Source organism: Podarcis gaigeae, assembly GCF_964106915.1.
Source record: "Podarcis gaigeae genome assembly, chromosome: 8".
Classification (NCBI taxonomy): Eukaryota; Metazoa; Chordata; class Lepidosauria; order Squamata; family Lacertidae; genus Podarcis; species Podarcis gaigeae.
In genome coordinates, this window is record NC_139684.1 from 28382709 (window position 1) to 28443656 (window position 60948).

Consider the following 60948-nt stretch of genomic DNA (forward strand, 5'->3'; position numbering starts at 1 on the left):
GTCCAACAACATCGTGTTCAGAGCCAAAGGTTAGCCACCCCTGCTCGCTCTACGTGGGGCTGCCCTTGAGACTGACCCAGAAACTCCAGCGGGTGCAGAATGCCGCGGCGTGACTCCTTATGGGGTCTTCGCTGCGAGATCACATTCACCCGGTACTATACCAGCTGCACTGGCTCCCGGTGGAGTACAGGATCAGGTTTAAGGTGCTGGTTTTAACCTTTAAAGCCCTATACGGCCTAGGACCCTCGTACCTACGGGACCGCCTCGCCTGGTATGCCCCACAGAGAAACCTACGGTCTGCAAATAATAACATCCTCAAGGTCCCAGGCCTCAGAGAGGTTAGGCTGGCCTCAACTAGAGCCAGGGCCTTCTCGGCTGCGGCTCCAATCTGGTGGAACGCTCTGTCACAAGAGACTAGGGCCCTGCAGGACCTGACATCCTTCCGCAGGGCCTGCAAGACAGAGTTGTTCCACCAGGCCTTTGGTCAGGGCGCAGCCTGACTCCCTCCTCTGGCAACCTGCACAGAATCTTGCTTAATTAGTTGCCATTAATTCGATTTTAATTGATTTTTATAATGAAATATTTTTTAGAATGTGTGAATATCTGATTGTTTGATTGTTTGATTGTTGTTAGCCGCCCTGAGCCCGGCTTCGGCTGGGGAGGGCGGGATATAAATAAAATTTTTTATTATTATTATTATTAAAGTTGCAAAGGGTTGACGCAGACAGACCTTCCCTAGTTGCCCCTCAGTGACATGGGCTAAGATCTCTTTTACATATTTCCTATTCTTCATTTGGGGGGGGGGGATACAACATTACAAGTGCTTGGTGTAAGATAAGACATGAAAAAGAAACAAGAAATAGTACCCATGCAGAAAACAAAACAGATCCAAAAAAAGAAGGTATTGTTTACATTACAACAAAAGGGTGGGAAATTTGTTATTGTAGCTAACCAGACCTTAATCTAATATGGAGTTTATAAAAATGAATTCCAAATATTGTTACATTTGTCCATGGCGAGTCCATGGCTGTACATGACTTGATCATGTGTAGCAAGTTTGTACATATCTTCAATCCAATCATTAAAGGGAACTGCATTTTTATTTTTCCAGTTCATCAATAACAGTCTTTTTGCTGTGGTAAGGTTGTGGAGAATCCATTCATATTGTCCCTTTGTTAGATTCCCATGTGTTGGGTATATAATTCAAAAGGGTATTTTCCTCTGCAAATTTAAGATGGTCCCATACAGTTTTGTTGATTGTCTCTAGGACATTGTACAAACATATGTTTTAGGGAGCCATTAGCCTTATCACATCTCCAGCAGCTAGATGTCTTACATAATATTTTCATAAACAAGCGTACTGGAGTCCAGTAAGTTCTAAATATTTTTGTTGTTGTTGTATGGGTCTTAATTTGAGGTCCAGAAGCACACTGGACATGAGCTAAGATCTTATGATCCTACTAGGGGCTGCTACACCCGCTTGGTCCTCTTACCATCCCCAACTACCCACAAACCCCTTTGCCAAAGCCCTTCCCCCACATCTGGCCAACCTACCTTTACACCTGTCCAAACTCCCCTCCCCTTACCCCTCACCCAGCTCCTTGCCTGTCCCCTCACAGCTCACCCCACGCCTCTGCACATAGCTTGCCCCAGGCACCTCCACTCACAGCTCACCCCAGACCCCCACCTTCTTCAAAAGGAGGAACAGGCACTTCAGAAAGCAGTTTTCTGAAGCACCTCTCCCTCGCCCCTCCATTAAACCTCCATGCAGCTGCATTTAATGAAGTGGGGAAGGTGCTTCACAAAGCAGTTTGCCTGGGTCACCTGCCACCCTGTTATCATGATGGAATCGCCATTGCCACCTGCTGACAGCCACACACACTGCAGCATGACAACAGGCTTAGATTTTTATGTGTATAAGAAGATAAGGCAGGGGTAAGAGAACCCTTTGGGGGCTGAGGGCCAACGTTATCACAGTTCCCAGGGCCACATTCCAGTACTGGGTGGTGGGAAGGTCTAAAACTGTGTGTTTCAAACCCACATACCATCACAAAGCTGTTTCCCATTGAAACAGAAGCATATATTTAATTGTTAGTATCCACACTCAGCTTACGGCCACCATTTCCTTCACAGACTTTTTAGTAGTGTAGGAGGGTGAGACCCACCTTCCTCTGGATCAAAGAAACTGATGACCAACAGCCTGACCCTTGCATAGACTTGACATGTGGGATGACAACTGGCTTTCCTGTAGAGTTTCTGTTCATTTTCTTGGAGGGCAAGGTATAAATCCTTCAAATAATAAGAAACCCCTGCCAAAAAAAAATCCAAGCCAATAAAGTGAGTTCTCTCTGCCCTCTGCTCAAGACCCAACTCCAAACAAACTGACAGGGAAGAAGATGCCGAGCAATTGAATGTCAAAAGAAATTACTCTGATTGTTCAACAATTTTGCCTTGAAATTGCTAGCTGCTGCAGCTGAAGTTGGACATGGAAAAAAAGAAGAGAGAGTGTGTGCTTTTCAGTTGTAGATGGCTACAGTCACCTTAATCTTCTGCTTATGAGTCCAAAAATCATATAGGGACATGTCATCAATCATGTCTGGGTCAAAGCAGACCCGCTCCTAGTAGAGGCATGGAGATAGTTCCATCGCACTCACCTTATTTGGTGCAAACCCCCTTCATAAGAGCTTAAGAAGATCAGGCCAGTGGTCCATCTGCTCCAGCATTCTGTGCTTGCAGGGTCTGACCAGATGCCCGTGGGAAACCCACAAGCAGGAACTGAGCACAAGAAACTCTCCCCTCCTGTGGTTCCCAGAAACTGGTACTCAGAAGCATTGCTGCATCCAACTGAGGGCAGAGCCATTCACAGTCTTGTCCTCCATTAATTGGTCCAATCCTGTTTCAAAGCCATCCAAGCTGGTGGCCATCCATGCCTTGTGTGGGAGCAAGTTCTACAGTTTTAACTATGCTCTATGTGGAAAAGTATTTTATTTGTCCTGACTCTTCCAACATTCAGCCTTGTTGGATGTCCACAAGTTCTAGTCTTATATAAGAGAGAGGGTGGGGGGAGAGAGAGAGGTTGGGAAGATGGCAAGCAGGACATTCTCCATCACCAGCATTCAGAGGCTTATTGCCTTGAACAGTAGAGGTAAAACATAGCCATTGTGGCTCATAACCATTGATAGCCTTCTGTCTTGGAGGAGAACCGTGGGAGTGGTGGGCTCAGCCCCATTGCTTTAAAGGTAAGGTGGGAGGGGTGTATCAAGTGTAGAGACATCTTCTCTGCTTATATCTAGCCCTGGGTTCTAGTCTCTACCACTGTATCTTGTGAGTCATGTCACCTGTGGTCTGAGCTGATGCTGAGGATGTGTGTGTATTGTTTCCTTTAATAAAGTTTTGGGCTTTCCAGAGCCAAGAGTCTGGGTCTTTTGTCAGACGGTGGGAGCCAGGACAATGTTGTCCCCGAATAAAAGCACTTCGAGATCAGACCCACTTTTATTTTTATTTTATCCAAAAGCTCTTATCACAAACAGTTGGCAATGGGACTGGAGGAAGGTGGCTGTTTAAAACCCACATGGAAACAATTACATAATGCTAAGTATGTGAAGCCAATAGACTGAGGCTCGTTGACAAAACTATAAGCAATTAAGGATCAGGGCAGCTGCAGAGTCCTCCAGGAATCTTCACTTGGTGACACGGTGAAGCCTAGAATCATAGATTCTGTATGGGACAATGGCAATAAAAATTATTGTATTATATCGTATCATATTGTATCTGTCAGGGAACTGCCATCGGAGCTAGAGGCGGAGGGAAGGCTCCAGAGGGATGCCGGAGAGGGTCCCAGTAGGGAGAGAGGCAGCCCATCTGCTGGGGAAGGAAATCAGCGTTAACACCAGTGGAGAAGGGGGGCAGATGGGGGAATCGGAGAGGAGGCTCCAGGACTCTTCACCGGAGACCAGCGGGGAGAGCACGGGTCCTCCGCTGCCCACACCCTCCCTGCGCAGAAGACTTCCGTGCAGGGAGAGTAGGAGGAGACTTGGCATCAAAGAACTTCTTTGCTGGAAGAAGTTCAAGAAACGCCCACTGACGGATTCTGCCAGCGACTGAGACAGCCACGAAGTGAAGGGCTGTCCAGACAGAAAGGGTTCAACCAGGTAACCTAGCCAAGAGTGGCGGCAACTTACGCACGAGCAACCCCTAGAACCATTACAGTATCATATAGAATCACAGTTGGAAAGGACCCTAGTGGTCATCTAGTCCAACCCCCTGCAATGCAGGAATCACAGCTAAAGAATCCCTGGCAGATGGCCATCCAACCTCTGCTTAAAAACCTCCAGTGAACCTTCGCCACCTTGCAAAAGAGTCCATTCCACTGTCAAACAGCTCTTACTGTCAGAACGTTCTTCCTAATGTTCAATCAGAATCTCCTTTCCTGTCATTTGAATCCATTGGTTCAGGTCATATCCTTTGGAGCAGTAGAAAACAAGCTTCCACCATCTTCCATGTGGCAAGCAGCCCTTCAGATATTTGAAGATGGCTCTCACATCCCCTCTCAGTCTGCTCCTCTCCAGGCTAAACATCCCCAACTCCCTCAACCACCTGGAGGCATCTGTAAGGTGTTAAACGGGCAAAGGTGAATGCCGAGGCTGGATAGCCTAACAAAAATGCCTGATAGCCTGACACACTTGGCAGTGGCTGGCATACACTTTTGAACTGTGATCACAGGTTGTCTCGTCAGACATTTGTGTTTATTGGTCCTTCTAGCACTGTACTTAGGTGGTGAGTGCCAAGCTGGCAGGTCTGGGTCAATGAGAGGAGGCCACATGCATAATGAAAACCTGAGGTTTGGAGAAGTGCAAAGGTGAGAGTCAGCTAGAGAAGAAAATAAAAAAAACTGAGGCAGAGGGGAGTGATGCTCAGATCAGCAGGATGCTGTTACAAAAGTTGGGCTCCATCCCCACTCTCTGCTGAGCAGCAGCGAGATTCCAGGGGGTTCTAGGAGAATTGAAGGTGCAGCGAAGACTGTCATTGCTTTAAGAAATATGATTTATTCACATATTTGCACCTTCAGTCTGCATAGATCTTGCAGTACAGTCATTTCAAGAGAACCTTGCTTGTCCCCTACAGCAGTGCAGTGCTGGAGTCCCAGCCGGCCTCCAGCCTAAGATGAATCTCTGTCTCCGTTCTTTCCCCCTTCCTCCCAGCACACTTGACTAAAGACCCTCTTCTCCTGTCACCTCACACCCAGACAACCTTCCAAACCACCAGTCTCTGATCACACCTCAGGGCAAAGCGGGAAGACAGCTCTCTTGCATTGCAAATGGCCCTCAAAGACCCGGTGTTGTTTCTTAATGGCCCTAGCTTGGCCAGGTTATCCTAGAATCATCCTAGAATTGTATAGTTAGAAGGGACACTGAGAGACATCTAGTTCAACCCAATGCAATGCAGAAATCCTGCCCACAGCCATCCCTGGGAGGGCTCGAACCACCAACCTTCTGGTTAATAGCCAGGCATACTGACCCATTGCACCCCTGGGGGACAGGGTCGTTTTGTATAGGCTAGCTCAGGATTTCCTCTGCAGCTTGTATTTCACCATTCACATCCCAAATAATTGAAATCCTGCCATTTATTCATTTCTAGGGTTTAGGGGGTTTATAACAACACATGGGCAGAATAAGGTTTAAAGGCCTAACAGCTGCTCTTCATGGCTAAGATGTTGATCCCACAAGCAACATTCGCCTATTGCATGGGTAGGCAAACTAAGGCCCGGGGGCCAGATCCGGCCCAATCACCTTCTAAATCCAGCCTGTGGACAGTCCAGGAATCAGCATGTTTTTACATGAGTAGAATGTGTCCTTTTATTTAAAATGCATCTCTGGGTTATTTGTGGGGCATAGGAATTCATTCATTTCCCCCAAAAAAATCTAGTCTGCCCCCCCCAAGGTCTGAGGGACAGTGGACCGGACCCCTGCTGAAAAAGTTTGCTGACCCCTGGCCTATTGAGTCCCATTATATGGGAATGGGGTGGGCACAACTTCAGTGAGGCAAATGGGGCTGCACTTTAGACGGAGAAAGCAAACTGGAACTCGTTCTGCAGGGCTGGACCTGAGCTACCTGTTCACACCTATGCTGGCATATCCATGACCTGGGCAACAGAGGAGGCAGCAGCAATGACTCTGAACCAGACGGAGCAGCAGACTCTTTCTGGGAAGATGAGCTGGGGACATTGTGAATAATTTTGCAATATGTTAACATTTTTTCTGTGCGGAGTTTCCCCCACACTTTTGACAGCACTGATTTCATTCCTTGTTGTTGCATTTCACACGCTAGCAAGGTTATGCTTAAAATTCTACAAGGCAGGCTTAAGCAGTATGTGGAGCAAGAACTCTCAGAAGTACAAGCTGGATTTCAAAGGGGCAGAGGAACCAGAGACCAAACTGCAGACATGCGCTGGATTATGGAGAAAGCTAGAGAGTTCCAGATTTCATTCCTAGAGAGGTACAAATATCACTTATTTTATTTTGAAGCATTTTTCCTTCACAGACTCCTAGAATTGCAGAGTTGGAGCGCACCCCAAGGGTCACCTAGTCCAACCCCCCTGCCTGCCACAACGCAGGAATCACATGGCAACCAGCAGTAATTTTTTAGGAAGCTCTACTATGCCCAGACAGGTACTGGCAGGGGTACCTTTATGCCCATGTGTTGAACGTGCTTTTTTTTTTTACCTGCAACTTGTATCATTTCAATTGATGGATTGCCTTATGGATTCATGCCTGAACCGCTTGCTGGAGGGGGCGGCACCTGTGGCAAAAAAACAGGCTATAAATATTGGAAATGAATGAAACAAATGAGGCGGGAGAGTGGATTCCTTTCTACTGCCTCTTTCTTGCCATACCTTCCTCCCCCCCCCCCCCCACCCACCCACATTACTGGAAGGAACTGATGCTTCCAAGGTTTGTCTCTCTGAAGCTGATGGGGACATGCATCTGAGAGGCAGGAGGCAAGCACTGGGGAGAAAGTAATTAATCTCAGGAGATTCGCCTCGGGGATCAGATTGGATGGATTTGTTTTTAACTAATTAAGAAGACAAGTCCCTCCCCCAGGAGCTGGCTGCGGTTGCACAGAGTGGCCAGCATGAGACTGTCGAGCTACTGACAGGGTGCCCCAGGGGAACCTGAGCCTTCATTTTGCCGAATGAAAGGGGCTCAGAGGTCCTGCATCCCTGGTTTAGCTTCTGGTTGAAGCTAATGAAGGGGGTGGACTTAGCAAACTGTTTACCAGGCACTCCACGAGAGATGAGCCAGAGGACTATGGGAAATAAGGTTGCTGGTTTTATTGTTGTTTTTTTAATGTTCTCATGTGCTCACAGTATACAGGAGGCTCCCTGCTGCAGCATCTTTGCATAATTTCTGCTCCTGCCTTTGGTCACCTCTCCTACCAAATACCTTGTTGCCAGGAGTGGGCGATTCGGCCCCGATTTTGCATTGGATGAAACGGAAGCATTCGCTCACCTGTGATAGAGACGCCTCAAAGGAGAGTGCTCAGTGTGTCTCTGTGTGGTCGGAGCCAGTAAATGCTTCTGACTACCAGTTGCTGGAAGCCACAAGAGGGGGGGGGCTCTTATTGATGGGTCCTGCTTATGGGTTTCCTATAATGGGCACCATGTTGGCCAACTGTGAGGACAGATGGGCCATTGGCCTGATATAGCAGGCTCTTCTTGTGTTCTAAGAATCAGATAATCCAAAAAGAGTCCCCACTCTTCCACAAGTATTTCATCTTTTGGGTCTCTTATTTTTGCTGTCAATTTCGCCATCTCCATACCATACAGTGGTACCTCTGGTTGTAAACGGAATCCGTTCCAGAGGCCCATTTGCAACATGAAAAGAACGCAACCTGCAGCGGCACGTCTGCACACGCGCAGGTTGCGATTCGCCGCTTCTGCGCATGCACATGACGTCATTTTACGCATCTGGCTAAACCCGGAAGTAACCATTTCCGGTACTTCTGGGTCGCCACAGGATGTAACCTGAAAGAACATAACATGAAGCGGACGTAACATGAGGTATGACTGTATTCTAGCTGCAGTGGTCGCATACTTAAACATTTTAACCAACTTTTTTTTTGGACCTCTATCCCTATTGTTCCCCAAAGAAATGCTTCAGGCTTCGGGAGGATGACTATTTTAAACATCTTTTTCCAATTTATTGTGTATCATTTCCCAAAAGTCTTGATTTTTTTACAAGTCCACCACATATGAAAAAACAACCCTTCGGGCTAGCCTCACCTCCCCCCTGAAAAGGATCACCTGAAATAGTGGCAGGTGATCAAGGGATCTATACTACCTTGGTCAGACCCTACCTGGAGTCCTGTGTCCAGTTCAGGGCACTCCAGAAGAAGTCTGACAAAACCCAGCCATAATGGCACCACCTTCTGAAGGCAGACCGTTAGTCTCTAAAAGTAAACTTTTTTTGGAGGGGGGAAGTGTGAGTCAGTGATAAAGAGTTCGTATTTTAAGGTGGATTTGCCAAATTTACATTTTCTGAGACTGAAATGCAGTCACACGTCTCTGAATTTTGCGACGCCAAGGAATGTGTCCAAAAATGCATATCCTGGGGTATACTGTGCATATAAATACCTATATTAGTGAAAATAACATATAAGATTGCATTATATTAGGGGAAATGCTTCATACATATATTAGGAGGAAATTCCACTCAAATGTGGATGAATCTGCAGAAGATAAAAACAATAACTGATGTGGAAATGCGGAGATGCGAACTTAAGAATAACAAGAAATTGATAGAAGCCAAAATTGACACTTCAATGTGCCTCTCATTTTAATTTAGTCGGAAGACATCTGCCTGACCTAACAGACAACCGTGTGCCTTCTCCACTTGCAAGCTTGAGTACCGCTGACACCCATTGCTCTCCACACACACACACACACACACACACCAAGCTTCTGTCCTATGCCCAGGCTTCATCCTGAAATCACAGGATCCTGGCAACAATCTCCCTTCTGGTTTGGCAGCCGAGGCAACCACCATCCTCTGGCTACGCTTGGCACATTCTGATTCCATCATCCTAACAACTCAATGGGAGGTTTAGGGATGGGGGGGTGGCACAATGCAAATAGCAGCAAGCTGATGGTGTCGTGCATAAATAAGGGACGTCGCGGCCGCATTCTGGTCTAGGGCCTGTCAGAGGAATCCACTGGAGAGGTATTAACATTGAAATATCGGCACATGTTCTCCTGGAACATTTATTGGGTGACTCCAGGCTCCAATAAAGCTTTTATATAAATTATTCATTACAGGATTCAGACAAAATGCCAGAACCAAAACAAAGAAGCACAGCACCACACCCACCCAGGGACTCCCCCCCCCCTTTTATTACCTCTGAATTTTGCACTACGCTATTAAGCTGGTGTGCAGCAGTTAATTAGGGATGGGGAGTGGGAAGGAAGGAAGGAAGGAAGGAAGGAAGGAAGGAAGGAAGGAAGGAAGGAAGGGGCAAGTTGGGAAAGTTGGGAAACATTCTGACAATTCTCCTATTGGCAAGGCAGCATTGGCCAGGAAGAGCTCTTCTGGATAAAGCAATTGTCCCATTAATAGCGGTAGTAGTAGAAGATTAGGACACGGTGGCGCTGTGGCTTAAACCAGAGAGCCTAGGACGTGCCAATCAGAAGGTCGATGGTTCGAATCCCCGTGACGGGGTGAGCTCCCGTTGCTCGGTCCCTGCTCCTGCCGACCTAGCAGTTCAAAAGTATGTCAAAGTGCAAGTAGATAAATAGGTACCGCTCCAATGGGAAGGTAAACGGCATTTCCGTGCGCTGCTCTGGTTCGCCAGAAGCAGCTTAGTCATGCTGGCCACATGACCCGGAAACTGTACGCCGGCTCCCTCAGCCAATAAAACGAGATGAGCACCGCAACCCCAGAGTTGGCCACGACTGGACCTAATGGTCAGGGGTCCCTTTACCTTTACCTTAGTAGAAGATTATGCTGATCAAGGGTTTGGTTATTGAATGCTTTATTAAGCATTCAAACATCATAGGCAATAAAAGCATACAGTGGTACCTCGGGTTAAGAACTTAATTTGTTCTGGAGGTCTGTTCTTAACCTGAAACTGTTCTTAACCTGAGGTACCACTTTAGCTAATGGGGCGTCCCACTGCTGCCACAGCGCCGCCGCCACACGATTTCTGTTCTCATCCTGAAGCAAAGTTCTTAACCCGCAGTAATATTTCTGGGTTAGTGGAGTCTGTAACCTGAAGCGTCTGTAACCCGAAGCGTATGTAACCCGAGGTACCACTGTACTACTTCTGATTAGAGGAGTTTGTAACCTGAAGTGTCTGTAACCCAAGGTGTCTGTAACCCAAGGTTCCACTGTACCTCAAAAAATACATTCAAAACATAGAGGAGGGAGAAAGGTTGTTTTCTGCTGCTCCAGAGAAGCGGACACGGAGCAATGGTTCCAAACTACAAGAAAGAAGATTCCACCTAAACATTAGGAAGAACTTCCTGACAATAAGAGCTGTTCGACAGTGGAATTTGCTGCCAAGGAGTGTGGTGGAGTCTCCTTCTTTGGAGGTCTTTAAGCAGAGGCTTGACAACCATATGTCAGGAGTGCTCTGATGGTGTTTCCTGCTTGGCAGGGGGTTGGACTCGATGGCCCTTGGGGTCTCTTCCAACTCTATGATTCTATGATTCTATGAAAACCACACACCTTGCCACCAAGACAAACACACATTCCACCTGCTCTATTTGTGCCACCCCTCTATACAATTCACAGCGTTACCCCCCCCCCCCCAAAGTGTCCCTATTTTCCAGGGCCAGTCCTAGAATTACAAAAGCCGTCCCGGCTTCTTGTTTGATCCCGGAATGTCCCTACTTCCCAAGCCAGTGCCACCAACCTCAGGAAGGAGAGGGTGAACTGGCGCTTGTTCCGAGGGGTGGAAGTGGCGACTGCAAAGGAGAATCCCATTGCCTCTCCATGGCTGTTGCTGCTGGCCTCCTCCCTTGGAAGGAGGAGAGGCTGCTGCCTGACCCCACCTATCCTAAAACTTTTTATGCACCCACCATCCACCAATCGTGCTGTGGAAGACCCACGTGCCCTTGGCCTCCCTCCATCTACCGCTGCAGGGACCTGTTTTTCCATGAGGAGCTTAGTTTCCAGGCACCAGAAGCCCCTTTCCCTTCACCACTGGACCTCTTCCCTTAGTACCGCTAACACTGACACCACCTTATAATCAGAGACAGCTGGTGTCTGGACCTCCATGTTAAACCTATTGATTTAATTGACACAGAAATGTATGTGTATTGATGAAGGTTGGAAATGGGAAATGGCTACATGTGCATTGCTAAAATTGGAGTTTTTCCATGGTAGACAGCATCTTAAAAAGCAGAGACATCACCTTGCCAACAAAGGTCCGTATAGTTAAAGCTATGGTTTTCCCAGTAGTGATGTATGGAAGTGAGAGCTGGACTATCAAGAAGGCTGATCGCCGAAGAATTGATGGTGCTGGAGGAGACTCTTGAGAGTCCCATGGACTGCAAGAAGATCCAACCTATCCATTCTTAAGGAAATCAGCCCTGAGTGCTCACTAGAAGGACAGATCGTGAAGCTGAGGCTCCAATACTTTGGCCACCTCATGAGAAGAGAAGACTCCCTGGAAAAGACCCTGATGCTGGGAAAGATGGAGGGCACAAGGAGAAGGGGACGACAAAGGACGAGATGGTTGGACAGTGTTCCCGAAGCTACAAACATGAGTCTGACCAAACTGTGGGAGGCAGTGGAAGACAGGAGTGCCTGGTGTGCTCTGGTCCATGGGGTCACGAAGAGTCAGACATGACTAAACGACTAAACAACAACAATAAAGTTTTTCCTATAGGACTCTGAGCTCCTTAATGGATTAGTGATTACCTGTTGATGGTTTTCTACTCTATGCTGAAAGTGAACCTTTGATCATATGATGAAGGTGTAGAGATGGTGTAGAGTAAACAGCCTAAAGCCAGTGAAGGCTGTGTGGAGAGACAGACCTCTGCTTCTAAATCTGTTTGGGTTATTTCATATTTTCTAAGATGCTGAGCCTGTGCTGGGTAGCACAAGACATTGTACGGATATTTTGGGATGTATCTTTGGTGCTTATGTTCTGTTTCTGAAGAGTTCTGCCTAGTAAAAGTTTGAATAATATTTTTATGGGCCTGGACAATGATTTCCTCCAAAAGGAGTCAGTTCTTCAGCTTCCAGCAACAGTCCACCCTGCCAGAGATGCTTAGGCCCTCTGACACTTAGATCCAATCAATTCGGCTCCCATAGCAGTCCCTGAAAAATGTGCACTATGCTGCTGTTTCTGAAGGGAGTGTGCAAGCAACCCTGGGCTGTAAGAAGCGGTGGCCCACCCCAGCCCTCCAGTTGTAAGAATTGGGCCTTTGCAAGCAGCACCTGCCTGGTTTCATCTGTTAAACATTGGCGGGCACACGAAAGCCGTGCTGCTACAGTATCATGAGTAGATGTTGCAGTGATAATTGGACATCTGTAGGCAAGATTTCCTCAGCTCGCCTAAGGCAGGCAAGCACGTCGCATTGGAGAACACACTTGAAATGTCAAAAGCCTCCCCCTGGCGTTTTCACACCAAACAGGAGGTGACACCAGGGAGGAAATCTCGGAGACTTGCCAGTTCCTGCTGGTGTTTTCCGTTCCCTGCCTCTTTAGATAGCAGGAAGGACCCCGGGCAGCCTGTCAATAACAGTCAGGGTGAGGCCCAAAGTAGCGTTCTGAGAATTGCAGGTGGAATGACACCCCCGTAAAGAAAACGTTGCCGCCTTTGGGGCTTTTTAAGTTTAGAGAAAAGGTGAGTAAGAGGCAACATCGTAGACGTTTATAAAATTACGCATGGCATTGAGAGAGGGGAGAGAGAAAAATTTATCTCCGCCGCTCATCACACTAGAACTCGCGGACATCCAATAAATCTGAATGTTAGAATATTCAGGAGGTCAGACAAAATAAAGTACTTCCCCTAGGGGACAGTGCATAGTTAAACTTTGGAACTCCCTCCCACAAGAGGCCGTGATGGCCACCAACTTGGACGGCTTTAAAAGAGGATTAGAGAAATTCATGAAGGAGAAGGCTATTGACACTTTCTCAGAAGAGGCATCTGGTTGGCCAGGGTGTGAGGGAGTTCCAAAGTTGAACTATGCGTTGCACAAAAAAGTACTTTTCTCTTCTCTATCCCACATCTTCCATTGAATGTCCGCAAGTTCTAGTGTTTTGAGAGAGAAACTTTTCTCTGTCCACTTTCTCCATGCCATGGAGAAATACACAAACTTCTACCACGTGGCCTCTGACTCGCCTTCTCTCTAAAATAAAAAGCCCTAAACGCTGCAAACATTCTGCATAGGGAAGTCCCTCTCTACCCCCTTGATCTTTCTGCTCTGCTTCAGTCTTTGACTCTGGTTTCTTGCACTTATAGAGAACTCTCTCTCTAATTTTGTGGCGTTTGTACGGGGCCCCCGGTCGTCTCACGGACTATTGTCCCCTACACCACTAATCCGCTGCCATCAACCAAGTCCTCCCTAGTAAAATCACTTCAGTCTCAGTCAGCTTCTCAATTAATAAAGAGTGTATTTTATTTCAGACACAAACAAAACTTTTACAGCATTCCAAACGTTGTTGCTCTTTACTTTCTTAGTCTTATTTTCCTCTCTCTAACTCTTCTACCTCACCACACTCAAGTAACCAATGCCCTGTCTATTACCAACTGCCTTTCCCAACCAGCCAACCCACTAAATCCAACCAACTACCCACCCACAACTGAGAGACAGAGGAGGAAAAAACTTATCTTCATCCACTTCCTATGCTTATAAACTTCACCACTCATGCCACCCTTTTATCATCCTTTTCATCACCTTTAAATAATCTCCTAGCAGACCCCATCCCCTCACTCCCTTCTGCCTACCCCAACCTTGGCTTGGAAAAGATCCATATGCATTTTGTGTCAATTTGATGTTGGGGGGTGGAGGTGGAATTTAATAAATGTGAGCATCAAATATTCATTCCGGTACAGGGGCTTAAGTAGTTTTAAACTTGCCAAAATCAACATCACCCATCTATCTTTAATGAGACTCCTGTAAAAAAAATGACTTCAGTCATCGTCATGTTGTGTACACCAGACAGATACATTTACACAAAGCCAGGGTACTATATATATATATATATATATATATATATATATTCAACTCCCCAAAGAAATCACACTAAATAATGCAACGTGTTTATGAAGAGACTTTCGGTTTATGGAAGTAGTTTACTCTCTAGGTCAGCATTTGTGAATTTTGTAGAAGTTTCAGGCATGGGGCTTTATTCTGTTTGCAAGGAATCTGAAGCACTTGAGTGGCCAAAAAAACCCCCCAAAAAACAGATGTCACTCCTTTAAGCGTCATGCAAATACCTAGCTGCTAGATCGTGCCCAAGCCCCTTGCAACAATTTCACTTGACTGCAGCTTCAGTTAACGAAGGAGTCAAATTTTCAGGAGACTCTTTTTAACCTTCTACAAATATTCTTAATTATAGAGCTGGATCAGTGGGTCAGAGCAGGGTACTGATAACACCAAGGTTGCATGTTCAGTCCCCATATGGGACAGCTGCATATTCTTGCATTGTAGGGAGTTGGAGCAGTTGACCCTCATGGTCCCTTCCAACTCTATGATTCTAGGACTGTGTAATATTGTTATTTCATTTTTTTAAATCTCCAGAGGGGTAGCTGCCTTAGTCTGTTGCAGCAAAGACAGCAAATTCTTGCAGCATCTAAAAGACAGAGGGCGATTCCTAGATGTTTAGCAGGGAAACAATTGGAGGACGATAGGGTTGTGAAATCTCTCACCACGAGTCAATTCTACTAAGCCCTGGTTCACATCCTACCCTGGCTGATCTTACTCCTTGTAAAGCATGATTTAAACCTAAACTTGAATTCCAAGTTTAGAAGCAACCCCTTTTTTTCTTAAAACAACAAGAACAACAACCATACCAGTTTGTGGTGTGTCCTAGTTCCACAAGGAAACAAGAGAGTGCTGCTCCTTTGGCCTCTTCTCTTATTATTTTACCCCCTAAGAATGAAGGTGGCAGCTTTGACAATGCTGTAAGCGTGACAATGCTGTAAGCGTGACAATGCTGTAAGAACCATGAACCTGGGTAAGTTGGAGGTGGTCAAAAATGAGATGGCAAGAATAAATATTGACATCCTGGGCATCAGTGAACTAAAATGGACGGGAATGGGTGAATTCAGTTCGGATGACCATCATATCTACTACTGTGGGCAAGAAACCCGTAAAAGAAATGGAGTGGCCCTCATAGTCAACAAAAGAGTGGCGAAGGCTGTACTGGGATGCAATCTCAAAAATAACAGAATGATCTCGATACGAATCCAAGGCAGACCTTTTAACATCACAGTAATCCAAGTTTATGCACCAACTACTGGTGCTGTAGAAACTGAAATTGACCAATTCTATGAAGACTTACAACACCTTATAGAAGTGACACCAAAGAAGGATGTTCTTCTCATCATAGGGGATTGGAATGCTAAAGTAGGGAGTCAAGAGATAAAAGGAACAACTGGCAAGTTTGGCCTTGGAGATCAAAAGGAAGCAGGGCAAAGGCTAATAGAGTTCTGTCAAGAGAACAAGCTGGTCATCACAAACACGCTTTTTCAACAACACAAGAGACGACTCTACACATGGACATCACCAGATGGGCAGCATCGAAATCAGATTGATTATATTCTCTGCAGCCAAAGATGGAGAAGCTCTATACAGTCAGCAAAAACAAGACCTGGAGCTGACTGTGGCTCAGATCATCAGCTTCTTCTTTTTTTTTAAATAATTTTTATTCCAGATCATCAGCTTCTTATAGCAAAATTCAAGCTTAAACTGAAGAAAGTAGGAAAAACCACTGGGCCGGTAAGATACAATCTAAGTCAAATCCCTTATGAATACACAGTGGAAGTGAGGAACAGGTTTAAGGATTTAGATTTGGTGGACAGAGTGCCTGAAGAACTATGGATGGAGGCTCGTAACATTATACAGGAGGCAGCAACGAAAACCATCCCAATGAAAAGGAAATGCAAGAAAGCAAAGTGGCTGTCCAATGAGGCCTTACAAATAGCGGGGGAGAGAAGGCAAGCAAAATGCGAGGGAGATGGTGAAAGATACAGGAAATTGAATGCAGATTTCCAAAGAATAGTAAGGAGAGACAAGAAGACCTTCTTAAACGAGCAATGCAAAGAAATAGAGGAAAGCAATAGAATGGGAAGAACCAGAGATCTGTTCAAGAAAATTGGAGATATGAAAGGAATATTTCGTACAAAGATTTCCATAATAAAGGACAAAAGTGGAAAGGACCTAACAGAAGCAGAAGACATCAAGAAGAGGTGGCAAGAATACACAGAGGAATTATACCAGAAAGAAATGGATGTCTCGTATACCCCAGGTAGTGTGGTTGCTGACCTTGAGCCAGACATCCTGGAAAGTGAAGTCAAATGGGCCTTAGAAAGCACTGCAAATAACAAGACCAGTGGAAGTGATGGTATTCCAGCTGAACTATTTAAAATTATAAAAGATGATGCTGTTAAGGTGCTACACTCAATATGCCAGCAAGTTTGGAAAACTCAGCAGTGGCCAGAAGATTGGAGAAGATCAGTCTACATCCCAATCCCAAAGAAGGGCAGTGCCAAAGAATGCTCCAACTACCGCACAATTGCACTCATTTCACACGCTAGCAAGGTTATGCTTAAAATTCTACAAGGAAGGCTCAAGCAGTATGTGGACCGAGAACTCCCAGAAGTGCAAGCTGGATTTAGAAGAGGCAGAGGAACCAGAGACCAAATTGCAAACATGCGCTGGATTATGGAGAAAGCTAGAGAGTTCCAGAAAGACATCTACTTCTGCTTCATTGACTATGCAAAAGCCTTTGACTGTGTCGACCACGGCAAACTATGGCAAGTTCTTAAAGAAATGGGAGTGCCAGATCACCTCATCTGTCTCCTGAGAAATCTCTATGTGGGACAAGAAGCTACAGTTAGAACTGGATATGGAACAACTGATTGGTTTTGTCTCCCTGCTTATTTAACTTATATGCAGAATTCATCATGCGAAAGGCTAGGCTGGATGAATCCCTAGCCGGAATTAAGATTGCCGGAAGAAATATCAACAACCTCAGATATGCAGATGACACAACCTTGATGGCAGAAAGTGAGGAGGAATTAAAGAACCTTTTAATGAGGGTGAAAGAGGAGAGCGCAAAATATGGTCTGAAGCTCAACGTCAAAAAAACGAAGATCATGGCCACTGGTCCCATCACCTCCTGGCAAATAGAAGGGGAAGAAATGGAGGTAGTGAGAGATTTTACTTTCTTGGGCTCAATGATCACTGCAGATGGTGACAGCAGCCATGAAATTAAAAGACGCCTGCTTCTTGGGAGAAGGGCAATGACAGGCCTAGACAGCATCTTGAGAAGTAGAGACATCACCTTGCCAACAAAGGTTCGTATAGTTAAAGCTATGGTTTTCCCAGTAGTGATGTTGGGAAAGATGGAGGGCACAAGGAGAAGGGGGCGACAGAGGACGAGATGGTTGGATAGTGTTTTCGAGGTTACCAGCATGAGTTTGACCAAACTGCAGGAGGAAGTGGAGGACAGAGGTGCCTGGCGTTCTCTGGTCCATGGGGTCACGAAGAGTCGGACACGACTAAACGACTAAACAACAACAACAAGCGTGACACAGTTATGGGCCTGGGAGCACATGAGAACCAGAAGAGATCCCAGCACAAGACAACCGTTGCCCGTGCAATTCTTGGATGGTTTAAAAAGAGGATTAGACAACTTCGTGGTGGAGAGAGCTATTGATGGTTGCTAGCCACGATGGCTAGGCACTGTCTCCACACTTAGAGACAAGAATGCTTCTGAATACCAGTTCCTGGAAACCGCAGGAGCGGAGAGGGCTCTTGTGCTCAAATACAGCTTGCTGGTTTCACACTGGGGCATCAGGTTGAACAAGACGATAGACAAGATGGGCCATTGGACTGATCCAGCAGGGTCTTCTTGCGTTCTTGCTCAGATCTCTATTCCCAGATAGCATAAGGAGCAGCTGTGTCCATCAGCCACAAGATCATGGTGGAGCACAAAGAGTCTCCCACTTTGCTGATGTTGGGTTGCATCCTGTTTACAACTCCCTGCTCCTCGCACTTTCTCTGGACCTCGAGGCAAGATGCCATTTTGGATTTAGCCTCTGGGAACAAAGGGGCAGTCATGGTTGCATTCCTGCATTGCAGAGGATTGGACTAGAGCAGGGGTCAGCAAACCTTTTCAGGAGGGGGCCGGTCCACTGTCCCTCAGACCTTGTGGGGGGCCGGACCCACCCTCTCCCTAAAGCACCCCCTCCTGAAAGGACCCCCCTCTCCCAAAAGGAACCCCCCGCCGCCACTCACACCACAGTCGCCAACGCCACCTCGTCTTCGGCAGTGTCGTCATCGTCCTCTGCCTTGGCCACGGGTCCACAGGACACAGAGCCCATGCCATTAGCCTGGGCAGCGGACACAGCCTCCCCACCGCCACCACTTCCTCCCGCTCAGCTCTTGGCCATATGCGGCCGCCTCAGCGGGAAGGAAGGGGCATCGCCCACAGGTGTCCGCAGCTTCAGATTGGGTGCAGGAGCTTCAGATTGGGTGCAATCAGGGACTGATTGAGCAGGCAGCAGGGTCCGCGGGCTGGATTAACGAGCCCAGTGGGCCACACCCCCGGGCCTTAGTTTGCTGACCCCTGGACTAGAAGGCCCTTGGTTACCCCTTCCAGCACTTCACTTCTATGATTCTATGCAGCTAGATAGTTATCTAGGACTACAGATCTCTTTCCTATCAGGGAATGGTCTTCCCTTAATAAACACATGCTTTCTGACTTCATACCAGTCTCCGTCTGAATGCCTTTCAACCAAAGGCATGCTCCAAGCAAGGATTCGTTTAACTAAAGTTAACTTTCCCTGCCACATTTAAACTCTACATGCGAACAGGCCGGACCTTGTATAACCTCTGTGTCAGCTTTCTGCGAGCAGGTTGGGATGAATGCTTAACAAACAGCTTGCCTGGAGGAGCCCCTAGGAGACCATGCAGGAAGCGCACAGCCGCCTTTGAACAATAGGTAATGTATTGTGGGGTGTTTTCCTGCTCTGCCTTTAACTGCATGAAAGCCACGTTGGCTTTTTGACCAGCAGAGGACAGGCTGCTGCAGAGCAAACGAAGATGGGAGACAGATAAGATGCTTCAGCAATATGTAATAACAGAGGGAAGAGGCAGGCGCCAACAGTTATCCATCTTCTAAAAATAGCAGTGGTACAAGTGGATCCCCTTTTTGCACATTGTGCCTCGTGCACATGCATCTAAATGCATTGTGCATGCGCAGCAAGGACCCATGTGATGCTTCATCCTCCCATTTGCACCCTGCCAAGGTTTGCTTTGAACTATGGGTGTGACGCCAGATGATGATTATTTTCCAGGAGGCCTTAAAATGAAGACCACAGAGGCCTACAGCAGTCTTGGCATGTGAACATAAGAACATAAAAACATCAGAAAGAGCCTGCTGGACCAGGCCAAAGGGAACCCATGCAATCCAGCAACCTGTTCTCACAATGGCCAGCTAGATGCCTCAATGGGAAAACTGCAAATAGGATTTGAGCACAAGAGCTCTCTCCTCTGCTCCTGTGGCTTCCAGCAACTGGTATTCAGAAGCATTGCTGCTTCTGACCCTAGAGGCAGAGCAGAACCATCATGGCTAGTAGCCATGAATCACTTTATCCTCCATGAATTTGTCTAACCCTCTTTTAAAGTTATCTGGGTTGTTGGCCATCACTGCCTCCTGTGGGAGAGAGTTCCAGAGTCTGGCTATGCACTGCATGAAGAAGGACCTTCTTTTGCTTCTGTCGGGCCTTGGCCAAATCCAGTGCAAGAGCCTAGTTGATTCAAGACTTGCTTCTCCCTCTCTCACCTCAAAAAAGCTTGCCATTTGCGTTACTAACCCTGCTGTATTTCACTTGTCTAACTAGTATAAATTGACCCTTTCAGTCAAGCAGTGTTTGGGCAAAACGCCACCCAAGAACTGCCAGATTCTACCTGGCTCCACCCACAATGTGACCCGTTGATACCCTGGCTCCTCCTTCTCCCTGGATTCCATCCTGGCTCTACCCCTCACCCAGCTCCTTGTGTCATGGCTCCAGCTGACTTGCGTTCACCTCTTGGACGTTTTTCTTTCAAAACCCAGTTAAAAAAGCTCTGCTAGATAAGAGCCAGTGGCCCATCTAGACCACCATCCCATTCTCATAGTGGCTTGACCGGATGCTTCAACCGCCTGCTGTCATTGCCACACACTGTATTGCTGTGAGTTTGTTGGGGGCTAGTCTGGATGATGCCAAGTGCCTTCCGATTCTTGGGATCAAGGATCTGTTGGGGTAGAAGGCATGAGAGCAAGCTTGCCAAACCAGTCCCCTTGTTGAGGCAATGGTGCCTGAGTAGTCAAGTACCGTGATTAGAATAACCAAAGAGAGGGAGTGGAGTGTCAGCTGAGCTGCAAGCAGGCTGGAAGCTGGAGACACCTTCAACACGCTTGCTTCGTGCTGGATCCAAAGCTGCGGCTAATAGAGAAGCAAGATCTGATGGTGAGCTAATGCTGTGAGCCCCGCCAACTTATGCTCAGGTTGTGCAGATGTGTAAATAAAACCATATACACTAAAGACACCACAGTCTCCACTGACCTTCATTCCAAGAAAACCAAACCTGCGACCCCTGGAGTCTCTCATCTCACAGAGATTTTAGGGCTGCACGCATTCTTCTTTTCCATTTCAACTGGGGTGCAGGCTTCCTCATCCTGGTACAGCACGCTCCCACAACACACAATTGCTGCCTTTTATACTCCCATAATTAGAAGATAATGGAAACTATTTTAAACCCTGCTGCATCAAGACGTCTCTTGAGGGCCATGCTAGAAGTAACGTCATGACATCATTGATTGAATCTCCCGTGTTTAAAAATAAGATAAGAAACCGAAAGCAGTTGGTGGGAGGTCAACTCAAGATGACGGTGCTGCAGGAATAGGAGTGAAATCTCCCTCCCCCCTTCTTAACCCACTCCCACCCACTGTGGAGCTGTTATTTGGCCTACAGCAGAGGTTTTCAACCTTTTTGAGTCCACGGCTCCCTTGACCAACTACATTCTTTCTGCAGCACCGCTGTGGGGCTCAGGAGCCCAGCTATGTCTCCCCTTGCCTGCAGAGCTGGCAGCCTCTCACCCTTTTTCAAACGCTCTCATTTGTGGAGTGTTCCCTCAGCCTCCTCTCCTCTCCCTTCTCCTTGGGAGTCCTCCAGGCAGCTGCTGCTGCCATCTCTGGTCTCTCCTCCCTTGCCCCGAAAAGAGGTGCCTGTCAGAGGCACCATTCACCTGCGGAGCTTATAGCCAGCGCTGCTGCAATAAACAGCTGTGCAAGCCTTTGGGAGGCAGAGATGCGAGACGCCATCCGCGGGGGGGGGGGGATAGGGACAGAGGCCAGTGTTGCCCATGACACCCTGACCATCATTCAAGACACCCACTGGTCGAAAACCTCTGGCCTACAGGGATGTACTCAGGAGCAGAAGAAGTTGCCTTATAATGAGTCAACTGTTGGTCCATCTAGTTCACTATTGGATGAACTTGCAGCCATGGCTCTCCAGGATGACAGACTGGGTATGTTCCCAGATCAAATGTATGACTCCCCTATGAAAGGTTGCAGTGTTTGGGAATTCTTAGAGGAGATTAAGAGGTGATGTGATAGAAGCTTATATAGCTATACATGGTATGAGAAAGAGGATAGAGAAAGTTTCTGTCCCTCTCTCATACAACCAGAATTCGGGGCCATCCAACTGAAGCTGAATGTTGGACAATTCAGGGCGAATAAGAGAAAGTACTCAAGTAGGCAAGCACATAGGTAGACTATGGAACTCGCTGTCACAGGAGGCAGTGATGGCCCCCAACTTAGATGGCTTTAGAAGAGAGTTGGACAAATCCATTATGGAGAAGACTATCTATCCACGGCTATTGGCCATGATGGCCATGCTCAGCCTCCACTGTTGGAGGCAGCAATGCTTCTCTGCATGCCAGCTGCTGGAAACCACAGGAGGAGAGAGTGCCCTTGCTGGTTTCTCTCTGGGACATCTGGCTGGCCACTGTGAGAAAGGGATGCTGGACAACATGAGCCCTCTTTTGGCCCGATCGAGCAAGCTCTTCTTAGGTTGTTAGCCCTTTTTAGAGAAGACCTATTGAAATTAACAGACATGACTAATGTAAATCCATTCATTCCAATGGGTCCACTCTGAGTAAAGCTTTGCAGGCTACACCCATTATTATTTAAAATGTTTTTTAAATAAAACCAGAAGGGAGCGCTGATCACAGACATCTGGGTGTCACGCCTTCATTAATCCTAATTCTGGGACCTTTGGGATCTGACAAACACCTTGTGCAATCCATCCTGCAAGCCACTCATGACTACAAAATATCCACAAGCTGACCTAGTTTGGCCAAAACTAGACACAGGCTTATCCTGAATTGGGAGGGGTCCTACCTAGACAGAGGCAGGTACAGAAATTTGACTCACTGCCGTTTTTTTTATCAATTGGGACTACATCATTCCCTGGCTAAGGTTGCCACCAAGTGGCTGAGAATTTGGAAAACACTGGGGGATTTTCAGGTTAGAGATACACAAACACACACACCATGTTCTTAAATTACTATACTCAAATTGCTGTTTCTGAAACTTCAGAGAGCCAAATTGGAGGCACATTTTCTTGTTCCATTTGAAGAAGCTTTGTTTAGAATAGAAGTTGGGAAATATCCAGCCCAGAGCTTTCTCAACCCCTTTTCCAAAGCCCTGCTCCATGGCCTGTTAAGTATAATTGGTTTAACTCACACTGAAATGAGAATGGCTAAGAGAGTATTGCTAACATGGTGTGTGTGCCCCCCCCCCCGACAGCAGTTTCCTGCGTGTTACAAATTCACCATGTTCGAAGGGTCGTGGCTGGTTCTTTGGTTTCTCTGAAACTTTGTGAAGGTGTAAATGAAGCTCTCCGGGAAAACAGCTCCAGGCAAAATGGATGCTAAAAAGAGAGATACCTTTTCTTATAGGTCTGTTTGGATTATTTCATATTTAACAACAACAACAATTTTATTATTTGTACACTGCCCATCTGACTGGATTGCCCCAGCCACTTTTGGCAGCTTCCAACATATATAAAAAATATTACCCATTCTATTATGCTGAGCCTGTGCTAGACAGCGCGGTGGCGACACGGGTGGCACTGTGGGTTAAACCACAGACCCTAGAACTTGCTGATCCGAAGGTCAGCGGTTCGAATCCCCGTGACGGGGTGAGCTCCCGTTGCTTGGTCCGTGCTCCTGCCAACCTAGCAGTTCGAAAGCACGTCAAAGTGCAAGTAGATAAATAGGTACCGCTCCGGCGGGAAGGTAAACGGCGTTTCCGTGCGCTGCTCTGGTTCACCAGAAGCAGCTTAGTCATGCTGGCCACATGACCCGGAAGCTGTACGCCGGCTCCCTCGGCCAGTAAAGCGAGATGAGCGCCGCAACCCCAGAGTTGGCCACGACTGGACCTAATGGTCAGGGGTTCCTTTACCTTTACCTTTACTTGATGCTTGCGGTTTTTCAAGAAAGTTCTGCGTGTAAAAGTTTAAATATTTTTATGGGTCTGGACAATGTTTATTTCCAAAAGGGGTGAGTTTTTATGCATCCAGTCTCTTTAACCTGCACAATATTGATATCTCCAAACTGGCCTACTTGAATGTTTTTGCCTAACTAGACTGTCTGTCTGTCCTTGAACTCTGTCTGCCAGTCAGAATGAACAAAACTGGGTTTGCTGAGCCAATGGCCTAACTCAGGTTTTTTGTTGTTGTTGTTTTAAAAAGCAGCTTTATGTGTTCATTTTTCCTTTCTTCTTAGGTTTGGTATTAACTGTGGAGGGTAAAGGTAAAGGGACCCCTGTCCATTAGGTCCAGTTGTGACTGACTCTGGGGTTGCGGTGCTCATCTCTCTTTATTGGCCAAGGGAGCTGGCGTACAGCTTCCGGGTCATGTGGCCAGCATGACTAAGCCGCTTCTGGCAAACCAGAGCAACGCACGGAAACACCATTTACCTTCTTGCCGGAGCAGCACCTATTTATCTACTTGCACTTTGACATGCTTTCGAACTGCTAGGTTGGCAGGAGCAGGGACTGAGAAACGGGAGCTCACCCGTTGGGGGGATTCGAAACGCAGACCTTCTGATCAGCAAGTCCTAGGCTCTGTGGTTTAACCCACAGCGCCACCCACTGTGGAGAGTAGCAAGTTGCAAATGAGGCCAGCAAAGGCTATTGTGTGTTTAAAAGCTGGAGGAAGAATTTCCACAGATGCAGCTACCTCCCTACAGCACTGTGACATGAGAAGGTTCACCTGCCAATATTCCCTCTTCCAAGCTGAAGACACAGGAGCCTTTTCTCCTTTCCATATGCTCTCCTTAGTTACACGAGATATTTAACCTATGTAACCAGGGAGCAGTTGTTCATGCAGAACAATTGGATCATTTTAATTCCAGAATATGGTCCCCTGCAAAAAAAGAGGGAGAGGCAGTATGCCAACTGGGTGGACAGCAAATAGCAGAATAGCCACAAATATCCATTGCTGAGAAAACATGGAAACGGAAGTGCTAAACAAGTACAGGGAAGAACCAGGCATTTGTGGCTTCTTATACTGAGTCAGATCATTGCCCTGTCTAGCTCAGTATTGCCTACACTGGACGGCAGCAGTTCTCCAGGGTTTCAGGAAGGGTTCTCTCCCAGCCCTAACTGAAGATGCCTTTGGGGATAACCTAGGACCTTCCGCATGTCAGCCGATGCTCTGCGATTATTTTTTGTTCTGGAAGGAGAGGGCACCTGCTGCTTCACCCCACCTGTTATCAGGGGGAAAAAACTGCTCCTTTTCCCTTATTGGGTATCCAAGAGCCCGTATAGAGTCCTTAGGTAGGTTCCCTATCGGAAGGAGAAAATAACAGAGGCCAACCAGAGAATACTAAGAAGCAAGGCAGCTAGTAAGCCTGATCTTTATTAAAACTGTTGCAACAGGGTCCTCACTCACTACACACCCAGGAGAGAGGAGGATTACCAGAACAATGGCGTACAAGCCCTTGTATAGACTCTTTGAAATTGCCACCCTGTAAGCTTAGAGGCCACCTCCCAATGTATCATACATACATCACAGAAGGGGCAGTCTACAGCAGAAATCCTCTCTGCCAGAATACCTGATAATAGTGACTGATTGCATTACCTGGGCAGCCCATTCTTTTGTGATGGTAAATACTTTAGTTCCTGAATCCAGGTCACAGGCTCACCCTATTCATACAGACATATGCCCTTAAGACAGGTAAGCAAAAGACAATGGAGAGGCTTTCCCATTTCCTTCCTCCTTGCAGAGAAATATTTGAGGTCGCTGCGAGAGTCAAAATGGTTTGGGAGAGTCAAAATGACTCCTGGATTGTTCTCCTGTACTATTTCAGACACGTGGTTTATATACTTATGTACTGTATGTGTTTGCCTCGTACATTTATGATCGCTTGTTTTATATGTGGGACCTAACCTAAAACATAGGATTTCTCACTAGCGGTCTAGAAAAGGGGTCTTTTTGAAACGTGAGATTCAGATCGTATCTCTCTATAATTTTGTGGCTCTGTGTTTCGTGTATCGTCACCAGACATCCCGGTTGCCCTCGAGAAAGATGCCCGTTCTTTCCTCAGTGTGACCTCCTAAGTCCTGATCTCGTCGTTAAAACTCCTAGAAGAAAGACGGATGGCGAGGGTAAGACGTCAGCCCTATAGTTCTGACTGGGGTGAAACACAGGAGAGACTGGAGACGCTTGATTTTTGTCTCTGAGCAACGCTGCCCTAAACAAAGATGGCGATGATCTCGCTTTCCGGGGGGCGGGGTGACGTAGCGCACAGAATAAAATGGCGGCCGTGACTTCTGAAGGACCCCGAATATTGATCTTGGTTGGCTATTTTCCCTGCGGGGAGGCTGCGGAAGTAGCTCTGCGTGCCGCCGGAAGTTGGTGATGGTGCCTGGCGGACCTGACCTGGTTGCGGACAGACCTTTTTCTCCATGCGGGCCGGGAGTGTGAGTCGATGGTGGAGGTTCTGCTCCACCCTGATTTGCATATGCTAATATATATTGATACATTTAAATATTTGCAGGTTGGCGGTGGCCGTTAGGGATGCTTCACCATAGAGGGTTGCCCGTTGTGCGTATGCTAATTTATGCAAATAATTGTCTCGTGTTTGTGTGAATTGGTCACCGGGTTAGTAATAAACAGGTTTTGTTTCATGTGTTCTTATTGCATCGTTTCCCTAAATATCTCAAGGTGATCACATGGGTGACCCCTCTCCCAATGAAGGGTTCTCACAACACCCGTGTGAGGTAGGCTTGACCAAGAGAAAATGGCTCAAGATCAGCCAGACTAGTGTCAGTGGCTGAAGGGGGATTTGAACCCAGGCCTTATGGCGTCCAAGTCCAATTATTGTGTCGCTGTCTCTTTCTGTCCACCACTCCATTCTAATAGGATTTCAGGATTTTCATATGGGCTTAACTTGGATAGATAGATCTGTTATATTTGCTTTGCAGATTCTTAGATTTCTTTGTAAGAGCTTGGTGTAGAAATGATGGTTAGTAAGGAAAAAAAATTTTGTCATTGATATCCCATCATTCCTTCCAAATTGCTCTGAGGGGCATATGGAATTCTCCTTTCATCCTCTCAACAACCCTACGAGGCTGAGAGGGACTGGGTCAGAATTGGGTCATTGCCGAGTTGGGTGAGATTTGAGCCTGAGGGTTCAGTAATAGTTTCCTATCTCTGTTCTGGGCTAACTGAAACTTGTTTTTCAGTTTATCATCAATTTGATGTGGAGGTTTGAGTCTCTATGGCTTTTTTTGTTGTTGTTCAAACAGGGTCCTTCACGCAAAGCAACTGACAGACGCCCTTCAAAGAAGCTAAAATGTGAAAAGAAAAGCCTGGCCAAACGGGAGATACAAGGAGCCAATATCTGTGCGAGCACCAGCCACCTTCTATTCCCAAAAGAGACAGCCGATAAAGCCGCCTCAGGCGTGAAGTTTCCACACCTCAAGATGATGCTGCAAAGCGAAGGGAAGGAGGTTCCTCAGATAGCTGAAGAGATGCTGGAGGCTGAAGAGGATGGCCTCTGTGTGAAGCCATCAGCGCCAGATACGGATGGCAAAGCCCTCTTCCAGCCCCGTGTCCAGAATGTGGAGGAAGAGAATGAGGAAGAAGAAGAGGAAGAGGAGAGCTGTGGAGCTCGGTTGTCGGATGACTCTGAGATGGAGCCAGAGGTGCTGAGTCAAGGCTTGAAGTTGGACAACAGCATTTTCTTGAATGAGGACAGCAACCAGCCACTGCCAGTAGACCGATTCTTTGGCAGTGTGGCATTTATGCAGGTAAGAGAAGGGGGTCAGCAGAAGGAAGCTTGGGGTTATGACTGCAACCCAAATCGCACTCATTTAGGAAGCTCTTGTATTATTATTATTATTATTATTTATTATTTTATTAAACGTATATCCTGCCCATAAGAAACCAGAGAAAGAAAAACAATTTTAAAAAATAAAAACAGTCACATAGTCATCACAGCTAATAATTTCAAGGGTGCCCAAAATATATGTCTTTGTAGGACTTCTGAGACAACTAATAAATTTGGGTAGGGGAGCTTTTTGGCTCCTTATTAGGATCTAGTCTCATGAGCTAAATTTTAAGTATGGGTGAGGTTGCCCACCTGTCATTCACTTAACTGCTCCCTTTTTTGATGGAAATGAATGTTTTATGTCTGTTTGACACTGAAGGGCTGATGGAGACATAAAGTGGTGTTCAATGCTAGTCCTACTCAAAGTAGTTCCATTGAATGGTTATCTTAGGTTAATTAATTTCAGTGGATCTACTCATGACTATGACATAGCTGAATACAACCAAGAATAGATAGTTATTTTCTTGTTTTATTATAAATGTTGTTGATTTATCAAGTTTTTGTTTTTATTTGCCTGGTTCTCGTAAACCAGCAGAATGAAAGAGATGCCAAAGAGTTTCTTTGCAGTTCAGCAGCTTGTAGCTCCATTTCTAACTTTTATTTTTCTCAGGAAATTAAAAAGTAAATTCAATTTGTAATCATTGACTGAATAAATTGCATTTTTAGTATATCAAACATGATAATTTAATGGCAAACCAATTTATATAGTTTAAGGCATTTTATGTTCCTAAAGTAACAAAGTGACTTTTGATCCATTAAGGGTGCTAAAAAATGCATATATTTTTTTCAATTCCCTCCCCCAAAAAAAATTTCCCAGGGAGGGGGAGAATGGAGGGGGAACAGTTCTTTTCCACAGCTTCACAATTTCCAGAACCTTTCCATGTCTAATCGGTTGTCCTGGATGTTCATGCATTCTAGGAATAACATGGTACCTTCCTGATGCTGTTGGACTACAGTTCCCATGATCCCATGCTGGCTGAGGCTGATGGGAGCTGGAGTCACACAGGGCCCCGAGTGGTCTGTTTGAAGCAACCTTGGCCCATGCATTAAGTCTGCTCTTGGCTTGTTCCTTTCCTAGGACCTCCCAGCCCATCCTCTCTCCCAGGTGTCTGCCAGCAGGCGAGAGCTGAGAAAGGGACACTTCATAGCCAAGGACGATGATGACGATGAAAAGGAAGAAGTCGCTTGAGCACCGAGCACTGACCCGGTCACCTTCAGTAGCTGCCATTTCTTTTTCCCTGACGCAAATGTGCATCTCACCACCGTTGTTGCTTCTTCTAGAGAAGTGCATCTTCTTTTTTGAAAAAGTTAACCCTCCCAGTTCAGATGTTGGAGGCAACGTCACAGACTGCGTGTGAGGCAAAGGCAGAAAGTCAGCAGAAAGTTTGACAGCACTTGTTACGAACAACTCCTGACTCCCAGAAGGGGAGAAGAGCAAACAGTTCCCAGAAGCAGCATGTGTGTGGGAAACAAGTCAGTATCTTGATTCCTGTGAGAATGCAAGCTTGGAAGGTAGGAGTTGTGGGGTCACTTGGCAACTTCCTGCAGGCTCTTAGACCTCAGGGGTTGCACCAGCAAGCTTGGGAGGAGGGTTTGCAGGATCTCTCGGGCACAGTGAGAGACGCTAGCCCCAGTATGAATGACTATCCCCTCCAGCCTCCTTTTCCAAAGAGGTAACGATCCACTTTGCCTACAGTATTTCTTGCACTGCTGATCACCCAGGTTGCGAGGCAGCGGCCTGGAACGGCAGAAGCTTAGTAGAGAACTAATTAAAAACGATTTATAGAGCCCTTAAGTTGTGTTTGTTCATGTTGCAAAGCGGCTGATGCCAGAGAAGAGAAATCTGTTCTCTGGATTTTGTTGCTCCTAATGAACGGAAGACTGTCGGTTAGTTCCCAAATGACAGTGTTATTTGTGTTGGCAGGATTTTATTTAATTTTTATTGCACATGAGGAAAATACAGCATGGAGGAGCGGTGCAGAAATTGAGGAGCCACAGGGCTAAGCGGGGCAGCGAAGGGGGTGTTACCAAATTTTCCAGCTCAAGGAAGCTTCTACCCCAGTTGATCTGCCACAGAAGCCTAGACTGTTGCAGAGGATTTTGAGAAATAGTAGAAGAGCCCTGGTGGATAATAGATGTGTCATCTAATCCAGCCTTCCAGATGTTGTGAGCTCTATAAATTCCCAGTAACCACCCAGCAAGGGATCAGGGATAATGGGAGTTGTAGTCCAACAGTTAGAGGGCAACAGGCTGGGGAAGGCTGCTCTATTCAAACGTCTTACAGCAGCAAGTTGGGTGCCTCCAAATGGGCATCTGGAAACCAGGCATTCTCACAGTTTAGCTCCTCTTAGTCCCCTTAGCTAATTACAGCTGATAATCCTTTCCTCCACTAATCTGTCTAGCTCTTTATAGTAAGTTAGGCTAACCTGCATCCCTCCAGATGTTCCTGGACTCAAAGCATACTTGACAATTGGTTGTACAAACAAGCTAAACTGGGAGCTGGAGTCTCAACATTTGGAGGGTTTTAGGGTATCCTCCCCTGATATAGAGAGTCAAATTGAAAGGAAACCACCTCTGTTTCCTGCACGCCCCCCCCCCAAAGTGTTTGGGAGGTATTTTATTTACTGTGTTTATAGCCCACATTCTTCTCCAAAGAGCTTGAGGTGGTGTACATGGTTCCCCCCTCCTTATTTAATCTCCACAACAGCTTTGTGAGGTAGGTTAGCCTGAGAGGCAGCGACTGGCCCAAGGTCAGCCAGTGGGGCCAAGTGGGGATTTTGACCCCGGTCGCTCTATGCATTATCCCACGCTGCTTAGAGAACCATAGTTGTCTGTGTGACATCACAGTGCTCACTGCATTAATCCCTGTCCTCCTTTCTATTTCCATGGCTAGCAACCAACATTTTGCATGTGATACACTCTTTGGGTCCTGGTGTCATGGACTTGTTGGATGCAGAGGTAGGAAGAACCAGCTGGGGAATCCCCAAAGGGAAGAAGGCTCAGAGACAGGGGATTGGTGGGAAAACAATGAGGGAGAAGACTGGGAGGAGAAGGTGTTGGAAGCTGAAGAGGTAACAGGGCTTGGTGAGAAGGGGGAGTTGGTATGGGGGGAGCATACAGTTGTCCTAAATGTATAGGACTTGTTTCTGAACAGACGTGCTTAGGACTCTACTAGACAGGAGAGCTAGATATGCTACAGAAATAAAATCAGGGCTTTACAGGCTCTGGGCTTGAAATGAAGGATACCAGCATATGTGATTGGTTTCTTATTTTTCATGTTCCGTTCTGCAGTACTGCAGGATAAGCCAGGCTGAAAATGGCACAGAAAACATAAGGCAGTGAAGCCATTTTCTGTTTCTACTACTTGATTTAGGGCTTCTCCATGCTTTGCATGGTGGAACTTCTGCCACACGAGTACTCATATAGGTAAACAATGAGCCTTCCATTTAAACATTGCAAAATCCCCATAGGATGTGGAGAAGAATCCATTGTTTGAATTGGGTGACCGCATGGGCCCTGGCCAGTAGGCACCCACATCAGGGAAATAAATGGAGTTGCCAGCATTCGGGAGTTCAAAAACGTGTGCCCTTCCTCCTGATGGAGACAGCCACGTGCAACTGAGGTCAAGAGCCAGAAGGCATTGGGACTCCACAAAATAAAGGCTCATCGGCCAGACCACCCACCCAAGTGCTCAGGAAAAAGGTACATCAGCCCACAACTTAGAAGTCAGTTCCTTGGCAAATGGGGGGGGGGTCACTTCCGGATCTTGTGGACCCCTTTCCGTTTTCGGTAGATCTTGCTCTTGTCACAGCTGAGGTTGTGGTAGGCTTTCTTGTGGCAGGCAATGTGCACCAGTTTCAGATTATGGACAGTAAACAGCAGCTGGTAGAAGTATTCCCAGTTCACTTCCCTGCCGTCTCGGCCCTTTACAGCTTCTGCTAACGTCGGGAGGACCGTCCGCTTCTTCTCAATTCTGAAACAGAAAGCAAGCCCTGGGGATGTTAATGTTTAGAGCCTTTTTCAGAATTTGGAAACAAGCAAATGTTTCCTGGGGACCCAAGGCAGTGCACGTTCTGTGCAAACCCAGGGGAAATAGCAGAATTCTGAGTCCTGAATCTCAGGGCTCAGGGCTGTTGCTTTTCAAGTTCGTTTTAAAGTAACATCCATTGCCCCACCCAGCATTGTAATGTGGCCCCCAGAAGGCTGCCTGCTTAGCAACACAGCCCCTGAGCTGGAATAGGTTGTCCAACCCCAAAATTGGAAGAAATCAGTCTGCCTTCCGGTGCCTTTTCTCTTTCCAAAACGGCAGGAAATGCCCGTTCAGATATTGCACTTGTACCTACACGTGGTCGAGGTTCCAGGTGCTAAAGAGGACTCTGCTCTCTTTGTTCCCATACGGATTGATGGAGTGTTGGCTAGGGCAGTTTTCTGCATCAAAAGGGCCCTGCGGAAAGAAGACAGCATGAAATAATAATACAGTAATGTTGTTATTTATACCCTGCCCATCTGGCTGGGTTTCCCTAGCCACTCTGGGCAGCTTACAGCATATCTAAAAACATAATAAAAACATCAAACCAAATAAAAACCGAAGCTGAGAGTTCATGGGGGAAAGGGAATACATAAATTTACATAAAAATAAACAAGTTTAAATAAATCTCTGCAAGGGGACAGGGTGTCATGGAATGAGGATCACAGCTCCCTCCTGTGCCCTTGTGAAGCAGGTTAGGCTGAGAGGCATCAACTCTCAGCAAGCTTTGAGGCTGAGTGGAGGAATCTGAATCCTGGTCTCCCGAGTCCTAAACCCTAAGGCAGTGGTTTTCAATCACTGTGCTGTGGCACCCTGGGGTGCCTTGAATGATGCTCAGGGGTGCCACAGGTAACACTGGCTTCTGACCCTCTTCCCTCCCTCCTGATTCCATCTCACATCTTTGCCTCCCAAAGGCTTGCACAGCTGCTTGTTGTAGTCCTGGCTACAAGCTCCACAGGTGAATAGTGCCTCTGGGGCCTTGGAGCAAGCAAGCAAGCAGGTGAGGGAGCCCACCCAGCTAATCCGCCAGCCCTTGCTGTTGGGAATGGACAGACAAGTCCCAGGGCAGTGTGAGGAGGTACCTCTCTTTGAGGGGACAGCTAGGAGACCAGGCACAGTGGCAGCAGCTGCCCGGAGGACTCCCAAGAAGAGGGGAGAGGAAAGGAGGCCGAGGGGACGTTCCACAAGGGAGGGTGTATGAAAAAGGGTGAGAGGCTGCCAGCTCTGCAGGCAAGGGGAGACATAACTGGGCTTCTGAGCCCCCCACAGGGTTGCCGCAGAAAGAATGTCGGTGGTCAAGGGAGACGTGGACTCAAAAAGTTTTAAGCCTTTGCTCTAAGGAATGCAACTGAGAACTACGCCAGTTGGGACACTGCAAGGGCCTATCCAGCTCTGCCCAGCCCTTCAAAGGGAAGCTCAGAGGCCAGGTTTCAATTAGAGGCTGAAGAGAGAATCCTGCCTGCTCTGTCTCCATCTCTGTCCTACTCATGCTGCTGCCGTCGGAGGTTCACCTCTTGCCCGCCGTGGATTCCCTTCCCACTCTTCTGAACTGTTTCAGTTGCTGCTTCTGAAACACGATCCTTGCCTGTCCCTGCCTTGGACCCCAAAGAACTAGGACCTCATTTCCCCCAGACATGGGGGTCTGAAGCCCACCAGAACCTGTGAAAAGGGGTCCTTAAGGGGTATGGCTTGAACATGCAGGTGAATCTGCTGACCTCATCAGAAGTCTAGGCAGCTGGTCCAGAGGTCAGAACCCCTGGCTGTTGGTGGCCAGTGTTTTTCTTTTTCTTAATATTTTTATTCATTTTACAATACAAAAATATAAAAACACATAACAAAGTTTTTCACAAATACATTTTTTTGGACTTCCCTCAGCTCTTCTGCAAATCCTCCATTTTAATCCTTCCGCATTTCTTAATTTAATATTGCCTTTTATTAAAAACCTCCTCCCTCTTATTCCCTTTTTTTACAATATTTCTAATTTTTTTTTTCACAGAGCCTCTTGCAAACCTACAAACGTTATTTGTTCATCACATATACTTTTCAAATAGTCTACAAATTTACTCCAGTCTTCAGTGAATCTGTGGTCTCGTAGGCCTCGAATCCTTCCTGTTAATTTATCAAGGTGGCCAGCCTTTTTCTTGGTTGGTTTGGAACTCTATATTGGAGTGGAGAACATGTGGCCCTCCAAGCCTCTCCATCTGGCCCCCGATTTCTGCCTAGGCAACACCCCTTGAGTCGTGCTCTGCACCTTCCTTGGGTGTTTTTGTCTGGCTGAACTGTGTCCTTGAACTGTGATAAGGCCTCTTGCTTGCCTGGATGGAGGGGGAAGGGGGAAGTCTGGCCTACTAGTATACGGCCCCCCGAAGGTAACTTAGGAGGGAGTGTGACCCTCTGCCTGGAAAGTGTTTCCCATCCCTGCCCTGTATCTGTTAGAACTCCTTTTTTTTTTTTTTTTTTTTTTTAAGACAACCAGGTACGGACACACAGTTTTGGAACACCAGAAACTAGTTTGAAACTTACTTGACAAGAGAACCAGCCTTCTGGCGTGCAAAGGCAGACCTTCTTGTCTTCTCTCCTGTCAAAATAACAGCCATTGTACCTCTCTGACTTTAATTTCAACAGCATCTCTTCCGCAATCTCTTTGAATTTAGCTTGGACGGCCGGGTGGAGTGCGGAAGCATAGTTGCCGACCTTTATTTAAAACAAAACAAACAAACAAAGCTGTGGCGTATTCATGTATTTGAGGATTCCTACCCTATGTTTTGGCTGAATGGATCTTCAGGGTGGCTCACAAATGCATTGGGTTGTATTCAACTAAGTTTTACTCAGAGGTGACCCATTGAAATGAATGGGTCCAGTTTAGTCATGTTCATTCACTACACTGAGGCTGTTCTGAGTACAACTAAGCTGGGTGGAATCCACAGACTAAAAGAAAAATGCAGATGAAAATGTAAGACGGGTAGCTAACCCCTCTGCCCCCAAAATCATTAAAAAAAATTTTTTGTGCCACATAAGACCCCCTCAGACTTGTGATTTTAAATATTTGTGTGTGTAATCGGACAGTCCTGTGTCCAGTAGGGCCCCTACTGTGTAACCCCCAGCAACTTCCCATTTATAATCATTATAATACTGTTTAAATATGACCTTTAAAACTTTTACTAGCTGCTTCCATATGGCCCTCCCTGTGATAACTGATGCATCTAAAAGGTGAACTATGGGCTGCATCAAACATGCATTACCTCTTTCATGTAACCTCGGATCCTGCTCTCACAGCTGTAGCGCATGTAACTGGACTTTGTCTTAAAGCGAGATTCAACCCCTAGGAGAGAGGGGGGGGAAACCCCATTAACCTTCTACCCGCATCTATAAAACAGGCCCTTCTTCTGAAAGCAGTTCTGAAGCCTTTTTAATACCCAAGGTGTGGGGCGAAGAACCCCTATTTGATCTTACTCCTGTACAGGCAGTGTGATGTAGTGGTTAGAGTCCCAGATTATGTATTTCAGGCCTTTGGCTCAAGATCATGTCACTATCTCTGTATGAGCTGAGATTGAGAGGTGTGCAGGAATCAATGCTTTGTGTTGGGCTTCCTCTTCCAAGGGGATTTGGACACACCCAAAATGAAACATCGACTCCATTTCAAGGTAGTAGACTCTCCTTCCTTGGAGGTTTTTAAAGAGAGGTTGGGTTGCCATCTGGCAGGGATTTTTTAGCTGTGATTCTTGCATCGCAGGGGGTTGAGCTAGATGACCCTTGGGGGTGCCTCCCAACTCTGTGATTATATGAAAAGTGTAATGTTTAGTAAAGAATAAGAAGAAAAATACAACCCTCCTTAAGGGGCGTCTCGGCACCGAGGCAGAGCTCACCTTCAAACCATCTCCCATCTTCCTCTCTGCTTTCCCCTGAAATATTTTCACTGAGAGTCTGAATGAGGTCAGCCAGCAGCTTCCGTCTCTTGGGGGCTTCCTCGTCAGAGAGCAGCCCCTGTGCTGCGCGAATAACATCGTCCGATCGGCTGGAAAAGGCATCAAGAAACCGCTGGATCTCGCTCACATCTGCAAGGTTGTTAGAGTGGGGGGAGGGTGTGTGCAAAATTATTCAGGGTTGCTTGTTCCTGCTTTAATCAAGATAATATTTTACATTATTATTAATGGTAGTGAAAATAATCAGTAATTAGTATTAATTTTTAATCAGTATTAACAGCAATAATGAAACGCTTAACATTTTCAAAAAGCTCTCAAGCATTCAAAGCATTTGCAATATCTGACTAATCTGAATGCATCAAACCTGGATTTATCTGAGTCAACATGGTTATATTTGTGGTGCGACCAATTACAGTAATTCATGAAAGGAAGGGAAGAAAGAGAAAATTTCTGCTCTGTACAAAAGTCAGCGTGTTTGATGTGACCCTTAAAATGTGCATGCTCACCAACAACGGAAATTTCCCAGTTAACGATATTATTTCATAATTTATTAATTTCATACAACGCTATGTGATATTTGTTGGCTAGGTTATGTGCATACACTCAAAATGCATGAGGACGGTGGATGTTTTCAGGCGGAGGAATAGAACAAAACTCCCTGTCCTACTCACAGCCATGCCAGCTCTCTCCTGGGGGTAGCAAGATGAGTTCCGAATGATCTGGAATATGCTGAAAATACTCTTCCGTCACCTCTGTGCCATCCTCATATAAGCACAGCCGGCAGTCAGTGTAAGGGAGCTGTTGGGAAGGTGACACAAGGCACATGGAGTCAGGGCAGCCATCACAAGACACAGGAAGATTCCCCCGCCAGCCCTCTCCCCAGACCAACTTTTATTCTTTTCTTACATTTATGTCCCACCTTTCTTCCGCCACAGAACCCAAGGTGGTGTGTATGTGGACTCCCATCCAGTCCTCAGTCCCCAACCTGCTTAGCTTCCGCAAGGAGGTGGCCTCATCCTAGCCAGAGCTAGGATGGGGTTTTGTTCAGATGCCACCCTAAATCAGTTTGCTTGCTCTAAACCAGTTTCCCAAACTTGGGTCCCTGGCTTTTTTGGACTACAATTCCCATCATCCCTGATCACAGGTCCTGCTAGCGAGAGATGATGGGAGTTGTAGTCCAAAAACCGTGGAGACTCAAGTTTGGGGAACACTACCCCGCTTCCCTGGATCAAAGAATGGAATTCTATATGCCCCTGGGATTCCCTTCCAACTCCAGTTCTGTGATTCTATTAACAAGCAACTTGAGCACCTGCAGTTCCTCAGCGGCTCCAGCAGGGGCCGCTGCTTGCACTTGATTTCCGCGGCGGTCCTAAAGCCCGCTGCATACCCAACCACCTGAACTGCACCTGCAGGAAGGCGCAGGCCTTGGAGAGCAACTCCTTCAGGCTTCTTGCCGCCACTCCGAATTTCCGATCGCTGCCGAGGCTACGGATTTTGAACGCTTTGGGTGCCATCGCGCCGCAGGCGGGGCTCGAACCCACAGAGCCTAGCTTCCGGGTCTCGGCCCCGAAAGGAGCGGGGCTCTGATTAGTCGACAGAAGTGCTTGTCAAGACCCGCCTCTTTCTTCCCTTAAAGGAATAGATTATTTTTATTGGTCAACATCGATCCGCGACCGATAAGAAAAGGTTTAAGGAAATGATTAATTGGCTACTTTGAGGACAATGCTACCTTAGCACCGAATACTGTACTTCCTTATTTAAGCTGGCAAATCTGTTTTATTCGTTTTCTGTAAGCCGCATGCGCAAAAGGGTCTTTCACGCCTCAATGAAAACGGCCAGGCTTGATCATTCCCAATGCGCATGCTCACCCCTTTGCCGCAAGCTTTCGCCATGTTAGCTTAGGGAGTGGTGCAGTCCTTCAACGCATGCGTGGAAATGTATTTTGGGCATGATCAAAGGCTCCACCCCCAGCTGGTCATAGAGATAGAAAATAGTAGAGTCGTACTGCCAAGTATACTTTCTCGGACCTTTTAAATGCAATGCGCGGGCTGAGTTATGGATGCTTCTTATGAATCGCTTCATCCCAAAGTCAGAAAATATTTATTGTAGGTCCCTCATCATCACTACATTTTTTTTTTTTGTTCACACAACAACCCCGTGAGTTAGATCAGCCTGAGAAGTAATGCTTTGAATGTCCAGTGTATGAGTATCATTCATCCCTAGAGGGCAAAGCGGCGGGGGGGGGGGGTGCTATAAAGATAAAGTGTCAACATCAGATGGGAGTTGGCCCCTGTGAAGACAAGTGCTGGACAAGAGGGGCCACTGGCTTGATCCAGCAGGCTCTTTTTTGTTGTTCCTATGTTGACAACGAACACCCATACCAAAGCACTAGAGAACATGCTTTGCACATAAAATGTCTCAAAGAATATCATTGCTGCTGCTTGAGAAACTTGTAAAAAAAATGAGCAGGTTTAAGAGCAGACAGCTAATAACTCAGGTCCCTATGAATTTGATATCGATAGTTGGTTTCTATTTTAATATTGTTTCAATATTTTAATGTTGTATTTTAATTTTGTTTTTAAGTTGTAATCATTCAACTTGTTTTTATTATTGCTTGTAAGCCGCTCTGAGCCCGGCCTTGGCCGGGGAGGGCGGGGTATAAATAAAAATAAAAATAAAAATAAAAATAAAAATAAAAATAAAAATAAAAATAAAAATAAAAATTATTATTATTATTATTATTATTATTATTATTATTATTATTATTATTATTATTATTATCATCATTTGCTGCCACTGAAAATGTTACTTTCCTTGCGTAGTATTTGGGGCTTGATTTCTCCCCATTCCTTCCCCTCCAGCAAAAGGTGGGGGCGGACTTCTGCTAGATTAGTATACAATGTATACTGAGTCCTTGCTCTGAAGCAAGGATTGTCTCCAAAACTGAAGCCTTTCGTGTATGTGTGAATGTGTGCGTGTGTTGATTGTTAGACTGTGTACACCCTTAGAAATTTGATTAAAAAATAAATAGCGGGATATAATTGGTTCTAAATAAATAAAATGAGTACATTACCATAACTGATTTGTTTATTATTATTATTATTTCTATGTTCCCGCAGCACCTTCCTCTTCCTAACAGCGCAGGGGTGGAAAGGGTGCGAAGCAGTAAAGAGGCGAAAGGGCAGAGCGCCGCCGCGCGAAAGAGAGCGAGACCGCGCTTGCTGGCGAGCCCAATGGCCGCGTGCCATTGTTTTTCACCGGAACTTCCGTTTGGCGCGTCGGCTTCCTCGGATAGCCTTGATCTCTTTTTAGTCTCCGCCCCGCCGCTCGGCTCGCGCCTGCGCAGTAGGGTCCAAGTGGTTGCTAGGAGAGCAGTGGCCCTAGTGATGGAGCCGGAATAAAGTAGGTAGGAAGAATGGAAGAGAGAGAGAAAGAAAGAAAGAGACAAAGCGAAGAGGGGCGGGGAGGGAAGGCCGCGCCTCCTGCTCCCCTTAGGAGCCCCTCCCTTTTGGGGAGGGGGAGGAAGGTGTCGGCCCCTCCCTCATCCTTAGGTGGGAGGGGTGGGGGAGGCGACCATAATAGAGGGTTGGGGGTGAAATGTGGGTGGGCATTTATATATTTATTTCATTGCATTTTTATCCCACATTTTTCCCCTCCAAGGAGCTCAAGGTTCCCCCCCCCCTCCTCATTTGGTCCCCACACCAACCCTGCGAGGTAGGCTAGGCTGAGAGGCAGTGGCTAAGTGTCATGCACAGCCAATGAATGAGTGGGGATTTGAACCCGGGCTTATGGGTCTCCTTTCCCCCCTGCTAACCCCACAGCAGCCTTGTGAGGTGGGTTAGGCTGAGAGGCAGCAACTGCCTCCTCCGTCACCAAGATTACCCTGGGAGCTTCATGGCCAAGGGTGGAGATTTGAATCCTGGTCTCTCCCAGGTCCTAGTCTGACACTCTGGCCACTATGCCACACTGCCTCATGGTTTATGCCTTCCTGGCATGTTTCAACATTATTTGCCTCCCAGAAATGCAAAATGCAGCTCACAGGTGCGACAGCGATTAAGAACTTACGATACTCATATAATGGGTGGGCAAGTATATAAGAGCCTGTGGCTCCCCAGATGCTGTTGGACTCCCAGCAGTCAGCATGACCAAAGTGATGGAACAATATCTAGGGGAGGTCAAGGATGTTTATCATCCGTGCTCCATGGCAAGTTATTTCCAATCAATCTGGAAATCCAGAAGCCACGTTTTGTACCCTTGAGGAACTTTTTCTTTTAAAACATATTCAAGCTTTACATTGTTAGCCTATGGAACTGTCTACCCACAAGATCTGGCTTTGAGGGTCAGTTGACTATGCTTTATCCTTTATTAGTTTATCTAAACATTCATAAGAATGTAAGACGAACCTTGCTGAGTCAGAGCAAAGGCTCTTCTAACTCAGCGTCCACACCCCAGATTGGCTAGCCTGATGCTTCCTGATAGCCTGCAAGCTTGTCTTGTGCTGCTGGGATTCTGAGAAGCAACTGGTTGACCAAAGTGCTTGACCATGTGGACCTTTGGTCTCATCTGGCAGTGGTGCTCTTGCATTCTTAACTTGCAGAATATAATTTCAAACTTCAATTGTTAAAAATCCATAATTTTGCATGTCTTACTCTAAAAGAATGTTGAATTATTTTTAAGAAAATAAGAAGAGCCTGGTGGAAAAAGCCAATGATACATCTAGTCCAGCATCCTGATCTCACAGATGTCTGTAAGAAACCTGCAAGCAGGACCAAACACAAGAGCACTCACCTGTGGTTTCTAGCAGCTAGGGTTCAGAGGCATGGTGCCTCTGACAGTGACAGCAAAGCATAGCCCTAATGGCTAGTAGCCATTCATAATATTTCGTAGACTTATCCTCTGTAAGTTTTATCTTATATTTTAAATCCACCCACAAGTCAGTGGCTACCTCTGCCTCCTGTGGAAGCGAGCTCCGTAGTTTGTAACTATGTGATGTGTGAATAACTTTTCTTTGATCTGACCTGAATTTTCCAGCATTCAGCTTCATTGGATGCTCCTGAGTTCTAGTGCTACAGGAGAAGGAGGGCGGGGGAATCTAACCACTTTCTCCATGCCATGCAAAAATACTTATAATTATAAAGCATCTTTCTTTTTTTCCAGTTAGTTCAAGAGGGCAGGATGCCGCACAAGATTGGGTTTATTGTTGTAAGTTCATCCGGGCATGAGGATGGCTTCAGTGCGAAAGAACTGATGGTCCACGCCCCAACCATCAATGGCTGGAGGTCACCAAGGTACTGTAAGTGACAGAAATTTTAGGAAGCACTTTGCCAGGTTTAGCATTGTCAGGCTTGTGGGTTGCATGCTGTTTCCCTGGCACCTCTGAATGGCGCCTTGCTAGAATCCTGAGGCCCTTGCCTTTGATTTTAAGAGTGTAGTTTCTGTCCATCACAGTTGAACTGCATGGGGGGAAGGGAATGATTATTTAGGAGCCAGGAACATAAGAACTTTGGCTTGGGGTGCTGAAGCACTTGGGATGTTTCTTTCATTCCAGGCTCTGCCAGTATCCCCAAGAAATCGTCCTTCAGATGGTGGAGCGATGTAGGATTCGAAAACTGCAGTTGCTGGCTCACCAGTACATGATTTCTAGCAAGATTGAATTCTACATCAGCGAGAACCTGCCTGAATATTTTGCACCATACAAATCAGAGAGGTTCCGAAGGCTAGGGTAAGTCTCCCCTCTCTGCAAGATGAGTCAGGGCTCAGTTCCTCATTTGCTTGGGGCAAGCAAGTTGTTTCTTAAGGTAGAGGAGTTGGTGAGCTTCTACTGAGCAGACGTGGATTCTTACAGGGTTTTCTAATAAGCCATATCCATTCAGGGGATCAGTGTTTCTTGCACAGCCCAAGTAACCCTGTGGAAGCACACACAAGCTCACACAAGTTAGTTCCATTTTCTTCACTCTTGGTTTAGGGTTCTGATCACAGGGCAGGTGTCAGGGGGGACCATCTGGATTCAGGATAAGAAGCCTTTCTAGAAGGGCTGTACCATACGGAGCAAGTTTGTTTTCTACTGCTGTTAATTTCAGGCACGCTTTTTTTTTTTTAAGAATAAAGTCTTGGACTCACCATGTTTTGATTTTGGGGCGTACAATGCACATGTCAGTACCAGGATGGCTGTCCTTGATGCTTTAAATGTGATTGCGTATAATATTGTCTTTTTTTTCTCTCTACCCACCCCTTGCAGTTACGTGTCTCTCTCAAATAATGAGAAAACTGGCTACAAGGCGCGAGAACTGAAATCCGTCTACGTAGATGCTGTTGGCCAATACCTAAAGTTGACGTTCCATAAAAACTATGTCAATAGGTACAACCTGTACAGTCAGGTAAAATGAACCAAAAGGCCGAGGGGGTACTTCATGTTTTACTCGTCTTTCTGAAAAATGAATCTCCACCCAAGGAAGGCACAGCTTTTGAAGCAGCTGTGAGGTTTCTATTTCTCGGTTTGGGGGACAGTTGCTGTTTTGTTTGCAGATCCCAGCTTTTCTGCACAGCTCTCGTGGCTAATGCTTGCCCTCATGCAAGACCTCCACCCAACCTCTTTTCAGCAAGATATGCTTGACCCATTGAGTGTTGTCTGACTAAAAGTGCACTGCCTTGCACACTTACCTGGAAGTAAACCCCACTGAATACAGTGGGGTTTATTTTTGAGTAAACATCCTCAGGATTGCATGGGAAACCCCACCTGCCTGTTGCCCACTCCAAAATCTGTGATGAGGTCTTCAATGTGGAGGATCTCATGAGGTCACAACACCTGAGATGGCAACTTTTGCAGAACTAGGTTTTAAAATACTGGCAGCCAGACTTTCACAGGACTTCTCTTCAGATTTTAGGAGTTCAGTGTCGTCATTATGAAAAAGCATGATGGTGCTATTTCGCTATTCAAATCCATGGCAATACAGTGGACGCTTGGGTTGCGAATGTGATCCGTGCGGGAAGCACATTCGCAACCCACAGCATTCGCAACCCGCAGCGGCGCGTCCGCGCACACACGAGTCACGATTCGGCGCTTATGCGCAAAGCGTGATTTAGCGCTTCTGGGCATGCGCAAGCACTGAGACCCGGAAGTAACCCATTCCAGTACTTTCGGGTTCGGCACTGTGCGCAACCCGAAATCACACAACCTGAAGTGTCTGTAACCCGAGGTATGACTGTAAATAAAACGCACAATAGCAATCAGCCTCCCTTTTGTCTAGATTATCTCTCACCAGCGGGGCGTATGCTTTTATTGTGTACAGTTCTATTGTTGACGGCCTTGGATGTAAGCTTTGCAAAAAGATGAGAAAGGAACTGTAATAACATCAAGTCAATACACTGGAGAATGCATTGGGAGAGAAAGAAATGACTTTTAGCCGACAGGGAACAAAAACTGAAAACGCTTTAGGAATTCTGATAGTATGAGGAAAAATGAAAGAAGGCATTTCTACATCTCCAGCACCCTTGTTTCACCGAATCAAGGGTGCTGGAAATGCAGTGTGCTCGATCCAGAGATTCTGAGGTTGCGGCCAGTGATTATTATCCTGCAACATCTGTCAGGCCACAGATTCCCCAGCCCTGTCCTAAAGGAATCTTAGGACCCAGGGGTTGGATGAATAAGTTTTCAAGAGCTTGGGGGTGGAGATGGCACTGTAGCTCAGCGGTGGAACATCTGCTTTCCATGCAGAAGGTCCTAGTTTCAATTCACCAATATTTTCAGGTAGGGCTAGCAAAGACCCCCTACTGCCAGCCTGTGTAGGGAGAGCTGAGCTATTTAAACCAGATTGCTATCTTCTGGGGGCGGGGCTCTTTGCCCTATTGCAAAACCAGACAAAAATGTGCAAAATAGGTAAAAGTAGCAGGAATAGGCCTAATTTGCATTGATTATTTATGTCACAGCACTGAGCTTTCCCTGCTGCAGAATTTCACTTCTTTTAAAAGGCATAGAATGAAGCCTGCCCATTTTTCCTTTTCCTTTTAGGTTGCTCTTGTAGCAATAAATATCATTGGAGAGCCTGCAGATGCCAGCAATGACACTAATCATGTGAGTGTATGAAGTAATGAGCAGAGGGAAACCCTGGAACACTTTTACCTTTGGTTAGAGGGGTGGTTCAGTCGTAATGCCAAGCCAGGGTTTGGTTTCCAGTCCTGGTTTTTAGAGGGCGGGTGCAAGCTGCAGTCTGCTGGTTCAGACAAGGAACAAAACTGTGGCACTCCTCAGATCAGGATTGGTTGCTGGGAATCGCAACCTGATAGGTTCCTCCTCTCGTTATTCATGTAACGGAAGCAAAGGAGAGAGATTCAAGGCAGCTTACAGCTGAAGTAGAAATAGCTAAAAACATAGGGGGAAAGCAATAAATAAAAAAACAAGTAAAGATTAATAGAATATATGTATATAGGGTCTATTATATCATACATATTGTTAGAAGGGTACCACTTGCCATTCCTAGATGTAGGCTTGATTGTGATTTGTGGGTGCCCCCTGACTTTTATCTTTCTGAAGTCTTCTAGAGAGAAGCTGATCGACCATTACCTTGGGAACAACCCAGATGACTCGGCCTTGGATGGAACATACACCGGGTAAGGATGAGGAAGGATGAGCCACAGCCCAGTAGTACAGCAGAAAGTCCCAAGTTCAAGTTGAAAGCTTTTCTGTTCCACCAGGCTTCTTCAGACAGAAAAGACTTCATCCTTCACGATGGTTTATTGATGCTTGTTTTTTAAAAACTTCTTTTTGCTTTTAAGTTGTTCTTAGCTTTTTAAAATGATTTTATTGTTTGGTTTTAATCTTTTTAATGTTTTAAACCACTTAGATATTTTTTATGATTTAACAGTACATAAATACATTTTAAAATATATAAATAATAACCCATCAACTCCAGGTGGGGCTGGAAGAAACTTATTGCCTGAATCCTGGGAGAGCCCCTGTCATAGGAAGCTGCCTTACATTGTGTCCTAGCTGTCAGCCAGAGTTTCATTTCCCCCATCCCCTTGCAAATGAAAAAATAAAATAAAATCCTGTGTCTTAAACAGCTCCCCTAAGTCCCCTTTATCCCTCTCCTTCCCAGGAAGCCAGATTTGATTTCACCACTGGATGACCTGGCTTTTGACATGTACCAAGATCCAGAGGTGGCGCAGATCATCCGCAAGCTGGATGAGAAAAAGCACGAAGCAGTGCGCCAGGAGCATTACGACCATGCCAAGAAACTCAAGCAAGCTATTGCAGACCTGCAGAAGGTAGAGCCAGAGCATGGCGGGGAAGGGCCACACACAGCCAACTGATCTTATTTGCAGCAGAGGTTTTTGCAGAGTGTCAGCGGTTACTCGTAATCACACACATTTCCCTGCTCGCTTAGGATTGCACACCCTGCACCTGATTAAGATCACCAGTGGCCCTGCAGATGTTGTCACACAACTCCCGTCCTCAACCCTGACCATTGGCCATGCTGACCAGGGCTGATGGCAGTTGGAGCCCAACAACCTCTGGAGGAACCAAAGGTTCCTCACCTCTGCCAAAAATAAATCAGTTAGTTCCACTGGGCTCTTTGCTGTCCTTGTTTAGGCACAGCCCCCATAAACTAATAAATGCAGCAGCCAAACAAGAGCCCTTTCCCCCTCAGGCCCTCCACATTCATTTCTTCTTTTTAAAAAAGCGTTTTTTCCTTCACCTTTAGAGTTTATGCAGGAGGGGTGAAGAGGCAACTATGCCCCAGAACCTTCCTGTGCTAGGAATTTCAGCCTCCTCGGAAGGTGGGCCAAGAAACAGAGTTGCATTAAGTCAGAGTAGACCTGTTGGAATGAATGGATATGACCAACTTAGGCCCATTAGTTTCAAGGGGTCTTCATTAGTTCTACTCATAGAAGACCCCTTGAAACTAACGGACCTAAGTTTGTGATATCCATTCATTCTAGCAGGTCTACTCTGACTTAATGCAGGATGCAACCTGGAGTTCGAGAACATTCCTCCAGAAGGATTTTCAAGATGGGGACTTTTCCTTCTTTTCTCTCTAAAGATCTGAAATATCAAATCTAGGAGAGAAGGATATTATTTCTGTTTAGGGAGCTGACTCTTTTTTCAAGCCTGGAGGGACCAAGAAGATGTATCTGAAGGAGATTACAAAAGAGCCCGCCAGCTCTCTCTTAACACCAGTGTGACAATAAGAGAAGAAGGTTCTTCAACTTCCTTGTGTCTTCTCGGCTTTGGGATAAGCTGTGTCCACTGCAGAGAATTCGCAAGCACATTGTTCCATTCCAGGCTCCAGCAGTGACCTCTGAACTCCCCCTTCTTCTAGGTTGGCGAGCGGCTGGGCCGCTACGAAGTGGAGAAGCGCTGTGCCGTCGAGCGGGAGGACTATGACCTCGCCAAGCAGAAGAAGCAGCAGATGGAGGAGTACCGCCTCAAAGTGTACCAGCAGCTAGAGCTGCACAATCTCCTCGACCCAGATCTGTTGGTGAGCAACGTCCCTGGCAGGACGAGACAGGGGCAAGATTGACCTTGCCCAGCTCTTCCTGTCATGCAGTTCAGAAGTATTGAGGGAGGTTTGGGATTAGGGTATAGAGGAGCCGTCACTGAAGTCAGCTCCCATTGCAGCAAAGCTTTACTGTATGTTGGGAAGTGGTAGAACAGGGATGCCCCCGATACTGTTGGACTCCCAGCTTCTATGACCAGTGGCCAGGAATGATGGGGTGAGCTGTCGTCCCAGGACAACTGGAAGAGTCTCCCACAATTACTGCATGGCAAAATCTCTCTTGATGCACTTTTCTTCTCTCTCTCGTTCTCTCAGATCCGGCGGCCTCCTGACTTGCCTCTGGAACCTGTGGCTTATCCCACCACTTCTCCCCAGCAGAAAAGGCCTCTGCTTTCACCCCGGTGGGACAAAACCGAAGCAGAGAGTCCTGAGCCACCGCCTCCTGAAAAGCCACCAGAAGCTCCTTCTCCAGAGCCCGTTGCAGCTCAGGCCATCTCTCCTCCCGCTGCCCAGGCCCCCATCTCCACCGAGGCTTTTCCAAAGATCAACGTAAGCCTAATTTTCCATGTGTCCTGCAGATTAATGCCCTTCTGCACACAGCTGACACTGGGTATTTCTGTGGCCTCTTTTTTATCTTCCTGCTTTGTTCTGAGGGCGGAGAGCAATTGTGCCTGCTTTCAGTTCAGCTGGGCTCACTGGTTGTAGTTTCTGTAAACCATCTAAGGCTGGGGATTCCTTTGGGCTGCTGAATGCTTCCCAACTGAGGTGCAGCAATGCCTTCAGAGTCAGAAAAATAACAAAGGAATTGTAGGAAGTACATAGCTTGGGTAGAAAAGTTTATCGTCCTAGAGAAGGCAAAGGCGGCCATGCTTTGTCCTTTGTTCTCAGAGGATAGATCTAAGTGACTTCTCATCTTGAGGTCTGAGAGAACAGGGTGAGGAGGAAGGTCCAAAACAGGAAGCAACCTAAGATGTATGAGTTCAGATAACAAAGCAATAGAGAAGTCAGCATAGAGATGAAGGTACAGGGAAAGTCTGGGAAGCTGGAGGTCCCTCACTCTTTCTGTCTTAACCCCATGTGAACCCCTTATTCTGTTTCCTGAATTGGACCCAATTTTCCAACATTTCTTTGCAAGGGGGATGTTGGAGCAGATCACCATTTGTGTACTAGTTCTGTGCTCCCATGGCTAGTGAAGCAAGGGAAGGGCTACAGCTGAGTGACGGAGCATCTGCTTTGCATGCAGAAAGCCCCAGGTTCAGTCCTCAGTGGCATCAAGTAGGGCTTGGAAAAAAGACTGGAGATCTGCTGCCAGTCCCCTGCCTAAAAGACTGGAGATCTGCTGCCAGTCAGTGTATACAGTACTGAGCTAGTATTTTTTTTAAAAAAAACAACGTCTTCTCTCTCTCTCTCTCTCTTTCTCTTTTTCTCTGCTAGGTTGAATTCTTACCTTACGATGAGAGGCCCCTCCCAACTATTCGTAAGCAGCAGGAGGAAGGCTTTCCCTACTTGGACCCTGAGATGAACGAGGAGGACCCTGGGGACACCCCGAGAAGTGGTGTCGTCGGAGAGCCAGAGCCGCTGACCGAGAAAGCTCTGAGGGAGGCCAGCTCAGCCATTGAAGTGTTTGGGGAAGGCCTGGTAAAGACCTCGTAAACGTAGCTTAGTAATGGCAGGGCAAGCTCATTACTTTCATGTACAAAGAGTACCCTTGCACATTGCAGGATGGAGCCCTGGATGAGTGGTGCAATTCAAGAAATTTGAATTGAAAATTGTTTCTATTTCAGCCAAAATCAGCTACTCAGGCCTCTTGGTCTGGCTTCTGGGGCTCTTTCCAGCCCTATACAGGTAACCTGGGGGGGGGGTGGCACTGAGAGCCAACCCTGCTCCTAGCTGCATAAACTCATCCTGGATTTTCTTCCTCAGCCACACCAGCATGTGATATTTATTTATTTATATGCTGCCTTTCGGCCGAGAAAGACATCCCAAGAGAGCTCACAAGCAATATAAATGCAAATGCAAACCTACCAGTCAAAATATAGCGCAATACCATAAAAATCAAACTAAATCGTAACATTTCAGAAGTGTTAACATGCGTTCATTTTCCTGCTATAAAGGCAACAGAGTAATTCCAAAAAAAGCCATTAGTGGAGAGCAAGAATAAGAACTTAAACAGCAGCGCCTCCTTTAAAGGGGAGTGGGGCAAGGCAGGTGGAATCACTCGCCCCTGGTGGCTCCAGCCATCTCTCCCCTGCAGCAGTACTGGCCAGGCTCTTCCAGATGAAAGAATGACAGGTGTCGGCTTTTGTGCAGATCTGGGCTGTTCCAGCTCCTGAACATTCCCCTTTTGCCAGGTTGCAGGGGCCTATTCCAAGACATGGTCCTACCGCGAAGACTCGTTGCTTGCCATATACAAAAAGATGACGGAAGTATCCACAAACACGCCAAAGGATGACCTGAAGAACCTCCTTCGGGGCGCCATCTTCCTCATAGTGAGAGCCATAAAAGACATAGTCTCCTCGGTGAGCAATATCGGGGGGCTCGGATCTAACATCCCTGGAATGCCCTCCTCTATATCTTCTAAATGAGAGTGTGTGGGAACTCAGCGGCGGGGTCCAGTGACTCTCAGTTTCAGATGGGTTTAAAGGTTTCCACACGCAGCAGCCCCATGCAATCAAAATTTCTTTCCCTCTTGACCACAGTTCCTGTTTTAACCACCTTGATGGTTTCCTTCTGATAGGTTTTTCAAGCTTCCTTAAAGCTCCTAAAGATGATCATCACACAGTACATCCCCAAGCATAAACTTGGGAAGCAAGAGACCACTTACTGCGTGGAAAGGACCTTCCCCAACCTTCTCTCCAGGACGGGGGACTCCTCTGCCCGCCTTCGTGTAGCGGCTGCCAACTTCATCCAGGTCAGTCTAGTCAATACACAAAGACTTGCAGCTGCATGCAAGTGTTTGCCTGAACACATGGCATTCAAGGTTCATGCATGGATCATTTCAACTGTATTACTGCAATGCGCTGTCTGGGGGGGCTTCACTTGCGCATGATCTGGAAGCTGCAAGTTAGTGCAGAATGTTGTGGCGTGATTGCTGACAGGTATGGAACAACTGTGTGTATCTATGTCACTACAAAATACTCCTTTGTGTAGGTCTGAAGTAAAACCTGTAAGGCTCAAACCGCTGCTGAATCTTGCAGGACTTGGGAGGGCAGTTCTCAGTTTTGCTGTGTCATGCCTTTGTGGGCCACATATTAACCGCTGACCCGAGCGTGCTGTGTCTTTTCCATCCCCCTCTAGGAAATGGCCCTCTGTAACGAAGTGAAGCCTCTTCAGATTATACCTGCTCACCTGGTGCAGCCTGTGAAGCCAAATTCCCCTACACATCTTGCAATGAGCCAGGTGGAATTAGTGGAACGCTTGCTGAAAGATATGGGGACGGATAACACCGGTTTTACTGTCGATAACGTCATGCGGGTAGGGAGCTGAGCTTCCAGTGCTTTCTGAATCTGTCTAAGATGGCTTCCTACATTCTTAAAGAAGCCACTTGCTCTAGGTGCAGCACAAACTCTGCAATTGTGCCCATACATTCATACCCCACTCTCTTTCCTTCTCAGTAAAATCACTTAGAAAAACTTCTTTGGAGGTGGGAGGTGTGTTGTTGATGTTGCAGGCATTAGCCACTAGCACCCTGCACAGCCAGCTTTTTTCTTAACACGCTGGAAACATGTAGAACCCATTTCCCCCCGTTTGTTTTTCAGCACATTGAATGTACACTTAAACCACCTCCATAAGACTCACAAAACGACTGCATGTTTTCTTCACCCTTAGTTTGCAACGGGAGCTCTGGAGCATCGAGTATATGAGGTCCGGGAAACAGCCCTCCGGATCATCCTGGATATGTATCGGCAGCACCGAGCCGTCATCCTGGATTACCTTCCTCCTGATGATGCCAACACACGCAAGAACATTCTGTACAAGACGCTTTTTGATGGGTTTGCTAAAATAGACGGCAAACTCACAGAAGCTGAAATAAGGGTAAGAAATGCAACTTTTTTCAGGTCTTGTGGTTTTCATAGGGGCTGTGCTGACTGAGGCAGGAAAACGATGGCCAGTTGCTGAAAACCACAGGAAGGGAGAGTGCTCTTCTGCCAGGATCCTGCTTGCCAGTTTCCTACAGGTTGGCCCCTGTGAGAACAGGATGTTGGACTAGATGGGCCATTGGCCTGATCCAGCAAGCTGTTACGTTCTCCTGTGTGTCAGACTCAACCCATCAGGAAGGCGAAGTGACCCTTGCTGGATTAGACCAAAATGCCATCTGGTTCAGCATCCACAGTGACCAAGCAGATGTCTCCAGGTAGCAAGCCACAGAGGAAGCATGTTTCCCACTCCCACTGTTTGTTGGCAATGCCAGGTATCCATAGGTATACTCCCTCAGAGCTAAACAGCCTGTTCTCTATGAATTTGTCAAATCCCTCTTGGAAAACAGCCTTGAAGGCAGCAGCTTTCATCTTGTGGCCATTGTCTTCTGTCTCTGCTCTCTGATTGAGTAAATTCTGCAGGTTGGTAGACAGGTGCATTCAGACATTGTCCCTGTCTTTGCTCAGTGTTCCTCCTTTTCTCTTTTTTTGATGCTGTGTAAGCTGAGAACTCGCAGAATCTTAGTTCCAGAAGACAATCAGGCCAGTGTTGTTGGTGACTCGGGCCCCAAACCCAGCAACCTTCAACTGAGTGTGTTTTGACAGGCGCAGAGAAAGACGGCTACCGACGAAGCAGAAAAGCAAAAGAAAGACGAGATCAAAGTGTTGCAAGGTCAGCTGGCAGCTCTGAAGGACATGCAGACGGAAGCTCAGGCTGTAAAGGTATCTGATGGCCACCAAGGGTCTTAAAATGCTCTTCCGTTGCTTTATCCTTATGGATAGAAGGAAGTCATAGAACATTTCTTTCATTCTCTCTCCTCTCCTTTTGAAATAGTATAACTCTTCCACCATTGCAGACTGAATGTGTATGCGTACCACTGTCCCTCCTAGTCATGCTGCTTTTGTGGTGCCTCAGGTACTACCGGAAGCAGGTTGGTGGCATACAGCATATATAAAAACACAACAAAACATCAAACATTTAAAAAATCAATATCCTACCACCTCAAATGCAAAAATATAACAACCTCTCTCCTCCAGGATTGTTGCATCATTGAGATCTTTGGAAGCCTCGAATGAGCAACATCATGCTTCCTTAAACTGAGCCAGACAAGGCCAGCCCAAAACTTTCTTATCCAGTGGTTTCCATTCTTTAACTTTGGGGAAGAACTGAAGCTCAAATGAATTGCATGCAGAAGGTCATTCCTCAATAGGGCTGGGAAAGACCCCCATCTGAAACCCTGGAGAGCCACTGTCAGTTGGTATAGACCTGGGGTGGGGAACCTTTTTGACTCCACAGGCCACCATCCTTATCAGGATCAGCCTTGTGGGCAAAAGAAATGACACTTGGGCAGGGCCATGCACCTGCCAATCACCCAACATCCCAAGAAAGTCAAGTGCCAAGTGCTGTTGAAACAAAGGTTTTTCCTCTGTTTTAGCGAAGGGTTCCATGCAAACCCATTCCTGAATCAAACTCTGCCTCACGACAGCAATAACTCTTTGTGGTCTCAAGCAGAGGGATTTGATATTTAATATATTTTGTAGCTGGAAAGGGCAGGGACTGTGCCTGTGGCTTTCTGCATTTAGGAACATGTCTTTTACCAGATATGCCAACTGTTAAACATTGGGCTTCTGCTATGGCTTCAGCCACTTCCTTCTCCTTCCTTTTAATTCATTGTTATTAACCAGATTTCTTCAATTCCTCGGTTGCTGAACAAAGAAAAGGATTTTGGCTGGAGAGGGGACTGATCTGTGATGTTTCTGGAGTCCAGCTCCCATCATGCCTGACCATGCTGGCTGAGATTGATGGGAGGCGGAGCCCCAACAACATCAAGGTTCCCTCCATAAGCACTTACCTGGGAGCAAGTTTCCCTGAACTTTAGGCTGGCTTCTGTATAAACAAGTGTAAGAACGTACTGTGATTCCATTTACATTTTTGTTTTTAATTTATTCTACTTTTCTTCTTCAGGAGAAAGAGAATGATTTTCAGAAGTCCAAGGCTCAAGGTAGGCACTTTTTTAAAATCCAATATCCTCTCATAGTAAATGCCTTTTATAAATTGTATTTGTAAAACTGCATATTCAGTTCATCTTGAGTGTTGGATTGCCATGGGTCAGAAGAAGTCAGAAAGCTGTAAACAGATATTGGTGGGGAAACACATTATTTACATGTTAAGAATATTTTAAGTGATGGAACAGAATTCCAAGTTACTGTAGTCTGTGCGGTGTAGTCTAAGGAAATGGGTGGAGGCATCCAAATTCCTCACTCGGGTACCTCAGGAGCAGTGAAATTCCTGCCTTCCATACAAGCAACTTTTATTTTATTCTTACTTTATCCTTTTACACAGATACTGCCTTGTTTGCCCTCTGTAGACGGGAGAAGGGCATTGCTGTGACAATGGAGCCTCATTTCACTTTCTCCTTTTCCAACGTGGCATATTCTCTCATATGCCAGCAAGTGCCTTTAATGGACAAGGCTGATGAATGTGTTGTATTCTTCCCAGCAATAAAATACATTGCACTCTGCAGTGCTTAGAAGATGTGACACACACACTCCCACCAGGTGCACTGCTGTCAGGGATGCCCTAAGCTAGCCTTTTGCAACCTTGGGTTTCCCATGGACTCCCTGGACTCCCATCGGCCTCATCCAGCATGGCCCAGTTTGTCAGGGATGATGGGAATTGTAGTCCAACAACATCTGGGAACCCTGGGTTGGGAAAGGCTGTCCTAATGCATCTTCCACTAACCCCTACCCACAAAGTGTCCTTTTTCACCAGGAAATATAGTTCAACACTGGTTAATTTAATTTAATTTAATTTCTTTTTTTTTTCTTTTTCCCTCCTTCCCTTTCTTTCCTTCTTTTTAAGCCGAGTTCTTGAAAAAAGCCCCACAGCCTCCAAAAGCAGACACTCCAGATGATCACACCTCAGTTGCAAATTACCTCGACAAGTAAGTAAGAAAAATATTAGTGAGCAGTTAGTTCCAGAACAGATAAATCGGGCTGAATAAGTCAGAACTGCCCGTCTTTTGGCCAGATTTTTTAAAAAGTTCTTTGCCCTGCTTCCCTCCTCTGCTGCAGCCTAATGGAACGGCTGCTGCCAAGTGATGAAACTGACGGAGAAGCCTGGCTTCTCAGCAGAACTAGTGGTGGCCCTGCATCCCTCTTTATATTCTGCACCCCAAATTCAAATCCTGTGTTCATTGTACATTAGGCAAAAGTCATCTGCATTTGTATAGGCCGACTGCCAATGCATTAGCTTGTCTAGTTTGCATTCTTTGCCATAAAGCGCCTTGCAGGTGCCTCCTTAACACAGTTCAATGGTAGGAAGAGAGATTTGGACCACAGAGTGGGACATGCAAGACGTAGATATGCCCTGAGCCCCTCATTCTAAAGCAAACCAGCGTGCAGGAGGCCCTGCAATCCCTCTGCCTTGACCTCTGCCCTCATTGCTCTTCCCCAACTCCAGCCTCTGCATCTTCTGTGGCGAGAGAGACGAATCCTTCACGGAGGAAGGCCTGGATCTCCACTACTGGAAACGTTGCCCAATGCTGACAAGGTGCGAGTTCTGCAAACAGGTGAGCCACCGCCATGAACACGTGTTGCACATTTTTGAGGGGACCTTGGATGTGTGCCACTGCAGGGGCTGTGTTGGTGAGCCCTGCACTGGCAGCCCAGAGATCTGAGAAAGGTTGGAGAGAGACATGGCTCCCCTTTGGTGCAGCATGTTGTGGTCCTGTCTATCTTTGCTGCCCTAGATGTGGCAGTCATTTTGTGTCATGCCATGCCCCTGTCCTGCAGCTGTTTTGGGACTGGAGTCTGCAGCACATTCTCAAAACTCCAAAATGTGCTTTCTGGCCCAGAAAGGTGAGCAACCTCTGATCCTGTATCTGAGTTCATCCCATAGAATGTGGGTTCACTCCAGCCCATGCTCACTCTCTCTCTCCTGTGCAACAGCAGAAAAGGTGGCATCCAGACCAGAGATGTGATTGGGTGGTGGGGTGTGAAAGGGCTGAGCCCCTGCCTATCCACACTTGCACCCTTAATCCCAGGTGCTGACAATTAGGGCTTTGGCATGAGAAACATTTGGCTCATTTGGGAATTAAAGGGACAGAACTACCCAAACTGTATAGAAGCATATTCATGTATACTACTACAGCGGCAAGAATGTTACTTCCCCAAAATGGAAAGAAATAGAAGTCCCAGCAAAGGAATAATGGATAAAAACCTTATGGAATATGCAGAAATGGCGAAACTTACTGGAAAAATAAGAAATCAAGATAACAAACTTTCTATAAAAGAATGGAAATGGTTTATTGAATATTTACAGATAAATTGTAAACAGATAAGAACATTGGCAAGATTATTGTAATAACCTGCAATTTAATAAGAGTATATTTTTAAAGTAGATGAATAAATGAACAAATTAAGTTAATTTGGATACTGTATGCAGAAGATATTAAAAATAAATTTAGGGAACTACAGAAAGAGCGGGAAGGAAGCCAAGTTTTGAAATGTTAAAATGGCTGTGAAATTATTGAAATGTATAAATCTGAAAATTAAAAGTAAAATTTTAAAGAGAGAGAGAGAGAGAGAGAAACATTTGGCTCTTGCCTCAGACTGTGGGCGCTCCCCTTCCAGGTGGTTGAGATTGCCAGCCTGACGGAGCACCTGCTGACAGAGTGCGACAAAAAGGACAACTTTGACAAGTGTCCACGCTGCTGCGAAGCCCTGCCGAAGGACGAGCTGCCCCGGCATATCAAGGGAAAGGCCTGCAACCGTAAGGAAGAGTGGGGCCGTGGGTGGGCTGGCAGGGAGCAGGCACAGCGGCCTCTGCCAACCAGGCCCCCTCCAGACATTTTGGACTCCCATCAGCCAAAGCCAGCATGAGATTGGGACATGCAGTCTGCAATGACATCTCTCTGCTTTCTCCTCTTTCCAGCTGCCAAGCCTGAAAAAGTGGCCAATCACTGTCCGTTGTGCCATGAGAACTTCACGCCAGGAGAGGAGGTGAGAGCCATCGCCCTTAACTCGGCCAGTCACTGCTTAAAGAGAGGGAAAGGAAGAGTTGACCTTACAAGAAGGGTTATCCTCCAATCCTGGTTGACCAGATGAAGTCCGGCTCACCCAGCTAGAATTTCATAGCGCCTTGCCTGTCTTGTTGTATTAGCAGCTTGGCACATCAGCAAGGCAGTGTGAAACAAGCATAGTGGGCAGCTCCACAGAAGTGCTCTTAATGCAGCTATAGCATCTCTCTAGGATGAATTCATCTTCCTATTTGGCTCCAGCTGCTTGATTTGTGCCCGTTTTATCCTGCCCTTTCCCCATAGGTGGTTCTCTCCTGGGCCCCTTTTATCTTCCCAACCACCCTGCGAGGTGGGCCAGAGGTAGATGTCACGAGAGCAGCGTAGCTGCCGCAGAAAGCAGGGACCCCGACTCTTTCACACAGTGCACAGTTAGACAGTGGTGTTGGCTGCCAGAAGATGCAGAGATGGACCCTAGCTGTCCTGGCTTTAAAGGCAGGGTAGACTCATAGAGGAGGCTAAGGCAGTCAATGACCCCTAGTCATTCTGACCATGCCCTTTGACCAATATTAGATACAATGCAGTCCCAAATACCTGGGTGTTGGGAGGCTATTTCACTTACTCCCTTTCTATCCATTTCCCAGAGACATCTGACTGGGTGCTAGGCTAGATGCCCCTTTGGTTTCATCCAGCAGGGCTCTTTTCTCCAGGTTCTTCACCTTACATGCTGCATCTCTTCCCTACCTGCTTGATTTCATTATTTGTGTTAAAGACCTGATCCCCTCCTTCCTTTCCCCATAGGCCTGGAAGGTGCACCTCATGGGCAAAGACGGCTGCCGCATGAACCTGAGACGGGCCCAGTCCTTGAACAAGAGCATGCCAATGCAGCCAGTTGCCGGTACGGCCTCCATTGTTGGTTTCACACAGATGACGCTTAGGCAGCAGGGTGGTGTCTGTTTGCCTCCCCAGAGCACGAGGCAGCTTTCTTCCAGCATCCGGACACCTACAGGTGTCCCTTTTGTAAAAAGCAGTGGGAAGCTGAGACTCTAAGGATGTGTGTATATTTTGTGTGGGAGACACAGCTCCACACTCACCTGGGGAACCTGGGGTTGTACACTCAGCCCTGCAGGCATGAACGAGAGTGCATTGTGAATGAGGCGTATCCTGCAACGGCGCCTGCTTTCGTCTCTGTCTAAACTCAAACACTCTTCTCCCCCACCCCAAATTTTCAGGCAGGCCTGTCGGAGCACCTCTCAACCGATCCGGGCCGACGGGCATGAAGCTTCGCTCCCCATCGGTTGGCAGCAAGATCCCCACCCCACGAGGAGGCCTGAATAAAAGCACTGGCAGAACGTATGCAAAGCGATGACGCGGATCTCTTCTTTCCTTTTGGCTCCGCAACCGGCTGCACTTTACGTATCTCGCTCTAAGATTCTGCTTGCAGATAGCGGCGGTACCTTGCCTCACACTCCTCTCCTTCCCCAAGTGGCACAGTTATAAGCCAATCGCGTCTCTGTATGATTGTTTGGCTCCGATAGGTTGGTCCTCTCTTCCCGGGGGATTATCCACACAGGTGGAGAAGTTGCACATCAAAAACTCCATCTGGTGGGTGCTCACCCCTTGACTGTGATCTTTTGCAGCACAAATGCAGGGGAAAGAGGAAGCCTTGTCTAAGCCTTCTTACACCCTCTAGTTTCTGGGTCACTTTCTCCTTGCACTGCAGGCCCAGGCACAAGGAGGTGGGTTCTTATGTTACATGGGTTGTCTGAATTTGGTGGGATTTGCCATGCCAGCCTTTCTCCAAGCCCTACCTAGTTCTCGTAAGAATTTCTCTAGGCAGAGTGACTTATAGTCTAGGCTCAGCCTGAAGCATTTGCTCACGAGGCGTGTTCTACGCATTAGGTTCTGTTGTGTCTCCTGCTGCTCTTGCAGATTCCCCACTGGATTCTGTGGGGTTTCTGCAGGAGATGTTCCCCCCATAAGTCTGATGTGTCTGTCTCCCACTCTGCTGCTCTGCCCCAAAAAGGCACCCGAGGAAGGCCGTGCCTGTTCCTTGTTCATAATCAGATACAAAAGAAATGTACAGATTTAAGCCCCACAAACTAGGCAGCCGGGCTGCCAACCATAGGCCTTTCTGCCCTCTTCCTGTCTGGTTGAAAGGTACATTCCTCACCCTATTTTCTAGGAAGTTTTGCTGATCCATCATCACCTCCAAATGCACATCTAAGAGAACTGCAGTGGCCAATAAATATTGGCCTAGGAACCAGTTCGTGCCATTTGGGTGGTCAGGGGGGTACAGCTTTTGGCTGCCTTTTCCATTTCATCTTTCTAGTGGGGGGTAGGAATGGGAATTGCATGCTTAAATGCTTGCATACTTGTTAAAAAAAGAAACCTCTCCGATGTCAGAGGAAAGGGCTCTCACCTGGCCTTCTCCTTGACATACTAGAGTTTTTGCATACATCATGGATGGACAGCTGATGGCCCTCCAACGTTGTATCCAACTAAGTTCTACTCAGAGTAGACCCACTGAAAGCAGTGAGTTATGCCAATAAACACCAACAGAACGCACTTTGGTTACAACCCCAGAGGTTGTGGGACTCCAGCTCCCATCAGCCCCAGCCCACAACGTTTGGAGGTCCACAGGTTCCCCATCCCTGGAATCCTTGGGAAGTTTTCATTTTCAAAGCATTTAATTCCCCTACCTGCAGTCTAAACTACCAAGGTCCAACCAGAGCTGCCCCATTTGACCTGTTTGATCATGTTCTGCTTGAAAAGATGGGGCAGACCAGAATCTCTAGAGCTCAAGAGGCAGTTCTAGTAACCCAGCACATGTGTGGGGCACGGCACATTATGTTAAGAAGCAATAGGGAGGGAGGGGAGAACCCAGAATCTTCGCTATGTGCAAAGCACTCTGGAAATGAGAACTGACAGGTGGTTGCAGTTCTTGCTGATCTAAATAATATATCAGCCTTGTGTTCCCAAACGGGGATTTTCCAACCTCTCTAGGAGGTTGCCCTCCCTCAGAGAACATAGCATAAGACTTTGGATGATAAAAGGATGCATCCATTAATGGGAAGGCATTTCCCATGTAATGGAAAAGTTTGAAAACCACTGGATCAGGTTAATGAAAATCCTTAACAACCTCAGGAATGTTAATCAAGTCATAAAAGGGTTTAGTTGCCACCCCATCCTTCGCTTTAAAGGATCATCTGAAAGGACAGCATTATAAAACTTGTTCTGCATCTTCTTATAAGATGTGTAATGGCTGATGTGGGATCTGCAGGCTTTTGAATTGTGCAAACTCTTCAAGAAGCAGAAAGAAAAGGTAGCCAGATACAGAGGGCATAACTACTACTGTGACCCCTTATAAACGTTATCCTTTTATTGTTTACGGCCTCGCAACTGTGTAGACTAGAGGGATTATGGAGGCGAAAGAAGGAGTCTAGAGATCACCAGCTTAGATGGCTTTTTAAAAAATAGATAAGTTCAGGGAGGATTGAATGAGATAGTCAGGTGGAAGCTCTGTGCAGAGCCCGCCCAGCCATTAGGCAGGATGAGGCAGCTGCCTTAGGCAGCAGAAGCCCCCAAAGCGATGTCCTCTGCCAGCAGCAGAGAAGCACTGCCCATTTCAGGCAAGATCACATCTATTTGAGGCAATATCTCACCCTGAATCAGTGTGATCTTGCCTGAAATCAGTGCCAATGGCAGCGCTGCTTCTCTGCCAGTGACAGATGCAGCAAGACACATACTGGTGGCACAGTGAGCAGCGGCAGGAGCAGGTATAGTGGCGGCAGCAGCGGGGTCAGGCAACATTTCCCATTTTGCCTCAAGTGGTGAAACAGGATGCACTGCCCCTGGCTCTGTGTATGTGCAGATGTAGCATACCTCTTTATTAAAAAATAATAATAAGAGCTAGAGACTGGGCAGTGGGGAAAGTGACCCTGCTCCCCTTTCAGCCCTGGTTATGGGCTCCCAGATAGCATCTGGTGGGTGCTAAGCTAGATGGACCCCTTGGGCTGATTCAGCAGGGCTTTTCTTAGGGGGCTTTCATTCCTTTCCTTTTGCAGAAGACTCGCTTCAGCCTTCCTTTTCTGGTCCTCGCAGGTAGGAGCAGCAAACCTAGCACAGCGGAGGAAAGGCTTTTGATTGGGGTGGGACACTGTTCCAATTTTAGATGGTTGTGCTGTGCTACGAGGAGCATAAGTTGGCATTAAGCACTTGCACGCTTTCTGGCACAAATCAAACATGCCTATGGGCAAGCAAGCAAGCACACGCACGCGCGCACACACACACACACACACACACACACACACAGCATTCCCTTTATCTACTCACAAGCACGTCAAGTAAGAGTAAGGCACAGGTTGGTGTATTTATCGCCCCCCACCCACCCACTGAGTGAATTGTGTAGAAAAGCTCTCTCCTGCCTGCTTAAGTGGGGTCTGGGGGCCACTGTAACAGCTGTGGAACGTGCCCTGCACCTCCTGGCAATTCCAACTCCTTACCCAAGCCTCTCTCAACCCCGTTCCTCCTGCCCTGAAGCTACCATAGGTCAGGGCTTATACTGGAACCTCTTGAAACCCTCAGCCCTGGCCCATCCCAGGCCACAGATACGATGCTGTGGGTCATGATGCAGATGAGCTGCTGCTGAAAGGGGCAGATGGAAACACAGAAGGGGAGGGGAGGTGGATGTTTCCCCAAACAAAGGCCTGGATTGTCCTTTGGCTTGTTTAGGGAAGAACAAGAAGGTACATTGGCAAACGCAAGTTCCCAACCCTTTTGTCTGCTGAAGAACAGGGATCCTGGGGCAGGAGAGAAGCAGCCGGGGAGCCCACTTGCGCATGCACCTAGAACCCCCGTTCACTGCTTTGACCCAAACCATACCTATTTGGGATATAACAGGTAAAAAAAAGCCAGTGGAGGGGTGGGGTTGGGAGAACAGGCAGTGGGATACAGATTAAATACCCCTGCTTTTTTACCCCCGGGAGTCATCTCTTTTCCTGCATTAACATGCCTTCCTGTATGCCTTCCTGTGTAATCACAGGATCTTGGTGACCTTGGCTAGAAATAACCGAGTTACCTCTAAGGAGGGAAACGTGTTTGCAGGAGCAAACTTTCAACGCAGGATATCTTTAGGTGCACAAGACGTGCTCTTGCCCTTCAGGTTCCCCAACGTGGGGCCAAGGTTTGTTGCAACTCCCCACCAAGCCAGTCTCCAGCCAGAGGCTCACCTAAAGGGAGCTGGCGCCAACACGTCTTCAGTTGGGGTTTTCAAGACTTAAGTTGGATAGCTTGCCATGTTGCAACTTAGCCATGCTGTATGGTTTTGTAGGAAATGAGCAAATTGCTGGATAGCAGGCCTGATTCCAGAGTTTTGCACTCCTTTTGTTACATCAACTTGCACACAGGTTTGTACTGCTCTGATAATAAAGGTCTATATTTCAACAAGGAGTGGCAGTGATTCTTTTTCTCTTTTTGAAATATGTCTTTATTTCTGTGTTTATTGTGTTCCATATGTAGTCCACCGTTCCAAAGATTTGGCACTGGTTATGCTCTGCCCTGTCCTTGCCACCATAGCCCAATTCAATAATAAAAATATAAAAAATTGGACTGTTTAAAGAAAAAGCACACTAGCTCAGGTTTGGGTGAATCTCCAGAGGAAGGGCAGCTGAGAATTCTGCTTAGCCTCATGGGTCTGATTTGTGCATAGAAGTTAAGCTTTGGGC

General features: G+C 46.8%; 3 protein-coding genes across 6 annotated transcripts; 2 read left to right on the top strand and 1 right to left on the bottom strand.

The window, feature by feature from the left end:
• The first annotated feature begins 26020 nt into the window (after nt 1-26020).
• Nucleotides 26021-29417, top strand: LOC310850858 (UPF0688 protein C1orf174 homolog). Of its 2 annotated transcripts, none has more exons than XM_083752873.1 (3): nt 26021-26210; nt 27039-27542; nt 28701-29417. In XM_083752873.1, exons 1-3 carry the CDS (start codon nt 26196-26198, stop codon nt 28809-28811), a joined length of 630 nt encoding a protein of 209 aa, XP_083608999.1. In that variant the 5' UTR covers nt 26021-26195; the 3' UTR covers nt 28812-29417. The 2 variants fall into 2 exon arrangements, with proteins under 2 accessions (XP_083608999.1, XP_083608998.1); XM_083752872.1 differs by lacking the exon at nt 26021-26210 and adding an exon at nt 26293-26334.
• Nucleotides 29418-29533: 116 nt separating this feature from the next.
• DFFB (DNA fragmentation factor subunit beta) lies at nt 29534-37168 on the bottom strand. Its single transcript, XM_083752816.1, has 7 exons — nt 36979-37168; nt 36244-36370; nt 35516-35704; nt 34892-34971; nt 34173-34343; nt 31966-32066; nt 29534-31595 (listed from the first exon to the last, which is right to left on the bottom strand). Exons 1-7 carry the CDS (start codon nt 37084-37086, stop codon nt 31376-31378), a joined length of 996 nt encoding a protein of 331 aa, XP_083608942.1. The 5' UTR covers nt 37087-37168; the 3' UTR covers nt 29534-31375.
• A 20-nt stretch (nt 37169-37188) lies between these two features.
• On the top strand, nt 37189-60673 carry CEP104 (centrosomal protein 104). 3 transcript variants are annotated; one of them, XM_083752548.1, is made up of 23 exons: nt 37189-37258; nt 38692-38978; nt 40730-40860; nt 41121-41294; nt 41811-41949; nt 43581-43643; nt 44103-44179; nt 44668-44836; nt 45892-46050; nt 46384-46617; nt 47503-47706; nt 48420-48587; nt 48806-48979; nt 49366-49542; nt 49897-50103; nt 50811-50927; nt 52171-52207; nt 53068-53149; nt 53668-53776; nt 54840-54978; nt 55141-55208; nt 56024-56120; nt 56455-60673. In XM_083752548.1, exons 3-23 carry the CDS (start codon nt 40748-40750, stop codon nt 56589-56591), a joined length of 2844 nt encoding a protein of 947 aa, XP_083608674.1. In that variant the 5' UTR covers nt 37189-37258; nt 38692-38978; nt 40730-40747; the 3' UTR covers nt 56592-60673. The 3 variants fall into 3 exon arrangements, 2 of the variants coding, with proteins under 2 accessions (XP_083608674.1, XP_083608675.1); XR_014567420.1 differs by lacking the exon at nt 37189-37258 and having other exon boundaries at nt 38823-38978; nt 56455-58843; nt 58919-60673; XM_083752549.1 differs by lacking the exon at nt 37189-37258 and having other exon boundaries at nt 38772-38974.
• Nucleotides 60674-60948: the final 275 nt, after the last annotated feature.

What these genes read in the sequence shown, in the direction of transcription:
- LOC310850858 (XM_083752872.1), top strand. Translation starts at nt 26,308, where the DNA reads ATGCTTCACCATAGAGGGTTGCCCGTT. An exon ending in ACCATAGAGGGTTGCCCGTT is followed by an intron (nt 26,335 to 27,038) that starts GTGCGTATGCTA and finishes TTGTTCAAACAG; the next exon opens with GGTCCTTCACGCAAAGCAAC. An exon ending in GCAGTGTGGCATTTATGCAG is followed by an intron (nt 27,543 to 28,700) that starts GTAAGAGAAGGG and finishes TTCCTTTCCTAG; the next exon opens with GACCTCCCAGCCCATCCTCT.
- DFFB (XM_083752816.1), bottom strand. Translation starts at nt 37,086, where the DNA reads ATGGCACCCAAAGCGTTCAAAATCCGTAGCCTCGGCAGCGATCGGAAA. An exon ending in AGGAGAGAGCTGGCATGGCT is followed by an intron (nt 35,705 to 36,243) that starts GTGAGTAGGACA and finishes ACAACCTTGCAG; the next exon opens with ATGTGAGCGAGATCCAGCGG. An exon ending in AGATGGGAGATGGTTTGAAG is followed by an intron (nt 34,972 to 35,515) that starts GTGAGCTCTGCC and finishes CCTCTCTCCTAG; the next exon opens with GGGTTGAATCTCGCTTTAAG.
- CEP104 (XM_083752548.1), top strand. Translation starts at nt 40,748, where the DNA reads ATGCCGCACAAGATTGGGTTTATTGTTGTAAGTTCATCCGGGCATGAG. An exon ending in TTGGATGGAACATACACCGG is followed by an intron (nt 44,180 to 44,667) that starts GTAAGGATGAGG and finishes TCTCCTTCCCAG; the next exon opens with GAAGCCAGATTTGATTTCAC. An exon ending in GCCAATGCAGCCAGTTGCCG is followed by an intron (nt 56,121 to 56,454) that starts GTACGGCCTCCA and finishes CCAAATTTTCAG; the next exon opens with GCAGGCCTGTCGGAGCACCT.